Source organism: Puma concolor, chromosome A3 (assembly GCF_028749965.1).
Source record: "Puma concolor isolate L17-30 chromosome A3, mPumCon1.1.hap2, whole genome shotgun sequence".
In the NCBI taxonomy this organism is placed as follows: Eukaryota; Metazoa; Chordata; class Mammalia; order Carnivora; family Felidae; genus Puma; species Puma concolor.
The window spans coordinates 29,398,253-29,470,341 of NC_141669.1; the positions used below are offsets into that span (position 1 = coordinate 29,398,253).

The 72,089-nt window shown below is 38.0% G+C and overlaps 1 long non-coding RNA gene across 1 annotated transcript; it reads right to left on the reverse strand.

Moving 5' to 3' along the window:
- Positions 1-19,931: 19,931 nt before the first annotated feature.
- Positions 19,932-34,371, reverse strand: LOC147582332 (uncharacterized). The gene is made up of 3 exons (XR_015248695.1): positions 34,140-34,371; positions 32,037-32,123; positions 19,932-20,538 (listed from the first exon to the last, which is right to left on the reverse strand). It is a non-coding gene; the product is annotated as an uncharacterized LOC147582332 (long non-coding RNA).
- Between the last annotated feature and the right edge of the window lie 37,718 nt (positions 34,372-72,089).

A 72,089-nucleotide genomic window follows, 5' to 3' on the forward strand; every position in this document is an offset into this window, starting at 1 on the left:
TTCCTCTACTCAAAACACTACAGTGGCTTCTATGCCATTAGAGTCAAAACAAAAGTTACAAAGCTATGAGATCTCTCCTCTTCCACTCCCCAACCCACCATTTTCTCTCACATCTTATCCCCTTCCTCACTTTCCTTCAGATAACTTAGCCTCTTTTCTGGGTCTGGAACTGTGTAGGAACACTCCCACCTCCAAGCTTTTGCACTTTTGTTCCCTCTTCCTGACACTCCCTTCCCTCAGATAGCAACATGGCTCACTTTTCCTCCATGAACACTTTGCTTCTCAGAAAAGTACCAGATTGTTCTATTTCAATATGCAACCCCCTAAACTCCTTTATCTTGCCCTCGTTTTTTTATTTCCATAATACTCCTTTTCTTCTATACTATACTATAGATTTGGTTTATTCAGTATGTTTATTGCTGGTTTCCTTCTACTAGAATGGAAGCTTCATGGAAGCAGGAATTTTTTGTCAATTTTATTCTTCACCAGTACCTATAAAACAGCCTGACAAATAGTTTGTGCACAATAGATATATCGATGTTTAGTGAATAAACAAAGGTTTGGGGACTTCCTTTTCTCATTTGCTATCTTCAAGTTCCCTACAAAAAGAAGCAAGCCTTATTCATACTGCAAAATTAATGTCACTTATACATGTGGATCTTTGTCAGTTATACATGTATAGTTCAAAGCCAGTCCATTATGTGGTATGATATTTGAAAGCACTTTATTCTCTCCGCAATAGCCTTTGCTTATCCAACACAATATGCATATATTTTATGACATTTTATGTCCTGAGCTTATCTAACATGATCACAATATTTCTGGGCACAGTGTCTCCTCTCTAAACGCCAGTGCAATTTATAAGTCCTGCAAAACTTAGGAGAAATTATTAGAAAGTAAATATGTCTGGGTGATTTAGTCTCTCAATATCTTGTGCAAATATTGCATTATGACATTACGGAACTGTGACGACACGACGACGTGCAAACAAATGTGAATGTGGGTATACATTGTGGTTTGTTGAATTCTTTTGGTATCACAATCCTGTAGCCAAACCTTTCTGTCCTATTATTCATTGGCTGCTTGTTGGGTTTTAATTCACAAAATTAAAGAGCTTTACACAAACTTGTACTGAGTAGTATTTAGGATTGTGAAGAAGACAGAGAAACCAGTAGCAGCCATTCAAATTCAGGATTTCTGAGGTAATTCCCACCATGCATTTCTGCTTAATTACAGAGGATGCTTTTTTGTTTAGCTGACTACAAAGATCCCTGTCACAGGGATCAGTCTTGCCAGTGCAGAGTTTTCAAAAGCATTCAGTCTGGAAATATGCATTGGCGTCACCCACACATAACAGAGCTATGATTTACTCTCCAGGCCATTCACACCTTATTCTACTGCTTTTCACAGAAATGGATTAAGAGGGCACAAGTCTATACCTGCACAGACACATATAAAAGAAAATCAAAGGGGAACTGAAAGCAGACACTGAATATATCAGATTCCTTTTAGGCATCATGCCCAAATTTCAATAGAACCACTCCTCAAATTCCTCTAGACCTGCACGGAGGATCCCTTCCAGCTCAAAAACCTTATGCTTCACTGACTCTTTCAGACCTTCAGGATATTGACGTAAACTAATTTGTGTGGCTGAATTAGGATGAGGTTTCTGATGCTTAAACAGTGACAATTTCGCGGTACCGAAAATATAGGGACGAGAAGACGCACCTGGTGGGAAAGAGCTTATTCTGTCAGGACTTTTTATTAAAACAAAACAAAACAAAACAGCAGCAACTTTGTTTCATGTCCAAGCAACTCAAATTCCCCCCGAGGTGGCCAGTCCTGCACCACCGGGAGGGTGTGGTCACAGGAACAGGAAAAATGATCCAAGGAGGAAAACAGAGCACAAAAGATAGAAATATGCCAAAGGAGAGAAAACAGAGGGATGAACCACCGCTGTGAAGATAGTAGCATCATCTACTTCAAGGGTTTTGCCTAACTCAGTCAAAAGGCACTGTGATCTTGTAGAAGATGTATTGCTTTGGAAGTCAGGCAACCCGCATAATGTAATCAGCCGGTTTATGCAAGGGTCTTCGTTACTCTGAGCATTATTCTCCTTAAGTGTAAAATCAAGGAATTTGTCCCAGAAGAGTGAGATAGGGCTTGGAAGTCAGAAGTACCTGGTTTTGCATCATGCCAAGCTTATGTACCGTGTGTGTGTGATTTGGGGTAAATTGCTTCCACCTCCAAGTCTCCAGTTCCTCATCTGCCAGTTTGGGGAGAGATACATCTAGCTCAGAGCATAGTTATTTGGCTGAAATAAAAGAGAGTACCTGAAAGTATTTGTCACCTATGAGGTCACCTCTTTGTCACCTATTAGGTGCTTGGTTAACATTTGTCTTACAATAAAACATCTTCAAGATAATCATGGGGAGGGGTCACAAAGAAGAAAAATTAAAAATAGGCTAAAATGCAGAAAAACTCTAAAATTCTATTTTTCTTTCACTTTATCACTGTGTGATGCTATTAATCCATTCTAAATGATACGTATGTGAAAAACCTTTCTAAATAAAGGGTGGATGCTGGAAGCCCCCATCAGCAATAAATCCTGAGCCAAGAGCAGTCTTGAAAAGGGATGGGAAAAAAAACAGACCGAAATACATGGCTGGCCCACTGAAGAGAGGAGCCAAGAATAATGTAGCTTACCAAATCCAAGAGGTGTGGTTCTTCTGATTTCAATCTGAGCCACTCTTCAAATCCAAGAGATCGGCCCTGAGGCCAGAGGGCAGGGCACAGCTCCAGCTGGCAGAAGTTTCTAATGCAAGTAAAAATCCACGCCATAGCTGGTATAGGAGTGGGTGGTTTAAAAGAGGCCATCCCTGGGGACCGAATGCCAGGCCCAGTATCCAGGACCCCTAAGGAAGAGTCAGGGCCAAGCCCAGAAAGTGGCTGAAATAAGAACTGGATGTCAGAGTACCGAGCAGAAGTCAAGCCAGGAGACTGGGCTGTCCATCGGAAGAGAAAACCTTTTCTAGAGCTCACTCACCCAGAAGGAAAGGCGCTGCAAATATCCCATCAGCCCAGGCTCTCGCTGGCTTAAAGATTAGATAGTTCTGCACCTGCAGGTGGGAGAGTTTTAGGGCCCACAGCTGTGGAAAATGGCACTGGCCCTAATTGGTAACATCTGCAGATTGATCTGGGTACTCCTTTAGCCACCAGTCGTAACACATCCCCAACATTCAGCAACCGCAAATATTACCGATGTCCCAGAAAGCAAACTGTCTACAATAGGACACAGTATGTCAGTGAGCAAGGAATTCACCACCACAGAGACCCAATGGAGAGGGAAAGCAGAGGAGGGCAATGCAAGAGAAGGCAAGTTGGAGATCCCCTCTCAAGACGTTTGCTCATGCAAGTAACCACCAGGTGCATCCCATACCAACTCCACACTAGTGTCCCCCTTTGCAAATTTTCCACAGAACCAGTAAAGAGGTAAAGAGGACATGTAGATTCCAAAATCAACCCACAGGCATGTGTCAGAGCCTGAAGGCAGTAGTTGGTCTTTCAGGCTAAAATGGAACGGTAAATGCAGATGGGGGGCTTTCCTCTGCCAACCAGGAAGCAATAAGCAATATGGTATTCAACCAGGCGGGGGCATGCACTTAACCCATCATATTAAGGATTCTGCACATAAGGAGAGGCATACCTCAGCAGATACAAGAGTCCTCATTTTATCAATAGCAGTCCCTTGGCAGAGGGCATGAGTGATTTGCTTCTAAATGAGATCAAATATTTTACAAGCATAGTTGGAAGAACCTAGCTGTTTAAGCTGGCAGTTTTTAAAATACGAACAATTAAATGTTTGGCTAGAAAAGAATTTTAGAAACTTTCTTTAGGACCAAAGCCAGCTTTGGTAGTTTGAAGCAAACATAGCGTGTTTCATTGTGGGGCTCAGGAAGTAACCTAAAATATTTTCCACCAAATTTGCCTCCAGGTAGTTGTAGTGGAGTTCAGTCAGCAATTTCAGTATAATTTGAAAAGAAATAGCAGGTAGTCCCCTTAGCAATTAAAGACGCACCTCAAAACATAAATAAAATGGAGTTAACTCGACCCGATCCTAAAGGTAATCCATCCTGCATGGTGCTGAGAACAGAAAAAGGAAAGTAGTAAAGGAAACAGACAGGCCCTAGTCCTTATATAAAGAAGTTAAGTTTCGTAAGGGTGAAGGAGGAGAGTGTGTGGGAGAGATGACAAAACTGTAACCATCAATCAGCTAGCTGAACTCAAAGCAGAATAAATGACCAGAACCTAAATGGACAACAGTTAAGGGAAACCAACAGGTCTACAGACAGATGACAAAATACTAGTGAGATGGATCATTGCTAGTCCGGAGATGAACCAAGAGAATTTACTTTTAAAAAGTTCAGGTATTGGGGCACCTGGGTGGCTCAGTTGGTTAAGTGTCTGACTCTTAATTTTGGCTCAGGTCGTGATCTCAGGGTCATGAGATTGAGCCCTGTGTTGGGCTTTGTGCCGAGCATGCTGGGCTTATGATTCTCTCTCTCTTTTTACTGCCCTTTTTCTCTCTCTTAAAAAAAAAAAAAAATGTTCAGGTATTATTGGACCACCTACAGGTATGATCACAGAGAGAAGTTCACCAATTGTATAACATTTTGCTCCAAAATCCTTAAAGGGGGTACTCTCATACTCCCCTGATGCCCCAAATATTCACCACCCAACAGTGGTGATGAGGATATTAAGCAGAGTAGTGAACTGAACAGAACACGGATTTGATATCAGAGAATTGGGATTTAAACCTAATACTGTCAATTCCCAGCATTGTGACCTTGGCCAAACGCCCTCTCCTCTCTAAGCTTCAGTGCAGACAGGAGCTCTCAAAAGGAAATCTTGAAATGGTAACCTTGCCTCGTAGAGTATTCCTGGTTGGAAGGTTTTGTTTTTGTTTTTGATTTTTCCTTCAGTCTTTTTATTTATTTATTTATTTATTTATTTATTTATTTATTTATCTATCTATTTATTTATGTTTGAGAGAGAAAGAGAGAGGGTGCACGTGTGAGGGGGGAAGGTGCAGAGGGAGAGATTGAGAATCAAGCAGGCTCCATGCTCGGCGCAGAGCCCAACACAGGCTCAATCCCATCACCCTGGGATCATGAGCTGAGTAGAAATCAAGAGTCAGACGCCCAACTGACTGAGTCTCCAAGGCACCCCTCCTTTCAGTCTTTTAAATACATTATGCCACTCACTTCTCGCCTGCAAAGTTTCTGCTGAAAATCTGATGATAGTCTTAGGGAAGTTGCCTTGTATGTAACCACTTGTTTTTCTCTTGGTAGTACTTTTAAGGTTCTCTCTTTAACTTTTAACAGTTTCATTATAATGTATCTTGGTGTGGATCTCTTTGAGTTCATCTTGTTTGATGAACTCTCTAGGTCTTTTGAATTTGGATGTCTGTTTCTTTCCCCAGGTTAGGGACAGATCCCGCTATCTGTTTGTTGAAGTTCTCACTGCATCCATCCATTCCTTTCCCAAGTTTGATGAGCATCTTAGGAGTTACTTTGAACTCTAGATCACAAAGATTACTTATCTCCCTTTGATTAAGTCTTTTTTTGAGGTTTTTATCTTGCTCTTTCCTTTGGAATATATTCCTGTTTCAACATTTTGCTTGAATCTATGTGTTTGTTTCTATGTGTGAGGTGCAACACCTATCTCTCCCGGGAACCAGGGTTCAGGGCAAGTGTATAAGGTCCTTTCTGAGAGGTACCAGCAAACTATAGCAAGGTGTAGAGAGAGTGTAAAGATGGCATTCCCTGGCCTGTGTCCCTGAGAGCACCTGCATAGCCTGTAGGTATGTGCAAACCTGAAGTCTCTCCCTCCAGCTGAAGCTCCAGGACATGTAAATAGGACTTTCTCACAGAAAGACTAGGGGTATGTTTCAAACTGCTGTCTATGTGGTGCCCTGGGGGTGACAGCCTGCAAAGAACTGCCTCGCCCATTGTTATAGTCCCATGGGATCCAGGAACACAAGCTCCCCTGGCCACCAGAGCCAGGTGATGAAGAAGTATCCTCTGTGTGGCCTGTGCATGTTCACTTACTTTAGCTGGGCAATGGCAGAGTTCAAGAATCATGTGTACGTGCCAGCTTTAGCAAGGGGCATCTCCCCTGGGATGTGAGCAACTGTTCTTTTACGAATATCACCAGTTTTACTAATCGCTCCCTTCAGGCTGAGTAGGAAATAGAAATGGTATAGTGTTTCTTTGCTCCCTAAGGAATAATTTCGGTTTCTTTTAAAAGACCTAGAAAGTCCAGTAAAATAGACAAAAAGATAACAAATTAACTGCTAGATCCCCAAAGCAGAGACAACACAGATCAAAACAAACCCAAATCCATCAGCCATTGCTAACACCCTATAAACTAAAACAATCTTATTTTCAGAGATCTAGAACCGTCAAATTCCCTTACAGTTGTTAAGAAGAAAGCTTCAATTTTAAGATATTTATCTTTCAGATTCTTCTTTGTGGAGACAATTATCATAACATCTGTGGAAGTAAAGAAAACAGTATGGATATGCAAACGAGGTCCTAGAGGAAAACCAGCTGACTACCCTGACAGGCACTAAACAAGTGACAGTGAACCATGGGGGAGTCAACATGGTTCATGACTTAGTTGTAACTCATCAAGAGTCATTCCCATTTCAGTTCATTCCTGCCTTGTTTGCTCTGCCTGAAAGATATTCTCTGGCCAGTTATTAAAATGGAGCCACCATCCAGTGAAGTGAAGTCTCTTCACATCCAGTGAAGGGAAGCCTCTTCATTTATTACTCCAAGGAGACCAGCATCACCCAGTTCCACCAATAATGTGACCTCCATGCCACTTTGAGGTCCTCAGACAGAGTAAGATGATCAGACACAGTGGTATAGATTTCATGCCCACTCAGAAACACAAGCTCTTGTTGTTGCTTTTGTTTTCGTTTTGGGGGATTTTAGGGTTTTAAAGTGTTTATTTAAATTCCATCTAGTTAACGTATAGTGTAATATTAGTTTCAGGTGTACAATACAGTGATTCAACACTTCCATACAACACCCAGTGCTCATCACAACCAGTGCCCCCCTTGATCCCCATCACCTATTTCACTCATCCCTCCACCCACCTCCCTTCGGGTAACCATCAAGTTGTTCTCTATAGTTAAGAGTCTGTTTTTGGTTTGCCTCCCTCTCTTTTTCTTCCCTTTGCCCATTTGTTTTGTTTCCTGAATTCTACCTTTGAGTGAAATCATATGGTATTTGTCTTTCCCTGACTGACTTATTTCGCTTAGCCTAATACTCTCTAGCTCCATCCATGTCATTGCAAATGGTAAGAGTTCATTCTTTTTATGGCTGACTAATATTCAATTATATATATATATACACACATACACATATACACACACACATGTCTTCTTTATCCATTAATCAGTCAGTGGACATTTGGGCTATTTCCATTGTTTGGCTGTTGTAGATAATGCTGCTATAACCATCAAGATATATGTATCCCTTTGAATTGGTATTTTTTTATCCTTTTAGTAAATACCTAGTAAGGCAATTGCTGGATCATAGGGTAGTTCCATTTTTAACTTTTTAAGAACCTCCACACTCTTTTCCAGAACGGCTGCACCAGTTTACATTCCCACCAACAGTGCAAGAGGGTTCCCCTTTCTCTACATCCTCACTAGCGCACCTATCATTTCTTGTATTGTTGATTTTTGACATTCTGACAGGTGTTAGGTGATATCTCATTGTAGTTTTGATTTGTATTTCCTTGACGATCAATGATTTTAGAATATGGTCCCTGAACACAATTCTGAGGAATACCTCCTAGGACAATAGTAAAACAAACTGACAACAACTGAAAGAAAAACAAAAAGCACCTTTGTGAGGTGTGTGGACTAACACCATCAACAATACCTGGGAGGTTTCTAGAACTACAGAACCTTGAGCCCAGCCCAGACCTCATGTGTCTCCAGAATCAGATTATCAGGAAATTTGTACATGCATTGAAGTTGAGAAGCCCTATACTAGAGACTCAGTCTTTAATGTAAGTCGGTTGAGAATCATGTTACCAATTTCAACTAAGTCAAAAGAGGAAGAATGAACTAGGAAATTATGTCAAAAGTATCTAGTTCCATGGGACCCAATTACTAGTCGGTGGGAAGTGGAAACAGGAAGGAATCGCCTTAATCCAATTCAGCTGAAGCATTATGGCTGTTATATTTACTATGGCAGCCATGGGTAGGAGGCCCTCCTTGGTGCCCTTAGCTGGGAGATATCACCATGACCAAGACCAGCTGCCTTTTCTTACACTGCTTCTGTCTGGGAATGTGGAGTGACATGTTAACACCTGCTGTCATAGAAGGTCCATATTCCTCTTCCACAGAAAGAGCCTTATTCCTGAGAACCAGCTCCAGGACAAATCTCTTTATTCTGGCTCCCTTCGTGGAAGATTTTCATCCTCCTAGCGTTTGGTGAGAAGGTAACTAGGCTCACAGGAATTGTGGAAGACTATTCAGAAAGAGCTTTCTTTGGTTTACAGTTGCCATAGCTTATTATTCAGAGTAACAAACTCTCTTATTATTGAGAAACAAACACATGACAAATCAGCTGCATTTCAAGGTAAGAAATTCATTACAATGGAAGTGAGGGATTCTGTGATAGATGCCTTGTATTCACTGCAATTAATTAGTTAAACTTTTCTCTTATGTTCTTTGTTATAGGGGACTGACCCCTGCAACCTACATTTGCTAAGATTCTTTATCTACTGAATTCCAGTTAATTTGGCCAATGGGAGGCCATGGAAGGGATTAGATGGGGCATGCGCGGGGAGAAGCCATAGAATTTCCCTTATGGCTCTGGTTTGAGAATTGTCTTCGATATTTGCTGTGGGTCATTATCCAAGGAGCCCTTCCCAAGATGTTTCCAACTCATTCAAAAGACCCTCTCACCATGATTCCAGAACTAGCTTAGAAAGACCCCTACCATGGGGATCCCAACTTTTTCCACGTAGCCTTGCCCTTAGGTTGTGGAAAGACCACCTCTTCTCTCTGTCCCACCGCCAGAGGAGCTGGGTGTAGCATCCTATTATTGCCTCGTAAGCTCTTCTCAAACCCTTAAAATTAATTTCTTATATCAAATTAATTCTACTGAACAATTTAAAATGGATTTTATTTGATTGGCCTCACCCTAATTGATACACTGACCTTATATTCTATAAGCTTAAGCATCAAGGTCCTCTCTTTGAGAAATCAGGCCCAGCGGGAAATGTCATTGAAATTAACCTTCAGGCTTAGAGTGAGGATCATAGAATTTTATTGCTAGAAAGAACTTTAGGCATCATCTAAGTCTGTCATTTTACAAATGAGGAGTTGTTCCCCAGAGACAGTAAGTACGATGTCCAGTCTCAAACAGTTCTTAAATGTCAATGCCAAGACTAGCTCTGTCCATGTCCAGTATATTTCCACTATTGCACATTTCTTCTGCATGTTTGCTGCCTTCATGAACGCATAGTTTGATGTCAAACTCTGTATAGATATATATTTTAATACTATTGGCCAAAGTTACCTTAGAAACATTACTCGGCAATCTTAGGGTTCTGTCCTTTACATACAAAAACAAATGGTTACCAAATGTGTGCAAGCCTATCAAATGTCATTGAAATTAACTATGAGAACTTACATTAATAATATGGGAGAGATTTGTTTCTATGTGTATAAAGATATGAGAGACTTATATAAGAATTAAAATATTAAAAAATGACACACTATAAAAAGGAGCATCGGGATCCTAAGATAGCTTAGTGACAATTCTCTGCAGGTAGGATGAGGAAGAAATAGGAGTTTAGAATTGAGTAAACATGACAGGCAAAAATTTTAGCAAAGCAATTTTCCAAAGTAATACAAGATTTTCAAGAATATAATGCAACAATATATATTTTAAGAGACAAAGACATTGCTGAATAAACACCCTATGAAGTTAAAGGAAAACAAATATTTATGTTCCTTTGTAATGCACAATGCTCTGAAAGCTGCATCAAACCATCACATTGAAGGGTTCAATGCAGGGCAGAGACCAGTAGATGAGATAAGAGAAAAAAGAATAAAGTCCTTTAAGTACATTTCTGGCATCTTCAGCAGTTCTGGACAGGTAGTAAAATGTTAGGGTTAAAAGCATAGAATCTGGAATGAAACTACTTGGGCTAAACTATAAGCTCTGCCAATTACTTGTTGTGCATGTTTGTTAGGTTAGTGCAGTCTGCAGTGAAAAATAGACCCAAACATATATTCTTTTAATACAAGACAAGTTTATTTCTCACTAAAACGGTCTAAGTTTTCCTGATAGGAGAGAGTTTCAGAATGGATTTTGGTGTGCAGGTAATGCTTTGTGCTCTAGGGCTAATTACTTAACTTCTCTGAACTTCTGGTATTTTTCTCCTGTCTAATATTGGAATAATAACAGTGTTCCTGTAGGGCTAAGTGAACCAGTGCATATAAAACACTTATAAAAGAAGTACTCAATAAGAACCAGCTATTAGTAGTAGTGATAGTCCAGACTGGCCCTTTTTTTTTTTTTAATGTTTATTTATTTTTGAGAGAGAGAGAGAGAGATAAAGTGGGGAGAGGCAGAGAAACAGGGAGGCATAGAATCCGGAGCCGGCTCCAGGCTCTGAGCTGTCAGCACAGAGCCCGATGTGAGGCTCGAACTCACGGACTGCAAGATCATGACCTGAGCTGAAGTCAGAAACTTAACCAACTGAGCTGCCTAGGCATCCCCAGATTGGCTATTTTTGAAGTTCTGCCTAATACTGATGGCTACATCCACTCCAAATCAAAGATACAGAAATGTCTACCACAAAAAGTTTATTTCTCTAGGAAATTTCTTAAATCTCAGGGTGCATCAGAATCACCTGGAGAGTTTATTAAATCCCATTATGGTTTGGCCCTACTCAGAGAGCTTCTGAGTCAGTGAATCTGAAAAAGAGACTAAGAATTTGCTGTTCCAACAACGGGTGATGCTCCTGGTCTGTGCAGTACACTCTGGGAACCACCACCCTGGGACAGAAAAGCCTGACCCTACAAAGGCTGAAAAAGATCCAAAGGGGCGGAGGGGCAGGGGGAACGAAGATAATTAACACTCCTACTGTGTGATTCCATATTTTGACCACATCTCATCATATTTGTCCCTGTAAATCTCTGGTTTTCTTATTCTAGACGAGCTTTCCCTTTTCAAAGAGATCCATGGCATCAGCATACATCTTCCCATCTCTTCTGTCCCCACTTTGGGATCTTGATATTCTACCAGCGGGGGGGGGGGGGGGGGGGGAGGGGGGGAATGTCCCTCTTGGAAGCTCAGTTATGTATTAAGCAATGTTTATTTATTCCCTATGGTGTACAAATCACAATAGAGACATTTTCAAAATTTTACGAGCCCGTATTGTAAAGGGGTCATTTTAATATGGTATCTCGTATCGCTTAGCATATGTTTGGCAACTTCCCCCAACCCTCACTTCATATGTGCTTATGGAATGCAAACTAAACTTTGATATTTGCTATGAAAATTGGCTATAATAAGAATATGCAGTGGACTTCAAAGGAGGGATTTTATACTCTCTACCCCCACTGCTTAAAAGACAAAGTCTAAATTATTTAATCCTCAGGTGGCAAAATAGCGGCCAGTTTGAATTTAGTCAGCAGATGTGGTTTTTGTCAGCATGTTATTTTAAAGATTTAAAATTTGGAGATGTTTTGCAGAGTATGCCTGTTCCAGTTAGATTCTCCTCACCACTCCCTTTTGTATTATGATATTGTGCCTGCCCCTTGAATATATTCCAATCTGTACCTCATGCTTTGATGACACTTAGGAACTACATTTATCATTCCCCACCACCCTATTCACCTCCATCTTTCTATGAGAATCTCTTTGCTTCTCCTAAACTCACTGACTTATTAAGTGTAAAATCTAAAATGTGTTTCAATAATATCAAATGTACACTTGGAACATAGGCTTAAGTGGCTCCAACCACCTCTATCCTCATTAATAAAATGGGGATAATGATAAAATCCTCCACATCTTCCAGACAAGATGGTGGTCTAAGTAGATATAACATCTCTTCATCTTGCTACCAATAAATAGTAATTTTGGATGAAATAAATTTTAGAAATCTGAAAGAGATAGCTGACCTCAAAAGCAGAAAAAAAAATCCTTAGGGAAAGTCATAAAGAGGGTAATCATAAAAAAAAAAAGATGCTAAGCAAGTAGGAAATCTGCTACAACCCACAGGGATATCAGGATCAGATACACACCTTATGGGTAGAGTTCTGATGTTTGGGCAGAGACAGCACTTACAGCCATAAGGCCCTGTGTCTAACAGGGATTGCTACCTAAAGCTAAGAATGAAGAAAGGATTTCAGTCTGTCATAGACCAGAAAATCTGCAACTGTAACCCCAGGTTGTGTTGAGGATAAGCCAGTCAATCTAGGCTCTGAATAAAACTAAAGAAGTCCTTAGCCTGTGTCAAATATGGGCAAGGTGTCCAAAGTTACACTACCAAAATTATGATGAAATTCTGAACCAAAAACTAAAGATCACTCTATGACCAGTAAATCTCCTAGGACAGACATCCCATCATGTTGCCTCCATGATTCAAGGCATATGTGGGTTTCCCATCAAAGACTAAACCACCAAGGTGAGCTCATTAACAAAATGTCAGAGACATGAGGAAACACATCACCATAAACAATAGAAAGAAAATGCAAGAGAGTAGAGTATTCATATCTGACAAATTGAAGAAAATCGAGGAATTATAAAGTATCTTAAAATAGATTTTTAAATGATCAGAAAAAGAAAAAAAAGAAAACAATAAAATACATATAATAAGAACAGAACATTATGGAGGGGAGATTAACCAATTTGAAAGAGAATAATATGTTCAAATGTAAATAATATTTAATCCTTTAATTTTTTAACAACATCCCATAGATGCTTAAATGGACACTAGACACAGTAGAAAGGAAAGTTTATAAATTTGGAAATAACTACAGAAACCATCCAGAATACAGCACAAATAAATAAGGAGATGAAAAATATTCAAAAGAAGTTACATGGATGATAAAAAATAAAGAAGCAAAATGGTTTGTTTGGTTAAATTTGTAGACATGAGTCAGCCTCATGCATATATGCGGTATCTCCCAACCAGATAATCAGTAAATATTTGATGAACATTGTCCCATGTAGGGTAAAGAAGAAAAGCAAGCTGCTGGCTTCAAACACATTGTAATAGCACAACAATAGTGGTATTAGCAATGATTATATTAAAATGAATATTATAAAATGAATTATAGAATATCAGTTATGCAAGGTGAATAAGTCCTAGAGATCTATTATACAGCATGGTGTCTCTAGTTAACAATACCATATTGAATGTGCTATGGGTAAAGGTTCTCCAGAGAAATAGACATATCTACATATCTATATAGATCCTGGAGAGGGAGACAGAGAAGTTGAGAGACAGAGAGAGAGATGTAATCATGGAGACAGAGAAGTCCCATGGTCTGCCATATGCAAGCTGAAGAACAAGGAAATCTGGTGGTGCAACTGAGTCTGAGTCCAAAGACCTGAGAACCAGGAGTGCCAATGTCCAAGGGCAGGCAAAGATGGATGTCCCAACTCAAGCAATGAGAACAAATTCATCTTTTCTTCATCTTTTTGTTCTATTCGGGTCCTAAATGGATTGGATGATGCCCACCTGCTTTGGTGATCTTCTGTACTCAGTTTACAGGTTCAAATGCTAATCTCTTCCAGAAACATCCTCACAGACACACCCAGAAATGTTTTACCAAATATCTGGATTTAGCCCAATCAAGTTGACATATAAACTTAACCATCATAGGTACTTAAAAATTTGCTAAGAGGGTAGATTTTTTGTTAAATGGTCTTATCACAAAATAAAAGTAATAATATCAATAATAACAGTTAAGAGGACAGGAGGAAACTTTTGGAGAGGATGGATATATTCATGGCATAGATGGTGGTGATGATTTCATGGATAGTTATCTCCAAACTCATCAAGTTATATTTATTAAATATGTACAGCATTAAAACGCATGCAACATAGTTACATCTCTAACAATTTAGCAGCTGACAGTGCTTGAGAAGGTATTTCAGTTCTGTAAGGCAAACTGCCAAGTTGGTGGCTGGGTTTTTAGTAATAAAATTGAAAAATTATAAAAAATAATATTTGATATTTTAAAAGTTGTGAACTTTCGGACTACAGCTGAAGAAACAATAGAAGGTGGTAAAAATTTTTGGATTTTAAAAAGGTATTCCAAATTTTACATTATAGTGTCTGTTTTTTTCACCCGTCCCAACCTTTGTCTTCTCTCTCTATCCTAGCAAGTTTTGGTGCCCTATCCTTGCTTATGCTACTTTTTTTGTTACTTACAATTGCCTCTTTCAGCCAAACCATAGAATTCATTTTTTTATCTAAACCAATGTTTCTTTGCTGTGTCTATCTCCATCAGAACCACCAGAGATAGGGGCGCCTGGGTGGTTCAGTCATGTAAGCATCTGACTTCAGCTCCGGTCATGATCTCGCAGTTCATGAGTTTGAGCCCCACATCAGGCTCTGTGCTGACAGCTCAGAACTTGGAGCCTGCTTTGGATTCTGTGTCTCCCTCTCCCTCTGTCCCTCCCCCGCTCATGCTCTGTCTCTCTCTGCCTCTCAAAAATAAATAGACATTAAAAATTAAAAAAAAAAAAAAGAACTACCAGAGATAAGTTATAAAATGCCTTCCCCAAATATACTGAATCAGAGTCTAGGGTGGGTTCTAGAAATTTTCATGAAAAACCTACTTGAGTGGTCCACAGACCCATAATGATTGATAAATCACTCTTCTTAATGGCTCTCAATATTTCCCTCCTAAAAAAAAAGTCTTCCTAACTGCACTCATCCTAAATTATCACAGCCACCAGGAGATTGTAGGTTCTTGGGTGGTTGGACGAGCCCCCATTCCTTCCATATTGCACTGGGATACTTAACACCATGATTGACAAACACTGACATTCAAGAACTGCATTCCTACCCATTTACTCAGGTTGCCCAGAATGTGGAACATTCACCCAATCTCCAAAGAATCTGCAATATCAAACTGTAGACTTTCATTCCCAGATCTTATTGATTCTATAAAAATTACCCTTTCTTCTGTGAACTTCAAAAGAAGTAGTCAAGGGTCATCCAGTACCTTTGGGTGACTGTTGATATTCTGACTAATCTCTCTCTAAATACTTAGGCTTGGGATGCTATTTATAGTAAAGAAAAATAATGCAATTGGTAACTTGGATGATACTGGATTTTTTTTTTTTTTAATATCAAATTGGTTAGGACCAATTTGTACTTCAAAGCTCTAACAGCCACTTGATTAGGTTTCCTCCATTTGTTTGTCTACACTGGGACACATTTCATCATGCTCATAAGGCAGAATGAAGCTGTCTGTGGACTTTACCAATCAGGAAGATGAAAGTACAGAACCTCAGCAGGGGAAAAAGACCTGCTGTGCGTAATGAAGCTGAGAAATTGCAATTCTTCTCTCTAGATTCTCCACCACCCTCTGCATTACCAAGGGCAGCTCATGCTCTCCTCCTTGACTCCTCTACACTTGCCCATGAGTATCTCTGCCCTTGCCCATTTCAACCTTCTGCTTATCTCTGTGGATTTCAGGACAAAGGACAGCTATAAAGCTGTAATAATGGCAGTTACATGTACACTCTGGAGGGAAACTAAAGAAACCTAACCACAGCATTTTCGCAAAACTCTACTCACACGGTCTCCTTTCCCCCACCCCACACTGTTCACAACATCATGGTCTATAGAGAATAAGCCAGGATTCAATTTAAGTTACGCCCAAGACCCGGAGACTATATAAGGCACAGCGCAGTGGGCAAGATGGGCAGGCTGTGAGAGAAATCTGAACTCAATTTAGGTTCATCGGATCTTTCTAATTCTGTTTTTTCATCAGTAAAATACGGACATTTGCAATGTAATACAAATGCTAACTGTAAAGCACTACTATGTATTATGCATAAAAGAGCTGGCTACTGCCCGCAAGGAACTTATAATTTAATGGTTTCCCTAGTGGTGAGGTAGCCTGAGAATATAGAGCATATCTTAGTACTCTTGGGCTGCCATAACAAAATATCAAAGGCTGGCTGGCTTCAACCACAGAAGTGTCTTTTCTCACAGTTCTGGAGGCTGGAGGTCCAAGATCACGGCATGATTTCTGGTGAGAATTCTCTTCTTGACCAGCAAATGTCTTTTCACTGTGTTCTCATATGGTGGAGAGAGAGAGCAAGCACAGTCTAGTGTCTCTTCAGATAAGGGCAGTAGTGCCATCATGAGAGCCCCACTCTGGTGGCTTCATCTAAACCTAACTATAGGCACACCTCATTTTTTTGGGCATCTCTTTATTGTACTTTGCGGATATTGTGTTTTTTACAAATGGAAAGCTTGTGGCAACCCAGTGTATGGAGGTCTGCCGTGTTGAACAAATCTAATGGTGTCATTTTCCAACAGCATTTGCTTTCTTCGTGTCTATGTGTCACATTTTGGTAATTTTTAAAATATACCTTTCTCAGTATCGTGATATTTATTATGACGATCCGTGATCAGTAATTACGACTTGTTGAAAGTTCAAATGGTGGTTATTAGACTTTACTAATATTTTTAACTGAGGTATATACATTGCTTTTTTAGACATAAAGCAATTGTACACTTAATAGACTACAGTAGAAAAGACTACATAGCTTTTATATGCACTGAGAAGCCACAAAATTCATTTGACTCACTTTACTGCAATATTTGCTTTATTGCAGTGGTCTGGAACCAAACCTACAGTATCTCCAAGGTATGCTTGTAGCTCCCAAACACTCCATCTCCAAAAATCATCACATTGGGAATGAAGGCTTCATCATACGAATTGCAGGGAGAAACATCAGCCCTTTACAGACCACCACCATGCCCATCTCTCGTTTGACCCTCACTCTTGGGACTAGTGTTAGATACCTTAAAGTGAAACTAAAAGTAAAGGTTCTCAGGAGAGCAAATTGGAAAAATATGAAAATTGTGCTTACATCCTGTTCCCTTTGTAGTACTGTATGACGCTCCCAGACTGAGGAATATGCACCATTAATGTTCTTAACAGAAGGGGGCTGGTGAGAGAGGGGCCTGCATAGCTCAGTCTGTTAAGCATTTGACTCTTTATTTCAGCTCAGGTCATGATCTTATGGTTCATGAGTTCAAGCCCATGTCAGGCTCTGCGCTGACAGCACAGAGTCTGCTTGGAATTCTCTCTCTCCCTCTCTCTCCGCCCCTCCCCTGCTCACGCTCTCTCTCTCTCAAAAAAAATAAATAAATAAACATTAAAAAAAAAGAAGGGGGCTGGTGAGATGTTCCTTCCTATGAACTCAAGGTGAACAATAAGTCATGTAACCTATTGTTGAATGACTTCAGTTTACATCTCAGAAAACTCTTGTGAAAATAAAATCAGTTCTTCCATCCTGAGTTCATATAACCTAAATGCAGTGATGCAGTGCTCGGGCTACAAGGGCTGAAACCAGAGTGCTTTCACATATTGCTAAAAAATTTCATGTAAGGCGTTATGGGTTGAAATATATCCCCCCCCCCCCCAAAAGATACATTGAATCTCTAAACCCTAGTGCATGAGAATGTGACCTTTCTTAGAAAGAAGTTCTTTGAAGATTTAGTTAGTTAATATGAGATCATACCGGATAAAGTGGAGCCCTAATTCAATATGATTGACATCCTTGTATGGCCATGTAAAGACAGAGACATGGGGAAAACACCATGTGAGCATAGGATTGGAGGGATTCATATACAAGCCAAGGTACATCAAAGATTTCCAGCAAATGACCAGAAGTTAGGAAAAGGGAAAGCAAACTTTCAGAGGGAATATGGCCCTGCCATAATCTTGATTTTGGACTTCTAGCCTCTAATACTATGAGCCAATAAATTTCTTTTTTTTTTAAGCCATCCATTTTGTGGTACTTAGTAACAGCAACCCTAGAAAATGAATACATAAGAAAACATGTCTGTGGGCTAAAAGTAAGAAGAAGGTTCCCTGACTTACATTAGGCAATAAATCTACTAGAAGATAGTAATTCCTTTTCTTGTTTTAGGATATCCTGGGAAAGAGCAATACTAACGACAAAAGGGAAAGGCTCAGGATTTTTCCAGTTGACTCTGGGGTTTTGTCAGATTAGAAGGGCAAATCTCAGTCCATTAAGGTTGCTGGCATGGGTCCCCTCCAACTCTGAGCTTCTCTAATTCTCAGAAATGGGTAGTTCTGTGGGATACTGCTCATATTGTCTCCAGTATGACAGAATGTTCTGATCATGCAACATTCCTTCAGGCAGTGCCCCTGCTAACTGATAACAGGTGGAAGGTGGAACGGATATGAGCTTCCCTCTGATTTAGGTCTACAGAGCATCACGGTTTACCTCCTAGCAAGCTACTGTCATTTGAATGGCCCCCTCTCAGCCTGAAGACACCTAATATCCTTTATCCTACCACAAGGTATTGCCTTCTACCAAGAGAATGGCCAAAGAAGTCAGTTAAATTAGTCTCCTCAGCTCTGGTGCATATTCCTTTTACCCTACTCATTCGTCTCCTGACTTTTCCATTCCCCTTAAATCTCCAGACCCTGTCCCTGAGACCTCAGATAGGATTTGGGCTTGCCTCCCCTCCTCCCTTGTTTGGCAGCTCTATTCCAATATCCTGATCACACCTGCTTTCTGCTGTGGGTACCAGACAACTCGGCAGGAGCTGCTTGTTCAGCTTTCCTCTCCCACTGCTGACTCCTGCCTCCCCAGTTCTACCGGTCTTGTCTCCTGCCTGCTGTTCAGATGGTTCTTGGCACTCACTTCCTAGTTCCTAATGTTGCGTCCTCCAGATTCATTTACTCATTCCCTTATTGCCAACACTGAAAAACCAGCCACATTGTTTAAGGAATATCCTCACAAGGCAGTAGTCTTTACCTCTTCAGAAGCAGAATAGTTGACTGCTGGCTGGGATTGCAGGGGGGTTAGCCTACTGTAAACAGTCACCTTTCCTGCTGTAGCTACCTGTGAGTGTCATTGGGCACAGGACAAGCAGAGCAGAATGCTTCCTTTGTGTAGGAGATGGAAGAAAGATGTCATACCTCTATTGACTGAACCACACCTATCCTGGACCAGCTCCAGACAGAGGTTAATGTCTCTTGAGTGGTTAAAACATTTAGAAGAGGGCTAAAGAACAGGCCATTGCTAAAATACTTCATTTACTCACTCATTTTCCTGCCCCTTATCTGCTATACCTACTAGAGAGATTTTAATAGATTTCCTTAGAAAGACACAAAAATGACTTGATTTCTATGGACTGAATATTCATGCCCCACCAAAATTCACAGGAAGTCCTAATCACAAGTGTGATGGTATTTGGAGGTGGGGCCTTCAGAAGGTAATTAAGTTGAGATGAAGTCATGAGAATGGAGCCCCCATGATGGGATTAGTGTTCTTAACGGAAGCCAAGGGAGGAGCATGCTCTCACTCTCTCTGCCCCACCCCCTCTCTGTTTCCTAGATAAGGATAGAACGAGAAGGCAAACATCTGCATGCCAGCAAAAGAGCTCTCACCAGAACCACACCATACCAGCACCCTGATCTTGGGCTTCCATCCTCTAGAACTGTGAAAAGTAAATTTCTGTTGTTCAAACCACTCAGTCTATGGTATTTTCTCATAGCAGCCCAAGCTGACTAAGATCCTGATAGACTACCTTCACAAATGATCAGTTTACTGACAATTTTTACTATTTTCATCTAGAAAGCAGAGTAAGGAGAGAGTGGCAAAGGTAACACGTTTGTATGAGTGGCGGGGTTGACAAACCCTAAAACAAGGCAATGAGGTGATACACTGACCTCTGATCAAGGAGCATCACTCTGGACTCTCCAAATGGGGGGCACTGGGAACATGTAAAAGACCAAGGAAGAACAGATACCACAAGGACAATGAGAAGACAACGAAATTTTAGATACATTGCAATTTTGCATAGGCGAGTCTTTCTTCATGTTGTTTTGCACAGCCTTGCTCCTCCCCTCCAGAATAAATAGAATCAACCCAGGTGTTTTATCGTCCAGCTGGCTGGATGAGGGCCGCCAGGCTCAGACAGCCAAGGATTTCTGAACATTTGATTTGTGGCTGCAAATCCAACTCACTCTTGAGCATCCAAAAAAGATACAACTTCAAAAAGAAGGCATGGATTTAAAATGTTTTTCATTGCATGCTATTCTGGCTTCAAATTTCATTCTTCATCTGGAAGTTGTTTTGTCTCCAAAAGTTTGAAGAATCAAAATCACTGTTGTGAAATGTCCCCCAGTCCCATTCAATCTGCTTGGTTATGTAGCTGGATATCTGTTTTGTAAGCATTTATCACTTTAATAGGAAAGGCCTGAAGGGGAAAAAAGAGAACTTGTTAGGATTTATTTTATTTATTGTAAAAGATTCTAGCCCCTCGGTCCCAGATATTGTCTCTTTAGCTCATTCTCCTAAGTCATATTTAATTTACTTCAGAAGCAATACATATTTTGTGTCACATAGTCTATTTAGCTGAGTTGGGTTGTTTTATTATCCACGACTATTTCCTTCTGTGATATATACCCACTCACAAAATTCGAAGGACTCCTCTTGCTGTATAGTGTTTTCTATACAGTCTTTAATTCATAATCCATCTCTGCAAAATCAAATACACCTTCGATATTTACTTTTAAAAGAGTTATTATTATTTTAGATCCAAATGATGAGAAATATAAACATGGTAATCATTGGCTTCATGCCTTTAATTCATGAAAACATTTCACAAGTCCTCCAAGCATATGCTCACACTGAGCTTTTATTGCACACCCTGAGATAGGTAGGTATTCCACACCTAAAGAAGCAGAGACTGTAGCTGGCACATGACCAAAGATTATGTCGGCTATCAGGTTATCATCTATGTTTCCCTGTCTTCTCCCTACCTTTTAAGGATCTTGGACTCCCAGTTTTCCACACTTGTTGAGGCTAGTGGTAGTTTTCCCCACTGGCCAATAAACACTGGTTCATGAAGAAGTGTGTATAGATTGATGATGTAATTAGTGGAATCTTAGAAACTGTGATCTTACAAACAAAACCAAGTCATGGGAGATATGCAGAATCTGGGTTTTTTTAATATCCACAAAAGAGCTGTCGCCGGCCATAAAAGAATATAAAAATAATCCAGCAATCAACCCATCAGGGAGAAATTGGTTAAAGGAAGTGAAGTTGCAGACGCAAATCAGGTGAAAAACATTTGGTAAGATGTAACTGGAAACCAATAGAAATAAACTGAGTTTAAAGAGTTTAGACCAAGAATCACGTAACAGCAGCTAGATACAAAAGTGTACGTTCCCTCACTGGTGAAAGATGAGTAGGCTTCATCCAGAGTCCAGACAAAAACCCTCAGGGGTGCCTGGGTGGCTCAGTCGGTTAAGCGTCCGACTTTGGCTCAGGTCATGATCTCACGGTTTGTGGGTTTGAGCCCACGTCGGGCTCTGTGCTGACAGCTCAGAGCCTGGAGCCTGCTTCGGATTCTGTGTCTCCCTCTCTCTCTGCCCCTCCCCTGCTCACACTCTGTCTCTCTCTGTCTTTCAATAATAAATAAACGTTAAAAAATTTTTTTTAAAAAACCCCTCAGGTCAATAAGCTCTCCCATTCTTACGGAATGGAAACTTCAACTTACCTGAAATAGTAAAGCTATTTCCTTACTGAGAAAGAGGATCTTAACTCTGGCAAGGCTTAGAATTAGGTACACTGATGATTAAATTTACTTTGTACTTTACAAAGTCAAAGGATGAAAGAACTTAAACATATTTTAAAGCGTTTAAATAAATTGAATAGACTAAGCTTAAAATGAGTCTGATTATTTAAATAAGTTTATTCATTTCAATTTGGATTGATTGAAAATTATCGCACACACACCCCCCCCATAGTGATCCTTAAAGTTTACTAGTTTAATAAACAGTAAAATCAGATCTGTTCATTAAATTTAAAGGCTTAAAGAAAACAGGGTTTTAAACTATTACTTTAATAAATGAAATTCTAATTTAAAATCTATAGCAGCAATCATTGTTATTTTTTCCTTGCTCATATAAGCACTTCCCTTGCAATCAACTCCCAGGAGAAATAAATAAATAAATAAATAAATAAATAAATAAATAAATAAACCTCACAGGAACACATGACATCCTGGCCAGAAAAATGTGAAAATATCTGCCCGGTCATAGTGAAATAAATAATCAGTTACCTGAGGCTCAGCATCCGCTATCCTAAAGGGCCACCTGGAGCCAGCCTTGGCAAGTCTCCCCGCCCACTGTTCTCTCTCATCAAGGAGAAAGGGGACAAAGCAGCTGGTCCTTGACTTGTCAGAGTTCACAAAGAATGCCGAGTTGATTACAACAGAAACAGGTCAGGGGGAGGTGGATGAGGTTGAATATTTTGATTGTGAAAGACAAAACGCACCAGGTAATTACAGAGATGACTATTCAGGCTCTTGCATTAGGGGGAAAACAGTCATTAATGAGAAAGTGGAAAAGAAGATAGAGAAAGCCTAGAGTTTTATAAAACAGCCTAGAGTCGTGGAGGAGGGTGGAATTGGATCATGTCTTAGAATATTCCCTGGCAGGTGGTTTTTGTGGTTAGCCTAGTGATTTCTCAAAACAGAATAAAAGAGGTGTGGAAGGCTTTTCCAACCATCCTTGCTTTACAGAATCCCAAAACTCAGATGAAGTTCAACACTGTTATCACAAACATATGTACATGAAACTAGATGTTCAACAATGGTTGTGACTTGAAAAATCAGTGCCCTGGAAAAAGCTGAATATTTGGTTGTCACTTTTTTTTCTTTCTTTCCTTTTTTCCTCCTTTTATTTTTGTCACAATGAAACTATTAATTTGAAATATTTTTTTGCACAAAACTCCATACAAAACAAAATTTCATGTAAGTTTCTGCATTCAAAATTAACAATTTGTGTCCTCTCACGAGAAATATGACCCTTTATTCTGAGATGATGTCTTATTTTTTTAATTAAAATTTCCTGTCATTTAGAAAATGATGGTGATGTAAAATTTGTAAGTATTTTTAAATAAACAAAGTTAATAATTATATATTTGCAGTCCTAGTTTTTTGTTATTTAATTTAGTCATTCAAATCCAAAAGCATGGAAGGTATTTTTCTGTAAAGAAATGCAGTTGGAGGGGACACAGAGTCTTAAAATTTACTTTCAATTATGCTTTCTGCAGTGCTCTTTTATCATGCAAATTTTCAAAGAGAATTAACATGATATCATCAACATCTACAGTTTTCTTAGCAATTTCCAACTGGGATGACCTGGGACAGCTAAAGATTAGAATTTTTGGAGAGAAAGAAAGAAAAAGAAAAGGGTCACCTTATGAGGAGGTAGAAGAATGTTCAAAATCCATTTGACTTGCATTACAGTTTGCCAAAGACTGTATTTAGGCACTGCTTAGCTACAGTTTAACATTTTTAATCTTTCATTCCTGTCAGAAAAAAAAAATGATAATAACATTATTCAAGTTCATTATCCTCTATTCTTACTATAGGAAATTGGAGTACCAGCTTGAAAGTTAAAGGATCCAGTCTAGAAAAATCCATAAAGGCAAAAGTCAGAGCAGGGATTCAGTCATGAACAATGTGTGACAAATTAGAGGTAGCCAGAATCAGGCACAAGAAAGATCTGGTTGGGGGGACGGACAGGCAGGCAAGATGAGTCCTACCATCAGTCATAGCTAGAGACAAATAGTCAATATCACATATATCCGTGGTGAGTAAGAGGTGAGCACTAACATCTTGCCATAAGTAAAAGTACAGGTCAGAAGATAGGGTTGGGCAGATGAAACACACTAGGATACACGGTTAGGACCTACATAGCAGAAGTTAGACTTTATGAAGATCTGGAGAGGAAAACCAAGAAATGGACTGTCAGGTCAAATGGAATGAAAAGGAAACCTAGTTAACTATAGCACATGGCCTGATAATTACAACCATGCAACCAGGATAAGACCAAATAACTTTGCTGCCTTAAAATGGAATCTATAGGTCTAAGAGTATCTATCTCTGTAACATAGAGGGATACTAAGCGCTTTAAGTAAAGATGACTCAAGATATAGAGAATAGAGGAAATTATAACAAAAATGAACAAGGAATTTGCAAAATTAGGACCATGTGGCAGTTTGCTTGGGTACCTGGAACGGTAATCTAGAGAAGATAACTAGGCAAACTTTGAGAATCGTTAATCATAGACAAAAGATTGCTCTATATTACCCAAGTCACAAATATTTTATGTATTTCCTATCCAAAAAAGGCATTAACCTCAAAATGTAGGAACTCTGAAGAAGAAGCATCTGAATGGAATGGAATGATGTGACATATTCCAAGGAATCCATAATGATTCCTAGGCCCTGGGCTATGCTACGAGAAAATAAATATATTAAGAAAAAGGGAAAAAATATGTGTTGGAGATATAATGTCCTAGTCATATTAATTGACTAAGCTATATCTAAGAGTGTCCATATTATTTCCATCGGGAACCAAGCTCTTTCTATAAAATCTTTTCTCATAAAAAAAATTCAAGTGAAAAATAAAACAATTGGCTATGATAAACATATAGCCCTTTTTCCAGGATGTTTTAACAAAGTCCTTTCCAGTATTAAAGGTTTTTCTCCTAACATCTGAAAGATAAAATACCCTTGAGTTGATTGAACTGAGTAGACCCCAGAAGTTCTACCTACACCTCTAAGGCAAATATCCTTATTGAAGCCATAACTTAAGTACACAAGGTTGGCCTTTTAGTGTATTACAACATGATATGCTACACACAGTAAGGTGTAAGGTCCCCACAAAAGTGCTATACACAGCAAAGTACAAGGTTCCCACTAAAGTCCAAATCTTTTTACTTACTTGATATTACAGAAGAAAAATTAGCAGAAGAATGGAGGAGAAATAACATGCATGGACCATCTGCTATATAAAGGGCAGGGTGCTAAGGCACTTCTACTTATATTACCTTAATGTATTCCTCATAACCCATTGTACTTCAGTTATTTCTAGATGAACTATCTCGGTAATTCCTCATGGGCATTGGTAAATGTATTACCTTACTTATCCCCCCAAAAAGTTTGGGGGTCAGAGGTTTTTATTCAAATTTTATAGATGAGAAAAGCAAGGCTTAGCTACATTAGATAGTAAGTCACAAATCACAGTTAATGAGACCAGAGAGAACACATTTCAACCTAGCCTTGCTGGACCTCAGAATCTGTGCCTTTCTAACATCTGACTGTCTTTTAGGAGTCACGTCTCCAATGCATGCATTTGCCACAAAGGCCAGCATGAACATGGCGTAGTTTTGTGTAATACCCTAGTCGTTGGTATCAGCAAGGCCATCAGGAAATATTATAATAGAAATGAGCTTAATTTTTGATCCTTTCCCAAATCCATTTTTTTCCTTTCTTCTCTCAGTTATAAGATTCCCCCCCACACTTCCACGAAGCATCTGAATTTTGCTGCCTGCCTCCACCTCTTATCTATGCTATACTCAAATCGGCTTGAAGATCAGAATATTAGAATTAGGTTAGCCTAAAAACAAGGTCAAATAGCATGCTTAAACTATTTAAGCATGTATTTAAATTTATTTAACTCTCACATAAAGAAGACCATATGCACAGCCTCCAGGGCTAGGATAGCAGCTTCACCCTACCGCCAATGTTCCAGAGTTCTTCTATAGTTCTTCTCCACCTTCCTTAGTATGTACATCCCATCCTCAAATAGGCTGCATGGTTCAACATGCCAACTGGAGCTCAAGTTATCACCTCTATATTTCCAGCTAAATGTACAACTTCTAAAAAGGGAGAATTCCCAGAAGTTCCATATGACAACTTTTGCATATACTTCTGTATTCATTTCCTAGGTGTTCTATAACAAACTACCATAAACTGAGTATCTTAAAACAACAGAAATTTATTTTCCCACGGTTCTGGGAGGCTAGAAGTCTGAAATTAAGGTATCAATGGGGCCATGCTCCCTTTGAAATCTTGAGTGGAATCCTTCCTCGCCTCTTTCTAGCTTCCGGTGTGGACATTAATTCTTTGTGTTCTTTGGCTTATAGTTACCATCTCTGCCTCTGCTGTCACATGGTGTTCTTCTTTTATTTGTGTCTTCTTGCAGTGTTTTCTTCCCTTTGTTTCTGTGTCTTCTCTTCTTATAAGGACACCAATCACTGGATTGAGGCCCCCATCTATCCATTATGATGTCATCTTAACTTGTTATGTCTGCAATGACCTTATTTCCAAATAAGGTCAAATTCTGAGGTGCTAAGGTTTAGAAATTCAACATATCTTCTTGGGGAACACAATTCAACCCGTAACAATCTCAGTAGACAGGATTTGGTTACATGACCACAACAATATGCAAGCATGAGGGAAAGTGTCAACATTGGCTAAATATATTACCATACCAAATTAAACTGGTGCTATTACTAAGGAAGAAGAGAACAGATGTTGATTCTCTGCTTATCAAATAGCATTTGTCATTGAGCACCTACACAGCATCTAGTACATTGCATGGCACATAAGAGACCCTCACTAAACATTTTTTGAATGGACAAGTGAATGAGCAATCTATACTTATGTTGATGAGAATATACATGATAATGGGTCAAGTTTATAAAGTACAGTAAATTATAAAGCCCTAAAACTGGAAATTCCAACTTTATCCAGAGAAGATATACTTTACAATTCTTAGAGATATCTTAACAATCTAGAATAAAGAGCCTGTAAAAAATTCTGAACCCACTGGCTCACAATCTGAAAATAATATAAGCCATAGGTAAGGTGGCAGAGAGCTTTCTGCCTACACTCTATCAGCAATCCTTAACAACTGGCAGTGGTTGGGTCTACCCAATTGGGCATACAAGATGTAAAAGCAAAGAGTGCAAACAGGAGGCCCAGGAACCAAATCCAAAGATCCTTAGGGTACAACAGTGTTTTTTCTTTTCAAAATTTTAGTTGACTGCCAGCTTTTAAACACGGGGGATTCCAGATATTAATACACATTTCCAACATGTCACTGAAAATCTGAAGATCTGGTTATTTTGAACCCAAATACATATGTAGAAATTGTTGACTGAGTCTGAGCACCAGCTGTCCACTTAAGATGGGAAAAGCATTTTCTATGTTTCTAATGGCCTGTCTTCACAAATGTATGCTTTTTACTTGAACTCTCAAGGTATTTGAGTTTGTCACTACTGGTCTGGAAAACCCAGTGGAGGTGATCACATATACATGAATGTCCTCAATTGTAAAGTGTTAGTTTTTATTAGCAAATAGTAAAGGTACTGTAGCAATAGATATGTGACATGGAAAAATAAGCTAATTATCTCTAAATTGTATAATATACTACTCAGTCTTCTTTCTCACAAGAATGTTGAAAGTAGAAAGATGTGTATTTCTTTTCATCTCACGCTTTGGTGTCATGAACTGGTAAGTTCACCAATGAATAAAGGAAATTAATGTGATGGTCTTAAAGAAACATGTGGATATTATATACCTATTTCCTGAAGTATTGAAAAAACACAAATTGAACATATTGGCAAGAATTATTCATAGCAATGAACTGTAGCAGGGAAAAAAAAATAGGCACAAACCCCTGCCATCATAGAAAAAGGAGAGAAGAGAATAATAAATAAATAATTTAAAATATAATAGTCAAATTGTGATGACAGGTTTTAAGAAAAATAAAGCAAGGAAAGGGAATAGGAAGATCTGGGCCAATACAATATTTTGAAAGTTACTTAGAGAGAGTGTCACGTAAGAAGGCAATACTCAAAGGTGATGAAAAAATAAGCCATGCAATATCTTGGAGGAGAAACTTCAGAGCAGAGCACAAAGGACTTGAGATGACAGGGGCATGACTGGCATGTTCAGGGGATGCAAAGGAAGAAAAGTGTTTGGATGAATGAGCAAGAGAAAGAATTATAGGAGATGAGGCCAGGCACGGTGTAGGAGGATGAATCATGTAGGCCTTTATGTGTCATTTTAAGTATCTTGGCTCTACTCTGAGGGGGCTAAAAGCCAGAGGTATGATATCACCTGATATTACATTTTAAAGGCATCATTTTGGCTGCTGTGTTGAGTTAGACTGTAATAGGGAAAGGGAGGAAACAGGAATATTACTTAAGGAGAGTATCCAGGAAAGAGAGAATGTTGGCTTGGACCAAGATAAAAGCAAGGGGAATAGTGAAGAGTCCTCAGATTTGGAATATATTTTAAGGTAGGATTTGCCAATGGATTGTATGTGCCATGTAAGAGAGAGGAGTTAATGATGACACCATGTTTTTTTTTTGGCCTGAGAAACTGGAGAGTAAAGTAACCATTTACTAAGATGGAGAGGACTAAAATTATCCCAATGCGGGTGAGGCAGGGAGGGCAAGGGCCAGATTGGGAATTTACTTTAAGACACTTTCAGTTTCAAGTGCTTGTTAGATATTCAAATGGGCTAAAAGTGTCTGGGCTAAAGATTAATATTGGTATTCTACTGTATAAAAATGATAATTAAAACCATGACACCAGATGGTATGACCAATAGAATGTGTGAGAAAGAGCATCAGGGGTGCTCTAATATTTAAAGTTTGAGAAGATAAGAATAAGAATAGGGACAACAGTGAGTTAGGAGTAACATCAGAAGTATGGTGTTCATGGAAGCTAGTATAGAAGGTATCTCAAGGAGGAAGGTTGACAACTGGGTCAAACACAGTGGATAAGTGAAGAAAAATCGAGACTTAGAACTGATTATTGGGTTTAACAAAGAAATGAAATTCAGTGCCTTGAAAGTTTTGATAGAGTAGTTGATGGAGGCAAAGCCCTAACTCATAGTGTTCAAGAGAGAAGCTGGACATACAGGCAGCAGGTTTAGACACTGATTTCAACCATTATTCTCTAAAAGGTGACAAAGGAGTGGTAAGAAACTAAAGAAGAATGTGGAATCTAGGGAGGTCTTTTGGTTTTGATTTTTGTTTGAAGATGGGAGAAATTACAGATACTAAAATGTTTAGTATGATCTATGGAAAGGGGGAAATATTTGAATTAGGAGAACAACAACAAAATGTCTAGGCTGATATTTTGAGCTGGTGAGAGGAAAGTAGATCAGATGCACAAATAGACAGTTAATCTCCACTAGGAGCATGGTCAGTCTATCCATGTGAGATGGAAATCATAACATATGGGTCCAGATGTAAGTAGATACATGGATGTGGTAGTGAGAGCCTCTAGACATTTTCTTTTGATTTACATCATTTTCTGGGTGTAGCAAAATAAAGAAATCAATTAAGAATGAAGGTGGGGGGCGCCTGGGTGGCGCAGTCGGTTAAGCGTCCGACTTCAGCCAGGTCACGATCTCGCGGTCCGTGAGTTCGAGCCCCGCATCAGGCTCTGGGCTGATGGCTCAGAGCCTGGAGCCTGTTTCCGATTCTGTGTCTCCCTCTCTCTCTGCTCCTCCCCCGTTCATGCTCTGTCTCTCTCTGTCCCAAAAATAAATAAACGTTGAAAAAAAAAAAAAATTTAAAAAAAAAAAAAAAAAAAAAAGAATGAAGGTGGAACACTAGAAGTCTGAAAAAGAGGGAAAGGTAGAAAAAACAGGCCTAGTAGAGTGAGAGTGAATGGATGAGGGCAGTAGGGAGGATGGCTTGGCAGCACTGAGAATCCACTTAAGATCAGACGTCATGAATTTAAAGTGAGACCAGACAACTTGGTTTTGTATGTAACTCCAACTGCAGGAGCAGGGACAACATAGGTAGAGAGAAGTATTTAACCATGTTTGGAAATTTCCAGACAAGTATGATAAAGTGAGATGGGTAAGCAAATTGAGGACATATGCAAAGGAGAGTTTTAATGTCCAATGATAGAATCTAACTTGAATAAAGAAGCAGTTGTAGATATAAGAGGGTGGTAAAGGAGGGTGAAAAGTGGAAGAACCCATAGATTATACCAATGAGCTCAAAGAATTGTTGAATTGGGGGTTCTAGCAAAGATGAGATGAAAAGATATGAAGAGGTGCTTGGAAAGTGTGATGCTTGAAATTAAGGCTACAAAGATGTTATTTTTTTTGGTAATGATGTCATCTAGGATATGGCCACAGGAGTGAATGGTTGTGGAAGGGGGAAGGACAAGATCACTGGAGGAGAGATGGGCAAAGAAGTTTGAGGCTGGATTATTAGAAGAATTAACTAAATTGATATTGAAATCACCAAGGACCATAATGAATAATGTTGCAGAATTTGATAGTTGGCAAAGAACTAAAATCTTCTGGGATCAAGGGATTTGGACATTAGGGTCAGGGAATGACTACAAAAAAGTGGGATAGGTAGTTGTTGGAATGTTTTGATCACATGCTTTTTAACAGTGATTATAGGGGAAAAGGAGGAGAAATGATCTGGAAGAAGTTATAATGAGCAAAGACTCTATCCCAAGGCCAGTGCTATAAGAAATGTGGGAAAGAAAATAACTACTATTTGAATGGCAAGTAGGAAAACAAAAGAAGCAGGGAAAAAGATAAGTATTCAGAGAAGAGTTTCAAAATATATTAAGTGATATAAGCTCTTAATATAACTCTTACAAGCTCTTAAATATCTATGAATTCCATAAGGCAAGGTGAAAGTTAAGAAGAAGTGGGATGGAAACAAAGGAGAAACAACATGAGGTTGACAGCCCAGAGGATGAAACTTGGTATTCCTGTGGTAATTGACATAAACAGTGACAAAAGACAAATGGGTTAGTCTAGATAGAGCTGGGGCTAGGATCGGGGAAGAAGGAGGCACTGGCTTCCAGGGGCAAAATTTAAAGGTACACCAAATGAAAAAAAAACTATGATGAGCAAATGATCAGAATTTTACATAAAAATTAAATTAATATTACTGATTTTTCCTCTCACCCCAGACTCCAATATGGCTAGGCATGGCATTGTTATTAATCTATGTCTTTTTCACATTAATTTTGATTTTTTAAAATATGGTATTCAGGGGCACCTGGGGGACTCAGACAGTTAAAAGTCTGACTCTTGATCTCAGCTAATGGTTTGGGAGATCAAGCTCCGCACTGACAGAGTGGAGCCTGCCTGGGATTCTCTCTCTCCCTGTCTCTCTGCCCTTCCCTTGCTGTGCTCTCTCACTGTCTCTCTCTGTCTCTCTCTGTCTCTCTCTCCTCTCTCTCAAAATAAACTTTAAAAAAACATTAAAAATATTTAAAATATTGTATTGAAATAATATTTATCTTGTATACTGAGATTTTTCTGGCATCTCTTTAATTTTTAGCCTACCTCTTCCCTCCTCAAGACAGTGCTTCACTGGCCTCACCCTGGTCCTGCTCTGAGACTGGACAAAAGTGGTTAGGAGGGGCTGTGAGTGCTTTATCAATAGGGAAAAGCAGAGCATGCTGAGTCTTAGAGTTCTGTGTTCATTTCTACCAATGGTAGCATGCTGGTTTTAGCTGGAATCCACACATTTTCCTCCTGATTCTCAACAATAAAGGGATTGAGGCCAAGGGAGGACCTATCGCATTATCACTATAAATTCATTTGTCTTCTTTAGGATATCAAGGATCTGAGACCTAGATTCAGAGAACATGGTGTATTTGATGTGCCTTGACAAGTTAGACGCTGCCTCATTGTCCATCAGAGAAAGAGGGAGAAAGATCCCTAGATGATGGTCTAAATCTATGCCACTGTTTCTTAGATGTGACTCGTTGCTCACTTACAAGCAGGACCAGAAGAATTCTTAGGAAAATATAATTTGCATGTGCATTCATCTAACACATAACTTGTCCAAAATTGATCTCCTGATTTCCCACCCCTCCCCCAAACTGCTGTACCTGCACGTCTTCCTCATCTCAGTCAATGGCGGCTCCATCTGTCATGTTCCTTAGGACACACTCCACATGGTACTGTTTCTCCAGTGCCTGTAATAATCATTAAGATGTAACAGCTAAACAAACGAATACAGCATGTATTATGACCAAGGGCATGTGTTTATCTGGGGAAGAAATAACACGTGGCTAAGACGTGAATGTCGTCGTGAGAAAACTTAGAATTGAGTAAAGTTGATAACAAAAGCCATAAAACTGTACTGCATTTGTAGCTCCAGCCCATTCCAGAAAGCTATAAATCACTGTAAACATATATATGCAATACAACCAGGTCGAAAATTTGGAAGAAGATTGGGAGATGGTGAAATAAAGTTAGGAAAAAGGAAATGGAGCTGGCAGTATTCAAGAGACATACCAAACGTTCTAGAAGGTTTCTTAGAGATAAGTGGCAAATTTGACTCTGAGCTTGCTGGTAACTAGTGTAAAATAAAAACATCTTCAAATCTTCACTCTACAGATCTTATAAGAATTTTAAAATAGTAATTAATAATGAGTAATAATAATAAATCTTCAAAGGGAAAAAAGTGTACTTGATAATGAGACCTGAGAGAACTTCTTCTGATGAGTCCTCCTAAAGGGAAAATGTTGCTATAATAAATCAGGTTCTCAACAACATTCCTGAAGTACATTTAATAATGATCTCCAGAGGTCCATCCCTGGAAGGTCCCTCAATGGAGGACGATGGCTATCATCAAACTACAACTCAATGGAAACCAAAATATTGTGCTCCAAAAACACAGTGCTTCAATATTCTAAGTCAATCCAAGATTAAAATCTAAAGGAGCTAGCGTAAGCAACTGCTTCCTCCTTAAATTTTTGAACACTGTGTTAACTCTTGAAGTACACTGTGATTTGTGAAACCTAGTTCGGGAAAGAAACACTGTTGTACAGCTATCCGTGTATACTCTATTCTCTAGACAACCGTCCAGGATCAATCCTTTGATAATCACTCTCTAGACATTCTTCAGGACAATTTTCTTACAACTAATAATCTCATAAATGACTTTTAGCAAAGCTTCGGAGGTTGTACTCTAAAAAATATGTGGATTGCCATACTCTGTATTACTAATCGGTATGAATATTTTTATTTGACAGTAAGCTAAAATGGGGGGAGGGGCGCTGGGATGGCTCAGTCAGTTGTGCCACCAACTCTTGATTTCTGCTCAGGTCATGATCCCAGGGCACTGGGATTGAGCCCTGCATCGGATTTCACGCTGAGCATGGATGCTGTTTAAGATTCTCTCTCTCTCTCTCTCTCTCTCTCTCTCTCTCTCTCTCTGAGGCACCTGGGTGGCTCAGTCAGTTAAGCATCCGACTTCAGCTCAGGTCATGATCTCGTGGTTTGTGATTTCGACCCCCCATGTTGGGGTCTGTGCTGACAGCTCAGAGCCTGGAGCCTGCTTCAGATTCTGTGTCTCCATCTTTCTCTGCCCTTCCCCCACTCACACTCTGTCTCTCTTTCTCTCTCAAAAATAAACGTTAAACAAAATTATTAAAAAAAAAAAAAAAAAGATTCTCTCTGTCCTTCTGCCCCCTCCCCAACTCCTGCTCTCTAAATAAATAAATAAATAAATAAATAAATAAATAAATAAAATGGGAGGAGAGCTGATAGTCTCTTAAGACCAGTTGAAGAAAATAACCAGGGTTTGTGCCTATATAATTGGTCACCCCTGCTTCCCTGTAATAATTACTATAATAAAATATGATGAATCAGGAGTTCCAGGTTAAAAGCCATCCTACAAAAAGCCTATATTAAACAAGTCATAGAGTTCACCTCAAACAAATGTCAGGTGTGGGGCAAAGGGGAGAAAGCTTTATAAACATACTGATCTATTTCAGAAGTTGGTCATTTTTTTTTTCTTTTTTAAGATTTAAAACTAACAGGATCTTAGGGCACTTCCTTAGTAAGAAGGCAATCTCCAGCAGCTGAACTTACATGTAAGCTAGTCAAACCCTACACTTCCCAGAGTTTCAACTCACTGTTTGACAGTCAAACAGTCAGTGACAAGCCCTACTCATCAAAAACAAACAAACAAAAAGAACACTTACTTAATTCATTTTTATGTCCTTATGACAAGTGAGGTGACTGTGACACAGATATTATGAATGAGGTGGGAATCGTTCATGATCTATTCACTAAAAAATCAATGAGGTGAGAGCAGATAAGTTAGGACTTCCCATTGTGCACTTGCTCTTTCTAGACTCAAAATTAAACATCCAGCAGCATGAACCTATGCCTCCAGCCCTTACTACCTCCTTCAGCTCTCACCACCTCCTAAGATACTGGTTCAAAAATGAACAAACAAAAAGCAGCTTTTCCTTCTATTCCACATGGACACTCCTATATAGTTTCAAGCTATGCCATGAAGCTGGAACTGGCATGAGGCAAAATGGTACTACTAAAGTTTTCTGAAAACCCAAGTTAAGAATGCAAAACACATTTGGAGCAATTCATAATGCTCACAACTGATGTTAGAAATTGATGTTCTGAGCTTACAGATTCAGGAACCTGAAGACAATGGAGAATTTATTGAAGTGATATTCAACCTGCCTCTTAAAAAATATTTTAGTTTCTACTCAACATGCCAAATCAGTACTTAGGAGTACTAATTAGAAATAAAATACTTCATCTATAGACAAGGTATCATCAAATCATTCTTGGGGGTTTACCAAAATATCTTCATACTTGTGTGCTATATGAACATTGCCAGTCACTTGAGGAGATACTGCAGGGAAATTTGCAAACATAAAGCCTATTATCGATGGATCTTCATTTCCTCCCTTAGTATCTAACTTCCACACACTACTTTAGGGCAGCAACTGTTTCTGTACTGAAAGTTCTCCTCTTGGTCATTAGCCTATTGTGACCTGATCCCCTGTGTTCTCCTTATTCACAAATTGTGAGTTCCTCCCTCCGGAAGCTCTCACTCAGAGAGATGGCAGGTACTGTTCAGTGGTGTCCCTAACCATTTGTAGGTTGGTTCCTTAAGTTTAAAAATAGTCAGGGGGCACCTGGGAGGCTTAGTTGGTTAAGTGTCTGACTCTCGATTTCCACTCAGGTCACGATCTCAAGGTTCGTGCCCTTGAGCCCTGAGTAGGGCTCTGTGCTGACAGCGTGGAGTCTGCTTGGGATTCTCTGTCTCTGTCTCTCTCTGTCCCTTGCCCACATGCTCCCTCTCCCAAAAACAAATAAACCTTTAAAAAATAGTCACAATGGAAGTAAACAGTTTAAATTGCTTCTTCTTAGGGGCGCCTGGGTGGCTCAGTCGGTTAAGCATTTGACTTCGGCTCAGGTCATGATCTCACACTCCATGGTTTGGAGCCCCGCAGTCGGGCTCTGTGCTGACAGCTCAGAGCCTGGAGCCTGTTTCAGATTCTGTGTCTCCCTCTTTCTCTGACCCTCCCCTGTTCATGCTCTCTGTCTCAGAAATAAATAAATGTTAAAAAAAATTATAAATAAATAAATAAATAAATTGCTTCTTCTTAGAATTTGTTGCTGTTGCTTCCTACTTCTTCTTCTTTGAAAATATTAGTCATGAGAAGAGTAATAGAAACGTAAATTGTGGTGGCAGTGGGGTTGCCAGAAGACAATTCAAAGTCTGAATTATGCAGGGTACACACTAATTTAAACTATAACCATTTTTCATGTAATTAAAATGTTCATGTGGCATAGACACAGGAATCAATCATGTGGTCTAACTTTCCTGCTTATCAAAAAGGAACAATAATTAATTAAAGGATGCCTTCAGCATTTCACATGGCAAGTATTTCCAAAGTTATGAATGTAAAGTAATAATCATCTCTCTTTGGGGCAAGATTATGCTTTGCTATTGTAGTAACAATAAAAGCAGTGATGAATATCAGAATGAGAAAAAGCTTTCTTAATGTTCAAGAATAGTATTCCAACAAGTCCTATCTTGCTAGGAGGGAGGAGCATAGCATATGAAAAATATATTCACATGGAACCTAATCATCTGTGAGAACCGAAATAAAATACTGAAGATGGTAGAGCAAAAAAAATCAGACTTAAGGAGGATGCCCTAAGGTTAGAACTGATAATATGAGGGTACTATAGGGAGGTGTAAAATAGTCTTCCCAGAGCAGAAGCTTCAGGAAAGGGAGCTGTAACTGTTCACAGAGGTTCTTTCATCATGCCAAGATGTCCATTCATGTTTCTCCAAGCAATATTGAAACCGTGGGCTGAACGATATAAAACGCTAGATTCCTGTAGAAAGCCATATACTCTATATGTAGAGTTCACCTAAAGAGGACACAGCTGTGTCAAGTACAAAAGGGAAAGCAAGACATCAGCTGGAAAGCTTAGGTCCATTGAGAAGTGTCTTTCTTATCTTCAAAATTGGCTTGACTGGGAACCTAGGAATAATTATGGGAAAAGCCCAGACATGTGACTTCCCCCTTCTCCTAGAGCCTGTCTTCCAATGGCATGCAGGATGGCCCCTGAGGACAGTGGATTCACACAGACTAAAGCAATTATGCTAGAGAATATATTCTGCCCTTTGAATATGTCTGAAAGTTTACCTTCCTCCTTCTCAACACTCTCTCTGTTCTGAGGCCATTCTATTCATTTTTTTTGTTCCTTTGACAAGGAAGCAACACCCTCTAAGTACAGAAGACAGAGGAATTCCTTGGCTCTTTTATCCTTTCTTTGTTGAACCCAAGCCTTATTTATAAGCTTATATTTATAAGCTCAGTTCCGAAAGCTGGTTTCTTTCAGGTGTTCAGCAGACGGATTTCCTTTAACCTTTCACTTTTTTTTTTTAGGGTTATTTCCAAAGCAGAAGAATGAAAAGTCAAAGGCCGTAGGAAAAAGGATGCTGTTCCACTAGCTTGAGATACCTTCACATCTTCTGGGAAAGGCACGTGAGGATGGTTCCAGTGAACACAGCAACAGTAGAACAAGCAGGCTGCTTCCCCTCAGCCTGTCCCTCCTACAATAGACTCATAACAGATGTAAATGAATCTAGTCATTCAATCTCAAGTGATGCAGATTCTCCTCTCCTTTTAGCTCTGAAACTCTGAAATGGCTTATTCTCAAATCAATCTACACAGTAGACCCCAGGTCCGGTCTCAACATGGAGGCCCTAGGACGTTGTTAAGGAACGAAGTTGCAATAAGTAATTCACTTGACTTTCTAAGGTTATGTTTACATGTTAGGCAGAACACAATTACAGTAAGCCTATCCATATCACAACCCATGATGGATCAAGTTTTGATGCTTAGAGAGACACATTCACATTTTAGAAGCTAGCTGATCACCCAAGTTCTTGCAAATTTACAAAGAAAGTACAACAAAACTGGAAATAACTGTGAAATGTACCATTAAAAAAAAACCTATTTCTAATGAAATTGTTTATTGCGTGCCTTAAGAGTGATTTCCTAGGTAAGATACTTTTCCAAGTGGAAAATGCAATAGCGGTGGTGACATTATTTGCAAATCATTGTAATGTAGTTCTATAGGCATATTACTGCACTCCAAAGCAATTTCCTGATTGTACATAGAAGCAGATTAAAATATGACAAGACACAGAACTGCAATGACAACACAGAAAAAATGCTAAAGAAAATCTAATATAGATTGTGTTGTGCAGAATTTAAGTAAATATAGATGTGTAGCTTTATGACTCTTAGTTTAAATTTAAATATGGTGTCTTTAGTCTTTACAAATATTAGATACATCACATAGTTGCACTATTGAAGCTATTACTGTACATTTATAATGGATTTTTCTATTATATTTGATGTAACATGATCAGTTCCATATCTAGAGCTCCTATAATGACCAACTCTATTTCATCTACAAAACTCTTCCTCATATGAAAAAAATAAAAGCTAGTAAGACCAGAGACTGACTCTCAGTTAAGAGAGTCCCTATATAATTTCCTGTATTATAGAAAATAGTTCCCACATCAAACACAAACATAATAAAATTCATGTGCAAGCCCCTATCAATAGGTCATTAAGCCACAAATATGCTCACTGAAAATCAGATTCTGTGTATGGTAAAACTGAGCCTAAATTATTATCAAGTTTCTTTTGCTTTCCATGAGGGATGGCAGGAGATAAGAATGAGAAGTTGCTGTTCTCACAATATATGGCAATAATTGACTGCAAATGATCAAAAATTAGATGGGCACATTGCTGCCATGTAGCAGACACTGTCCACTGATTATTGAATTTTCCAATTTTCCTCTCTACTTCCTTTTAACTGAAACTGTTTGTTCACTACCCTCCAAATGGCCATGATTTTCAGGAATCTGCTTCTAACAATAATTGCAGGGGATGAAATCTGTTAGTTGGTCTAAACCTATTGTGGGGGTCTCATGCCTTTTCCTGGGAGGTGGGTTCAGACATGAGCATTGGATACAGTATTGTGATTTTTCTCCTTTCACTGCCTTTGGATGCTGATTTCTGAGATGCCTGGGAAATTGATAGCCACCTTGGACCCAGGGGAACAGATGATGACAAATTAACAACAACTGAACTACCAGATGAGGCTTTGAAGGGAAGATTGCATCTGAATCAGAGATGATAGACTCCCTAAGACAACATTTCCAGGAAAAGGATTCTTATATTTTTATAATTAATAAGGAGAAAAGGAAGAAAGCAGAATCAAGTTCATAACAGGAGAGAAAGACAGAGCCAACAGATGTCACCTCTAGCAGTTCTCATGTTTTGGCTACAATTCACTTATCTGCATCTTTGGCAATTTTCTCAGTGTAAACCAGAGCTGCAAGGAAAAATAATTTTCAATCTCTGAATTCATCTCCATTAAAAGAGGGATGGTAGGCATATTATATTTCAAAGGCCAAGTCTTATGAACTAATTACATCTCCTAAAATACCATGTTAGGGAGGATGCTAAGGCTCAGACCCATCCCAGTTGAAAGGAGAGCTGTGCCTGGGGGTGTGCGCCTGGAGCCCAGCATAGAAGAATGTCAGCTAGCTTGCCAAGTATTTGTCCTCTTTGGTTTTGTTGATTTCACTAAACTCCATTATACACACACACACACACACACACACACATATATGTGTGTGTGTGTGTATATATATATATATATATATATATATATACACTTCTATTGAATCTGAAAATATCTGGAAACATAAATATTTCTAAGTGGAATCTCGGCTCATCATTAATTTACATATTTGGTAAATATGTTGGGAGGGAACAGAAACAGATGATTATAATGTAAGACAAGAAGGGATGACTGGTTAGTGCTACAGTAAAGGCACAAAAAAGGCACATCCTCTCCACGACGGAAATTACGATGATGTTTTTTTCTCTAAGCTTCCTGGGTGCTTGATATTTTTCTAATAAAATGATTAAGTCTGCACAAAGAAATGATTTCTACCCCAAATGTTACCTAATCTAACCTAACCCATGTCATAAATATCATTGTTACTGCAGTCAATTTTGAAAATCCAAACATAAAACAACTTCGAGTGCAGGAGTGAGACCACTAGTGCTTCAAGTCAATCATACTAAAATATTAATTCTGGAGATGATGATAAAGTCACCTTTGATTTAAAGTTCCCCCATGAGATGGTGTCATCTCTCAGGTTTTAAATCTAGAATATTCACCCTTTTGGTCATAATACCTTAATTACTGACATAAACATGATGAGAGGTAAAAACAATTTTTTAAATGGTCCTTCTTTACACTTCTTTTTTCCAAACTGGACCATAAAATCAATTTTTAACAGAACAGAATAAAAATATCAGAATTCATAGTCTTTGTAGCACTTTTGTTTCTGTTGTGTTTGTAGTTTTACATTGGGTCACCTTGATTTTACGGTATTTCCTTTTGTGGATTGCAGTCAAAATATTTGAAAGCCATTACTTTCAACTACCTTCCCTAATGCTATTTGCCTATTTGACTTTTTAATGGAATCATCACTCATGATGTATATAACGGGAAGCAGGGATATGACCAAGAACAATGGCTGTACACTTAGCCTATCCAATCGGTTTGATAAATGTTTACATTTGAATTCTCACTTAAAAAAAATCTCATTAAGAACTCTCAAATAAAAAAAAAAACAGAAAAAGCAAAACCAACTAGAACAGAATTTGTCCAGTTGGAACAGGGGTGTACCCCCATCACCTCTTTTAGCCTTCTTATGGAGAAACAGTGCTCACAACATCTTCGTCAGGTCTCAGCTCCTCCATAGAGCAGTCTGCAGCTTGAACAACTTACTCAACTTCTCTGGACCCAGCTGCTCCATCTGTAAAATGAAAAATGTATAGCCTCATTATGCTCACAGACCTATTGTGAGTGAAATTTGCACAATAGATCTCAGTTCCCAAGTTCCTAAGCTGCTTCTCAACCATTGTTTTGCGTCAACTAAACAATTTTCCATTCATCACAAAGTGTCTTAAAAATGTATCAAAGAGGGGCGCCTGGGTGGCGCAGTCGGTTAAGCGTCCGACTTCAGCCAGGTCGCGATCTCGCGGTCCGTGAGTTCGAGCCCCGCGTCGGGCTCTGGGCTGATGGCTCAGAGCCTGGAGCCTGTTTCCGATTCTGTGTCTCCCTCTCTCTCTCTCTGCCCCTCGCCTGTTCATGCTCTGTCTCTCTCTGTCCCAAAAATAAATAAAAACGTTGAAAAAAAAAATTTAAAAAAAAAAAAAAAAAAAAAAAAAAAAAAAAATGTATCAAAGACAAGTTAATTTGAAATAACCCCAATGCATTTAGGTACCTGCAGCTCTTCTCCCAAGATATTTGGCCATTGTTAATATTATAAATAAAACCTGATTCAGAGACCTAGGGAAAATATGTTGTGTCCCATCTCTAGAAAGTGCCTTATCCTACATGAAATTCTAATGTTTTAGCTTCATTCCTTTGGATCAGTATCTATATTGATTAAAATGTGAAAAATAAAAGAAATAGTAATTGTATGGGAGAGTAATCACAAGAAAGTGTAACTTAGAATTTATATATATATATATAATATATAGTATATATTTTATATATTATATTCTATAATATACCATATATAATGTATATCTATATAATAGAGGAAAACATATATAGTATATTATAGAATATAATATATAATATATTATACATATCTAATAATATATGTCATATAAATTAATATATATATATCCAAAGATTAAAAAAAGAAAAAGAAAATAGTGTTCAGTGAGGTAAATTAAACAGAAAGGGGAGAATCAGTATCAAAGAAACCTTTGTTTACTCTTATTGATAGTAATTCCAACGACTACAAGTAAGAATACCCTGTATTTGCATTTTTCTTGCTGGTTTGCAAAACTACCTCATACCAGATCCCTATAATATCTATGCGGAATACTTAGATAAGTCTTTATAAATTACTTTTTAAAAAACAGTTAAATAAAAAAAAAAAGCCAAGAGTAAGATAAGCAAATTGCCCAATTTAAGAAATTAGTAAGTTGCAAGAAAATAACCTGGGAAAAGACCCTTGGCCTTCTCTGTTCTTTCAGGTACATCTGTCCTCCCACTTCCTAGTCTTCTAAAAACCAGCCTTGAGTGCCGCGAAACAAACATGTGAAGTATCCCAACCCTGATCACCAGAAACAGGAACTCAGCTCTGCTGAAGGGAGCTTGCCCTTCTTTAGATTGTTCCCCAGTGCCGGTAGGAAGGTAAACTAGTATACTTATTCCACAGTGCAGGACAGGCTTCCCTTCAAGGAGAGTTGAGTTCAAGAGAAAACACCTCCAAACACAAAATATCAATACTATTGTGTGTTCTTTTTTTTAACATTTATTTATTTTTGAGACAGAGAGAGACAGAGCATGAACTGGGGAGGGTCAGAGAGAGGGAGACACAGAATCTGAAACAGGTTCCAAGGCTCGAACTCACAGACGGCGAGATCACGACCTGAGCCAAAGTCTGACGCTTAACCAACTGAAACACCCAGGTGCCCCACTATTGTGTGTTCTTTAGGAACAAGGTACTTCAACATCGCCATTAATGACAATGACAAGGGAAGCCCCGCAACCAACACTGGACCAAACACCGTATTTATCAACAGTGAAAATCACTAAATAAACAAGCAGTTCACAGCTTTGGAACATGGGGTAAACATGTATCTCTGACTTCAGTGCAGTGATTTTATTTCCCTGGTTAAAAAGCAGCTATAAGAAAAAGATAATAGATATATTTTTTAAATTATTTATTTATTTTGAGAGAGAGAGAGAGAGAGAGAGACAGCATGAGTGGGGGTGGGGCAGAGAAAGAGGGAGACAGAGAGAATCCCAAGCAGGATCCGTGCTGTTAGCACAGAGCCCAATGAGAGGATCTCACGAAACTGTGAGATCATGACCCGAGCAGAAACCAAGAATCAGACTGCTAACCGACCGAGCCACCCAGGCACCCCGGTAATAGACATATTTTATCATTAGTCGACACTACTGAGAATGACAGAGGAAACCTGAAATTAAATAAACATAGTGCATCTTCAAATAACATTTCTGAAGAGGTGACCTTGTGAATCAAATACAGTTTACTCAAGGATACTGTTAGAAATGTCTACTATGTGCTTCTGTTTTCACTCCAGAAGGAAGTTTACCTATGGGCTACATTCACTAATATTCACTTTGTTTTATTAGTTTTACCTGATTTGTGTCCATATTCTTTGCTATTGTGATTTAGCATTGTGAACTTTCTGAGGTGCTCTGTCAGGACTATCAACAGTGTTGTGTCGACAGCACTCATAGATCATTACAGCGTGGGTGCAAAGATAATATGCTGAGCTAAGTGTTTGATATTAAAGTACTTTTGTTCTTAAAAGCATAAAATATTTTTTTAATTCTTAAATATTATAAAGACTAAGCTCAACAAGACAGCTAGGTAGAGTAGGCAAACTGTCTATGTAATTTGATTTCACGGGTCTAACAATTTCCTGCTCTTTTCTGAATACTTCATCCTTTTGCTCACTGGTATATGAAATTTAACATTTAGAGCTTTTTTCAGCAAACGACTTCATTATCATTCATATAAATAACCAAACATTTTTTAAAGTAGATACTCAAATGGAGACTAGTGTAAACCAAGATACTATTGAACTTAAGGTTTCAGTGCCTTTATGGAGAAGCAACATTTAGTGCTGAAGGGGAAGAAAAATGTTTTGCCTAATTAGAAAGAGAAAAATTAGTCAAAATTTGCATTTTGAAGGCAGTTTACTAAGTCATATGTCAAATGCCCCACACCATACTCAGAGAACTCTCTTTGGTTACTTTCCTCAAAAGTGGTTCTGGATAAGGCATATACTCAAAATGTCCCATAGATAGGTACATTAAGGAATTCATTTAGTTACATTTTTAATCTTTGATTAGACTTTGAAAATTCAAAGAAAAAACTTGATTTTTGTATGGTTGACTTTGTATTATGAATTCTTATAAAATTTCCTTAGTATTTCATAGCAGTTTTATAGGTTCCTTTGACTATTTTATGTATAGTTTGGTTGAATTTCCATAATGACATTTTTATTTCACCTTTTCAAACTTTATTTCTTTTTCTTGACTTATTACATTTTGGGCTCTCTACTTCAACATTAAGGGAAAAAAAGAAATGAGAGAAGTCCTTTCTTTGTTTCTGATATAAGAGAAAAAAATGTTAATTTTTTACCATTAAATTTGATACTAGCCATAAAGTCTTCATAGGTGTTCTTTATCAGGTTGAGAAGTTTCCTTCCATTCATAGTTTATTAGGATTTTTTCAAATAATAAATTGCCATTGAATGTAGCAAATACTTTTGTATTTTTGTGTTTGTAGCAAATACTTTTTTAGTGATTATGTGATTTTTCTTTCATAATCCTTTACTATGGTGAATTATACTGATTGATTTCATATATGAGCCAATCTGAATTCCCAGGATAAAACCTACTTGGTCATGACTTATAGTCCCTGCTATCTATTGCTGTTCTATCATAATCAATAGAATACTTTGTTAAAGATTTTTGCATTTAATATTCATGAGAACCATTAGTCTCCAGTTTTTTTCTCTTTGCAATATCTTTATCTTATCTTGGTATTAGAGTTATGCTTGCCTCATAAAGTGAATTGGAGCGATTATACTTATCTACTTTGTGAAGAGTTTGCAAAATACAGGTATGATTTTTTTCCCTTAAATATTTAATAGAATTCATTAATGAAGCCATTTGGACCTACCATTTTCTTTGTGAGTTATATTTCTTTAATAGATATAAGACAATTTAAAAATTCCATTTCCCATTGCAAAAGTTATAGAAAGTTGTGTTTTTAAGTCAACACCAATTTCCTATAAATTATTGCATTATATGTTATGAAGTTATTCATATATCCTCTTATTTTCTTTAATATCTCTGGTGATGCTCCTTAATTTATTCACCTTGGTAATGTGTATCTTGGGGTTCTTTTTCTCCTTTTTCTTGACAGTCTTGTTAGTAAATTTATCAATTTTATTGATCTTTTCAAATAAGTAGCTGACATTATTGATTTTCTCTACTGTTTAAATTTCTATTGCAGTGGTTTGACTCATATTTCCTTTTACTAATATTGGATTTGCTTTGTTCTGGTTAGTGTCTTCTTAAGGTAAGAGACTAGATCATTCATTTTGTAACTTTCTTCTTTCATGAAATAAACTATAAATTTCCTTTTATGGATTGTTTTAGTTGTATCTGTTAATTTTGATAGAAGGTATGTGTGTGTGTTTTTTATTATTCAGCTAGTAATAGTTTTATATTAATTTTTATCTTATGATTTTTTCTTTGATCCATGAGTTATTTGGAAGTACATTTAATTTTGAAGTACTTAGGGACATTTATCAATTTTTTATTAATACAGATTTCTAGTCTACTATACTAACTAGTATAATAATAGTATCCTATTATACAAAGAACTCATTTTGTATTATTTCATCCTTTGAAACTTATTGGATCTTTTCACGTGGCCAAGAATATGGCCTATTTTCAGGAAAATTCCTTATTCGTTTGAAAAGAAAGCATATTCTGTTTACTTATAATGTTTTGAAAATGTCAATTAGGTTAATTTAATTGATAGTGTTAATTAGGACGCCTGGGTGGCTCAGTCAGTTAAGATCCTGACACTTGGTTTTGGCTCAGGTCATGATCTCACAGTTTGTGGGTTCAAGCTCCATTGGGCTCTGTGCTGACAGTGCAGAGCCTGCTTGGGATACTCTCTCTCCCTTTCTCTCTGTCCCTCTCCTGCTTGTTCTGTCTCTCTCTCAAAATAAATAAATAAACAAACAAAATTTAATTTATACTGTTAATCAACTCTTCTATATATTAATTGGTCCATGTGAACTCATGCAAACAGTTTCTAAAAAGGGAGTTTTTAACGTTTATTTATTTTTGGGACAGAGAGAGACAGAGCATGAACGGGGGAGGGGCAGAGAGAGAGGGAGACACAGAATCGGAAACAGGCTCCAGACTCCGAGCCATCAGCCCAGAGCCCGACGCGGGGCTCGAACTCACGGACCGCGAGATCGTGACCTGGCTGAAGTCGGACGCTTAACCGACTGCGCCACCCAGGCGCCCCAAAAAAGGGAGTTTTTAAAATCGTCAAATAATATTGTAGATCTTTGCCCATTTTCCTTTTCATTTTGCTGTTGTTATTATTGAAGTAACATTAATATACAGTGTTATATTAGTTTCAGGTGTATAATATAATGATTCAAGTGTACTTATCATGATAAGTGTACTCTTAATCCCCTTCATCTGTTTCCCCCATCTCCCTCCACCTCCCCCGCTCTGGCAACGTCTAGTGCGTTCTCTGTATTTAGGTGCTTTATCTTTCCCTTTGTCTCTTTTTCCTTTGTTCATTTGTTTTGTTTCTTAAATTCCACACATGAGTAAAATCATATGGTATTTGTCTTTCTTTTACTGGCTTATTTCATTTAGCATTATACCCTCTACATCCATCTATGTTGTTGCAAATCCCAAGATCTCATTTTTTTTTTTTTTAATTTACATCCAAATTAGTTAGCATATAGTGCAACAATGGTTTCAGGAGTAGATTCGTTAATGTCCCTTACCCATTTAGCCCATCCCTCTCCCACAACCCTCCAGTAACTCTCTGTTTCTTCTCCATATTTGAGAGTCTCTTCTGTTTTGTCCCCCTCCCTGTTTTTATATTATTTTCGCTTCCCTTCCCTTATGTTCATCTGTTTCATGAGGACTCTTAAAGTCCTCATATGAGTGAAGTCATAGGATATTTGTCTTTCTCTGACTGGCTAATTTCACTTAGCAAAATACCCTCCAGTTCCATCCACGTAGTTGCAAATGGCAAGATTTCATTCTTTTTGATTGCTGAGTAATACTCCATTGTATATATATATATATACCATGTACATACATATATATATATATACACACACACACACACATACACACACACACACACACACACACACATATATATATATATATATACACACCACACCAAGATCTCATTTTTTAATGGCTGAGGATTATTCTAGTGTGTGTGTGTGTGTGTGTGTGTGTGTGTGTGTGTGTGTGTGTTTGCCAGTATACATACATATCTCACACATCTTCTTTATCCATTAATGTATCAGTGGATATGAATTGCTCTCATATCTTACCTATTGTAAATAATGCTGCAATAAACATGGGGGTGCATATATCTTTTCAAATTAGCATTTTCATTTTCTTTAGATAAGTACTCAGTTAGTGGAATTACTGGATCATATGGTAATTCTAGTTTTAATTTTTTGAGAAACCTCCATACTGTTTGCCATGGTGGCTTTAGCAATTTGTATTCCAACCAAAAGGGAATGAGGCTTCTTTCTTCTCCACATTCTCGCCAACATTTGTCATTTGCTGCGTTTTTGATTTTAGGCGCTCTGACAGGTATAAAGTAATATCTCATTATAGTTTTGATTTGTACTTACCTGATAATTAGTGATATTGAGCATCTTTTCATGTATCTATTGGTCATCTGTATATCCTCTTTGGAAAAATGTCTATTCCTGTCTTCTAGTTTTTATTGGATTGGGGGTGGTGGTGTTGAGCTGTAGAAATTCTTTATACAATTTGGATATTAAGCCTTTATGGATATGTCATTTGCAGATATCTTCTCCAATTAAGTAGGTTGTCTTTTTGCTTCCTTTGTTGAGCAAAGCTTTTTATTTTACTGTAGTCCCAATAGTATCATTTTTTGCTTTTGTTTCCCTTCCCTGAGGAGACATATCTAGAAAAATATTTCTATAATTGATTCCAGAGGTATTACTGCCTATCTTTTCTTTGAGGAGTTTTATGGTTTCAGGTCTCACATGTTGTTTTTTAATTCATTTTGAGTTTATCTTTGTGTATGGTGTAAGAAAGCAACCAAATTTCATTATTTTGCATGTAGCTGTCCGGTTTTCCCAGCACCATTTTTTGAAGAGACTATCTTTTCTCCATTCTATATTCACGCCTCCTTTGTCATAGCTTAATTGACTATATAAGCATGGGTTTATTTGGGGGCTTCTAATCTATTCCTTTGATTTATGTGTCTGTATATTTTTGTGCCAGTACCATACTGTTTTGATTACTACAGCTTTGTAGTATATCTTGAAATCTGGGATTGTGATACCTCCAGCTTTGTCCTTTCTCAAGATTGGTTTGGCTACTTTGGGTCTTTTGTGGCTCTATACAAATTTTTCCCTTTAGTCTGACAACTTCTGTTTAAAGAATTTTAGAAAATTTGATACTGGACTCAGACATACTTACAATTAATAAAAATTCTTGATTTTTTGACACTTTTATCTGATATTAACACAGTCACAGCAACTTTCTTATGCTTAGTGTTTGCAGGGAAGGTATATATTTTTTTCCTTTAACTTACAGAATTGTCTGTGTCTTTGTGTCTTTGTCTTTAAAATATGTATTATAATCAACATGTAGATCATTTTTTAAATCCTGCCTAATAATCTCTGCCTTTTAACTGGGTTTTTTTTAACATACTTATATTCAATGTAATTACTGAGATGTCTACAGTTAAGCCTATGGCATTGGCGTTTTTCCTATGCGTCCTGTAGTTCTTTGTTCCTGAGTTCTTCCTTCCAAGATTTTTTTCAGGGGCAGTAGGATGCACTAAATCAAGCATTTTTTAATATTACATTTATGTCCTCTGTTGGCATTTTAGCTATGCTTCTTTGTTTTATGTTTAGTGTTTACTGGATAGATTAAAATCTCCATTTTTAACCTTCAAAAATCATGTCTTTGCACATACATCAACAGCTTGTCTTTGCATATAATGTTCCCTTTTTCTGGAATGCTTTCTCCACAGGTATCTTTAAGATTCTCTTCCTCACGTCTTTCCGGTCAATGCTCAAATGTTGTCTCATCAGAAAAGTTCCATAACGTCTTCATATAAAATTGTAACCCATCTCTCTAAGTTGTCTCTTGTATCTTGTCTTATTTTCTCCATAACATGTTTACATTTAAGGAAATTTTATTAACTAAAGTAATGAACAGAACTATTGCTCAAGGGGGTGTTGGTGTATTCACTTTGAGTTTATTCAAATGAGTGATCACAAATCAATATAACCTTTGATACTTTAATATATTTCTGAAAATTATTTCAAAATGTATAATTGATTCTAAAAGCATACTACTATTTGTTTTATAAATATACTACTTATTTGAGAGTTAACTAACTAGAAATAATCTTTCCAATGTTCAAATTTCTCTCTTCAACCCTCTTTGACAACTCTCATTCTTTACATTTCTACTGAAAATTAACTTCTTTGCAATGTTTTCTTCATCCTTCAAGTCTAGATTCAGGCTCCACCTATGCATTTCTAGAACACCTTTTTCTAAGAACATTTATCTCATGGGACACCTGGGTGGCTCAGGTTAAGCATCTGACTTCAGCTCAGATCACAATCTCCCGGTTCATGATTTTGAGTCCCACATCAGGTTTTCTGCTGTCAGTGTGGATCCCTCTTCAGATCCTCTGTCCTGCATTTCTCTGTCTCCCCAACTTGTGCTCCCCCACCCTCCATGAAAAATAAATAAACATTTAAAAAATAAGGTTGGGGCATCTGGGTGGCTCAGTCAGTTAAGTGTATGACTTTGGCTCAGGTAACGCTTTCACGGTTCATGAGTTCAAGCCCCGCATTGGGCTCTGTGCTGATAGCTCAAAGCCTGGAACCTGCTTTCAGATTCTGTGTGTGTGTCTCTCTCTTCCCCTCCCCTGCTCATGCTCTATCTCTCTCTGTCTCTGTCTCTCTCTGTCTCTCTCTCCCTCTGTCTCTCAACAATAAATAAAAGTTAAGATTTTTTAAAAGAATATTTATCTCACAGTATCGCACTTGCCAATTTGTCTCCCAGCACCTTGCATGGTCCCCAGCACATAACAAACACTCCATACATATTTGTATAAGGGAGAAACAGTGTGGGGAAAAAAAGGAAAAATAAGAGACAGGAAGAGAGGAAAGAAGAAGGCCCGCTTTACCTAATTCTGGTCAATGTCCTTCAATGCTCTGCACTCTTTCCTTACCTCACAAGATATCTAGATTTCTATAGTAAAATATATTAAAAATGAAGCATTTATTCAATTCATTTAGATCCCGTATAATTTAAGCTTCATATTTAAGCTTAAGAAAAAGAGGGAAATCATTCTTTCTGGCTGTCAAGTAATGCTTGGATAAACTCTTATTGGCTTACTAAGGTTTACTACACATGGAGTGAATTTTCAGAATATGAGATCCTGCTACTTTTGTATATCCCATAGAGTCCTAAGTATAATATGCACTATTATGAAATATGAAATCAAATTTCACTGTTTCTTGACTTAACATGTTCCATCTTGTTGCTTAGCTACTTTCTTCTACAAAATTTCAAACTCACACTTGCCACTTGAAGCAGAAATTTTAAGGAGAAAAACCTTTCAGGATAAAGACTCAGCTCTGCAGTCTATCCAAATTTTCCAGAAGATTCTTCAAAATATTTATATGTGCAAAAGCAAAATGACTCTTCTTAGGTATGACAGTCTACCTTTCTGGTATTTAACATCAATCCCCTTCTGGTTCGCCTATCCTTTGTTTTAGCGCCATTCTATTAATCTTTCTTTAAATACATCATAATCACCAATGCCCTCATATCTACAATGCCCATGTCCTGGATTTTATATCTCATTTTTACATCTTATCCCAACCTTCCACAAGAGAAACAATCATCTCTTCCTGTGTGTTCCCTAAGCTTCTGCTACATTGCTCATATCCACTGTATGTTATTTGGTGTAAACATGATTATAATCATACCTAGCAAAAAGGGGAAACTCCCCCCCCCACCCCCGCCCGTGACATCTTTCAAGAAGTACACTGTCTTTGTTCAGCATAAATTAATACACAAGCTCCTTTGAGATACAGAGAAAAACCTTGGGGGCCTGAGTATGAGCAGAATCACTCCACAGTCTTTTCTAGAGAGGAAAAAGAATGTGCTGGTTTCTCCTCTGGGATGCAAAGGAGGAGAGCAAAGGACAGAGCAAAGGGTGATCCATGATGGGATCCCCATGATTTAAAACGTGGTCTCACCCATATTTTGCTGAATATCTGTGGTGAAGGAATAAATTCATGAAATGCTTGCATGATGGAGGATTTTGTGGAAAACTGGTGAAAGCTGGAGTTTTGCACTCATGTGGCGGGGGTGAAATCAGGACTGAAAGGACAGAAGCAGTCAGGTGACAGCCAAGAGAAAGGTATAAAAATAAAAGTGATTAGATGTTGGTGATTGGCAACAAGTTTATAGAAATCTCTTATGCCTGTGGTCACTCAGGTTTCATTTTACACTCTATGCCCCGGATCCTGTGATCTAGCACAACTTGGCTAGCTACATATTGTATGTAATTATCCACCCTTGAACACAATCAAGGTTGTGGATGGTCTTGCCTTGACTCCTATCTATTGAAAGAATTGGATAAGGATGTAGAGCATCACCAGGCACAAGACCTGACTGCTTTTGGAATAAACCTCAAAGTCAAAGCAAAGTTTCGGAAACTACTACTTACACTATTGGATGGTGTCAAATGGAAAGCTAAGCACACAAAAAGTAGGGTGTGAACTTACTAGACTCAGCAATTCTAAGAAACTCCCACCTGAAGCAGCTGACTAGAGGTTGTTTTTAACACAGCTTAGCTGACATGCCATGCGTTAAGAAATTGAAGAAATCTTTCCTAGAAGGGGAAAAAAGCCTGTTGCATATGTATTTAAGCTGAATTTCTTTCTCGTATTTCATCCACTGAGAGAGGAATCTGCAGCCTGGACTGCTACTATAATAGCGTCTATCTGACAGATACTGGAATCTCTAAATAAGGCTACAAGCTACTAGAAACAAGGGGCATTTTAATGGAGCATATATTTAGGGTTTGCAGTGGAGGATTTGGAACCAAGAAGAGAGCGTGATCCTGAAATGTTGTAGTGCAGCCACAGGTCTTGAGAGTAGCAAAGTAACAGCAATTAACAGAAAGTTCGGAGGATATATAGCATATGATCCCAAAGCCACCAGGGAAAATATCTTACAGATACAATAGCATAAAATACTAGAATGAGTATTTAAGAAAGTGGAGAAATTCTAGAATGCAATTCAAATTTCTGATCATAAACAGGAAGGGAATGGCGTAGAAATATTTTAAGACATATGAGACACTTTAAGTAAACCATTCAGCAAAGTGCTTGGAAGTCATTTTTAAAAATCAGGCTCAGGGAGCAATTTACAGCAATGCTTTACTAGAAAAAAATTTCACCAGCATAAGCAGGTTTAGAGCCCCCAAATTCTTACTATTAGTGAATCTAATCCAGAAAAAAAGAGAGTGATGTGACATCAGCTGCCCTCTGGGATCAAGAATAAATCGACTTCCACACTGAAAGTGAGTGGGAATTTGAACTGAGGTAAATATAATGCAGACCCAGAAGAGGAATGCAGGTGCTAGAAGTCAGCTGAAGCTGGCTCCCCACCTTTAGTAAGAAGGTATGGCAGCCAAACGTGCTTTTGAACAAGTATTTCCTCTTCTCTAACATATGGTGGTATCACATTTCTCCATTCCCTTTGAATTTAGGCATTGCCACCCAACTTGCTTTGGCCAATGAAATGTGAGCAGAAGTGATCAAGTCACTTTATAAGACAAAAACATTTAGAGTTAGTACACAAGTTGTTTCATACCTTCCCATTGCTACAGTGATTAAGGAAACACATATCAAAATGGAGTTTCCATGGGCACCTTTGTGGCTTAGTTGGTTAAGTGTCCAGCTTCAGCTCAGGTCATGATCTCACAGTCTGTGAGTTCAAGCCCCACGTCCAGCTCCGTGCTGACAGCTCTGAGTCTGGAGCCTGCTTCAGATTCTGTCTCCCTCTCTCTCTGTTCCTCCCCTGCTCATGCTTTCTTTCGCTCTCTCTGCCTCTGTCTCTCTTGAAAATAAATAAATATTTTTTAAGATGAGGTCTCCATTAGCCTGGGTCCTTGAATGTCTCCAGTGAACCTGTACATAGATATGACTTAGAAATAAACTTGTTGTAAGATCTGGTGGACACACTCTAAGGGGATGTCCAATACTGCTCATCTATTGTTCATGCTTTTGTGTAATCCCCTCCTTTTCAGTGTAGGTGGGACTTGCTTCCAACCAATAGAACAGGGCAAAAGTAATGGGAGCTCATTTCTGTGATTACATTATAAAACATATAAAAATATCTTACTGGCAGACACACCAGGGGCTCCACTCACAGGCCCTGAAGTGAGCTACCATGAAACAAGGACCCATGTTGGAAAAGCCCACTGGCAAGGAACTGTGGTCATTTATTAGGCAGCAATAGAAAACTTATGCAGAAGCCATTGTGTTTTAGAAGTTGTTACTACATCATAACCTATCGTATTCCTTCTGACAGAAGAATCCCAAATAAGCCCAATATTTATGTGCAAGAGTGTGCCTACAAATGCCAGTACAGTATAGGTAGCCCAGTATAGGAGTCCATAGCCGGCTTCTCAGATCCACTGGTTTTGTTTATCTAAGTATCCATTGTGTGGTATTATGTTTGCAGTGGAACTGTCCCATATATGTGAAACAGATTCAAGTTTAAAGAACAGCCAGAAATTTCGTGAAGGAGAAACACTTACCAGGTAACTTAGATTGCACTGATCATTGGGTCTCTTAAAACAGTGACCATGAAGTGAACTCTATTTCTGTATCCAGACTTTTCAAAGAAAATTGATGATTTGGGATTATGTGTCATATTTATTTGTACCACTCTATGCCCTCCAGAACACTATCATATATCTCCAGATTTATATGCATCCTAGTTGAAATGTACAATTCTGTAAGAGCCAACTATATGAATGAGTTACAAGGTAAATGCATGCTAATGCTGACAATGGCGGAAGCATCTACAATCATAACATTTAACACATTTTTACAACAGTAAGCCTGCTATTTGCCATTTATGGGAAACCTTCCTAGAGCCTCAAAACTTAGCATTTGGTTATATTTGTCTCTCATTTGTTATAACTTTTCTCTTATGTCACTTAGACTCAAGTTAGACCAATTAGATTTTGTCCTTAGAACATTTGGAATTAGGATTCATTGAAACACTATCTGTTGATTATTTGAACTGAGGAGGAATTAACTGAGGAGCTGTGTGGGTGGCCATATGTGCATAGAAGAAAAAGCCTCGATGCAGAGAGTAAAAATAGAGAAGTCACAGACAGTGCAAAAATAAGAGGCCAGGTAGGAAGTGGGAGAGAAAACAAGCAAGAAACTAACTGACTGACTTGGTGACTGAAGAATTCCCATTTCCATCCTTAGGTTTATTTTAATTAAGTGCTTCTTTTACACTTATATCAAGTTGTGCCTTTATTTACTTTGAAGCATGAAATTTATGAAATGTATCTCTAGTAAGATGCTGCTTTCTCCAAGGCTCTGGAAAGAATTTAAGCAGTCCCTGAACTTAGATTAAATAAATAAATAAATAAATACATAATATCCTTAGTTTTACCTACCTCTAAGTGAAATTATAATTTTCTTCAATTATGGATGTAAGAAAATAAGCAGTCATATAAAGCAATATTGTAACTGTCATCAATAGCAATCAGAAATTTCCATACCCCACTACAGTTGTATCTGAAATCTTGATATACTGTATATGTTGATCACAATTTCAAAATGATGGTAGTTATTAGACTCACCACTAGATAGTATTATTTAATGCATTAATAAGGAAGTACATAATTACTATGTTACAAATTTATTTTTAATACTTTGCTAGTCTCATTTCAATATAATTGGTTTCCAATGCAATCCTACTTATTTTCTTATATTAATTTTATTTTATTTAAAAAATTTTTTTAATGTTTATTTATTTTTTGAGACAGAGACAGACACAGCATGAACAGGGGAGGGTCAGAAAGAGAGGGAGACATAGAATCCAAAGCAGGCTCCAGGCCCTGAGCTATAAGCACAGAGCCCGATGCGGGGCTCGAACTCACGGACCGTGAGATCATGACCTGAGCCGAAGTCGGATGGTTAACCGACTGAGCCACCCAGGCGTCCCTATTATATTAATTTTAAAACATTATTCTGAGAAGGAATACAGAGGATTTACCAGATGTCCAAATGGGTTTAGGGCCCATAAAAATACTGAGATCAAAGATAGGCAAGAAGTGTTAAGATTACCAGTGAGCTAGGGGCGCCTGGGTGGCGCAGTCGGTTGAGCGTCCGACTTCGGCCAGGTCACGATCTCGCGGTCTGTGAGTTCGAGCCCCGCGTCGGGCTCTGGGCTGATGGCTCAGAGCCTGGAGCCTGTTTCCGATTCTGTGTCTCCCTCTCTCTCTGCCCCTCCCCCGTTCATGCTCTGTCTCTCTCTGTCCCAAAAATAAATAAATGTTGAAAAAAAAAAATTAAAAAAAAAAAAAAAAAAAAAAGATTACCAGTGAGCTAAACAATCAAATCCATAGACATCAGGGGAACACCAAGTAGAACGAGACCCTTATACCTCTGAGAATTACTGTTATTTCCTATGCCCAGATTTGGACATTTTACACCTACTATGTTAAATATCTGACTATATCTTTAAAAGACCTTAGTGAAAAATATGAGATATAATTTCTTTCCTGCTGTAGCTGAAGTCTTTATATGTAATGGCTGATGAAACAGTAAGTGGTATTATCATGCTGAGTCAAATCATTCAAGTTGACTACCAGTTAAGGAACATAAACACAGGTTGTATTGAATTGGGAGGGAATAATGAAAAAAATTAAACTCCATCATCATTCCTATCATTTCAATTATTGTTTTGCTTATAACATCCCAATCCATTCTCAGTAACTTAAGATAACTTAAGATATATTTACGTATGCATTCTAGTGGTGGTTTTAAATAAGCATTCTGTCAGCCTCCAGTTATTACCTCAACTAATTTGAGAAAGAGAATCTGTGGCTAGAATTACAAATGAGTGGGTTTGCAACTTACGGCACTTAGGGAGTGAAGGACCATTGACAGTAATTACTTCTTTTCCCCTTGAGGGCCCCTGAGAAGGAAAGTACTGCATTTTCCTACTGAGAAAATTCAGTGTTTGACAGACCATGGACAATTATAAAATTAGCTAATTGATAACTTATTAACATGAGAAACATGCATGTTCATCAGTAGATATTTTTAAAATAAAGTTCTGCTCTAATTTCGCATGAATATTTCAAATGAGGCCTATCAAGAAATTCTGTTTCATTTTATTTCCTTTTTCTTCATTTGCATTGTCTGTCATCCCTGATAAATTCTGGAATCTTCAGAGATTTAGGTATAAATAGGGAAAACCACTGACTCTGAGGTCTCTGAAGTTTTCCACAATTGCAAATTAATCTATGACATAATTCTAAAAATATTAAAAATTATTATCAACAAGTGCAACAGGAATGAGGCTGGATGAAGTAAGGCCACCTCTGACTGTTTCTTTAAAACAGAAACACACTCACACACACACACCTTGATTCTGGGCTATTTGAAGGCAATGGACACTAAATAAAGGAAGAATAACAGATGGGAGCATACTGTGTTTTCAATATCCTTGAGGACCTGTTTTAGAAAAAGACTTGTTTAAGCCATTCTGCTCGATCTACAAAATTCTGTTGTAAAATTTAGTCTCCTGAGAAATAAGAATAAAACAAAAATACCTGATGAAGAGAATAGCTCTATATTGTCATGTTCAAACAAAGGTTAACTAGAAAATGGAAAATCTTGATTCTAACAAGTTTATAATGCCATAGTTCATGGCAGTGCTTAAAAGCTGCTTACTGGCAAAGTAGAATCTGAGCTCAAGTTCCACTGCCACGTTCCACCTGCATATCCTAGGGAAAAGGAATGAATGAGCCTCAGATGATTCACGTGTAAAAGGAGGAAAATAACAATTCTCCCTCAGGGATGTTGTGAGGATTTCATGAAACAAGAAAAGTGCCTAGGAAAGTGCCTGACATATGATAGGTGCTCAATAAACTGAAGCATGCTGCCCTCTTCTGCTGGTTTGTACCCTACTGTCCATCAGACTGAGCAGCATGTACAGGAGTGAGCCAAATGGATACTAATTTGGGGTAAGATGGAATCAAGGAAAAGAAAGGAACATAGAGTGATTACATTTGAAATAGGACTACACCTTGAGAAAGAGAAAAGCAATACCTCTCAGATAGGCAATGAAATAACTCAAGCTTACGTATCTTTAATTCTTGTTAGTTCGAATCTCTGAGGCCCTTTCTTAGTTTCTTTTTTCTCAACATTCCCCGTGGCTTTCCAGAAAATCATTGCCTTATGTTTTGGTTATTTATTTTGATGCTATATATTTAAATTAGGCTTATTATGTTTTCAGTGATTTAAAGGAAGTGGACTTACGGTGGTAGTATATAATACTTCTTAATGCTTACTATCTTCAACTAAAATTTAGGTAATAAACCACTAGAAGATAGATTTCCCCATTCTAAAAACCCCATAACCCAAATGACTGGTTTGTTTAAGCAACAATAAGTGAGGAGGGAAGAATAAAAATCAAGAGAAGGAGAGAAGAGTGAAGGAAGGAGGGAAACAGAAAAAAAAAGGATAAATATGCACTCCTTTAAAAAAATACAATTTCAGTTAGGTGAGTAGTGAGTGGCTTCTTGAAAATATAGACTTAGGGCATTTCTGTAACCCAAAAATCCAGCAAGGTATGGACTGTTAGCAAAAATATAAGAAAATACACCACCTTTCCCATCTGCTTCTTCCTCTAAAACCCTATATATTTCTTTGTTGTTGCACCTCCAGAAATGCAAAATGGAATTGGGAGATTTTCAGAAAGGAAAACCAAAGCAATCACAGGGATTTGGAGTAGGAATCAAGCTAGGGAAGTCATCCAGCAATGCAAGAAGAAACTGAAAGAGGAAAAGTCTTCAACCAGGAAATGCAAAACCATAGGATGCTAACCACATTAAAATCATTACAATACAAAATTGCTATGACCAGAACAAACGTAAACCTAACTTTCAAAATCTGAAAGACTAGGGTGAGTCTTCTTTAAAGGAGATGTTTCTCAAACTGAGCAAGGCAAACTTAGGAAAAAGAAAAAAAGGAAGTACTTTTTTAGACAGAGGACAATAATCTTACAAAATGTAATCCCCAAGAGGTAGGTGCTGACAGCAAATATAAGTAAGTTTTGAAGGGGATTGGCTGAATTTATATACCACAGTGCCATCAATAGAGATTAAGAAGAACTGACGCATGTTCTACCTCTAAGGTTGATGTCAGAATGAAAAATTACAACCACTCATGGTTCATCCCTAAGGGCCATTGTTTGCACAGATTTGGGGGCTAGTTGGAACATTAATCTAGACCAGTCATGGTTATTTCTAAGTTTCTAAGCTTTATCTTTATAATTTAAAATTTATAAAGTCAGGAAATAAGTTGGAAGAAAACTTAGGTCTCATCTGGTTTAACCTCCCTCATATTTTTCATAGGAAGCTTGAGTCCCAGAGTCACATTGACTTACCTCAGGTCACCCAATTTGCTGATGGAAGAATCAAAAATAAAATCAATTCTTCTCCAAAATTTATAGATGACAGCATTAACATTCTTCTCTCCTCATGGCAACTATAAATAAAATTATAGACTATAATATACCTAATCAAGATGCATACCCAGGGCAGGAGTCATTGTGGTTCTCCCACCTCAATCAGGAAATTAATTTTGTAGTAATGGTTTGAGGTATTCTATTTACCTCTTCATCAGTTCATCTGTCATGGGCCTTGAAATCCACATAAATTTAGTTTCTTTACTAAATTCTCAGTTCTCAGTCAGTTTTTAAGCCTGAACTAAAGCAAAAACCTCTGAGAGACCCTTTTTTTCTGTTAAAGAAACTTCAAATTAGGGAAACTGCCATCATCTTTGTCTTACTGAATTTTAAAACTTAACTTGGTAAGCAGCTCTACAGAAAGTAATTGACTACCAGGGTTTTATGTAGATGCCTCCAAAACCACTCACCTTGAACTAAATCATAGTAAACACCCCTCCCAGGTTAACACGAGTAAATGGAACCACTCAGTTATAGTTGGTAAGCATTTTCCCTCTTCATTAATGTGTGTACCCATATTTTTAGCCATTCTTCAGAGAATTGCACTATTTGGCATTGCATTTGCAGGGTCCGTTAAGGTAGATGGTCTCAGATATTTACTGAAAACAAATAAGAATTATTATTCACACGTAAAATTTAAGATGTACATGCACTACCTCAATGCAATGATGTTGCAATTTTATTTGACTGATATTCAGAGAAATCAAACCACAAGGGAAATTAACCTGAGAATCCAGTGAAGCTCTGGTCACCAAAAGGTCACTCATGGAATTCTATATTAATGTCTGTTATCAGAACTTAGTAACGAAAGGGATATGCAAAGTGTAAGCAATAGAGATTAACTGAAAACATAAACTACACATAACTATACCTAGCATACAAATGCCCATGAGTAGGAAAGAATATGAGAAGATTATGCAAAAAGAGAAAAGCTTGTTATTCTGGGCAAATGCAATCTATTTAGGGTATGAATTTTGCCTAAGGAAGGCCTCACCTGCTCTGAGGAACTTCTGAGTAAACCATTACTTGATTGTAGCACGGAAATGCAAAGTGATTCCTTCAGAGGACTGCTATTGGAACATCCCAATATTAAGACCAAGTCATTGAAATTCTCTTCAAAGCAGCCAGTAGTGCCCTCTGCATACTCTGAAAAATTGTAGTACTTCATGTTTTATACTTGATGATTATATTCTCATTCCTGGTTTTTTTTAATTAGACTATAACCTATTCAAGGAAAATAATACTATAATCTTTCAAAATATTTTTAAACTCATTGTGCCCCACATAGTATCTGACCTGGACCATTAATAGACTGAGCAATCTTAGATCATGATAGGCAATCAAAATGGAGAAGGCAAGGAAAAAGGGGGACATTTTTCAAAGTACATTTATATTCATAATCTGACCTTTAGATTTCTTATAGAGTTTTGGAAATGATTTTTTTGATAAGATAAAATTATTATTCCATGCATACTAAATCTGCTGTGGCTGACATTTTGGAATAAACAGAATTTTTACACAGCAGAAAAACATATCTAAATCTACTTTATAAAGAAATTCAAATCCTGCCTGGCCATGATGGAGTAATAATGCTAGAATACTGCTTCTACTGCAGACCATTAAAACGTAGACAGAATATATGAAATTACTTTTTTAGTCACTAGAAAGCAAATGGCACAGACCTACAGTCCTTGAAAACAGGAGTCTTTGGCTTTCTGCCTATGTCCAGTTTCAGGACTGGATAAGAAGGAAGGGAAACTCAAATAGAGACTGCCATCTTTCTTAGTATAGGACACAGAGATTGACATTCAATGAGGCCAAGGAAACTCAAATTAGTCGTGGGAGGCAAAGGAGGAATTATAGAATGCCAGAGAGGAGAAAGCTATGAAGAGAAAGAGGTCCAATATGTATTGCAGTCCTCTTGAATCTTTAGCTGAATATAAATCTGCATATATTTGTGGTGGACCAGACAAAGAACAACTTTCAGGGAAAGAAAATATATTGGTAATCTGTTGGCAAATAATTCCTAGCACTCACTCAGGGCAAGAAATAATGTGTGTTCCCACCAACCAAAATGGAAAGACCTTGTTAATATACAGGGCATTCAGTACATGTCCTGAAAGAATCAAGCTTTAGTAACGAAGCTAGAGTGGAGGCTACTCTCTACCTGTCCCCACCCCAAAAGCTTGAAAACAAATCACAAAAGCATCAAAATGATTTGTAACCAACTTGATTGCCTGCCAGGACATTCTTCATACAAATCTGAAAAGTTCAATACTCAAAAAAAAAAAATGTAAAATCATAATGCCCATCAGCCAACAAAAACCACTAGATAAGTGAAAAAGCAGAAAAATGTAACCTACAACCAGGAGAAGAATCAAATAACAGAAGCAGACATAGAAATGACAATGACAATGGAATTAGGAGAAACGTATACTAACATCATTATTATTAATGTGTCAATTTTGCTCAAAGATTTAAAGAGAAACATAATGAGAAGAGAAATAGAAAATATAAGAATCAAATGGAACTTCTAGAAATGAAATACTGAAATGAAACTGTCACTAGGAAGAATTAAGACCAGATTAGACACTCAGAAAGAAAGGTCAGTGAACCTGAAGACATAACAAAAGCAACTACCTAAAAAACACAATGAGAGGGAAAAAAAAAAAAAGAGAGAGAGCAAGAGAGATTGGAAAAAAGAAGAGTCTCGGTGATGTGTGCTTAATTGCATGATGTGTAACCACCATGTAGTTTGAGTACCAGAAGAAAGGAAAGAAGAGGGAGATAGAAAAATATTTAAGGAAATTAAAATTCCAAAATTGTCCAAGAGTTTTCCAAATTTGGTGAAAACAATAAACTCACAGATTCAAGAATATAATAACCACTAACTGAATACAAAACCACACCAACACACATTACAATCAAATTACTGAAAACTTCAACAAAGAGAAAAATCATAGGAAAAAAGATACATTTTTTACATAATAAAAAAATGACCACAGACACGTGAAAAGTCAGTGATTCAGAGTTAATGAAATGAAAGGGGGAAAAGAAACTCGTCAAACAACACAGTGAAAATATTCTACAAAAAAATAAGCAATGAAGACTTTTTCAGGCCAAAAAAAATCTGTAACAATGTTTTGCCAGCAAGTATTCACTGAAAGAAATGTTGAAGGAAATTCTTCAGATATAATGAAATGATACCAGATGAAAAACTAGATGACAAAAAAGAAAGAAAAATAAAAGGTAAATAGGTAGGTAGACATAAAAGCATGTTTGTTTTATGTTTAATTTTAATTTTTTTAAGTTTATTTATTTACTTTGATAGAGTGAGTGCATGAGAGGGGCAGAGAGAGAGGGAAAGAGAGAATCCCACGTAGGTTCTGCACTGTCAGCACAGACCCTGATATGGGGCTTGAATTCATGAACTGAGGGATCGTGACCTGAGCTGAAATCAAGAGTTGGACACTTAACTGACTGAGCCACCAAGGCCACCCAGGTTTGTTTTATTAAGGGAGGGAAAAAAAAAAAAAAAAATATATATATATATATATATATATATATATATATATATATATACACATATATGTATGTATAATTGGTTGTTTAAAATAAAAATATACTGTGGGATTTAACTTATTCCTATAACTATACCTATATACATATAAAGTGGACCACAACAAAAATACAAAGGATTGGAAGGGAAATGGTTTAGGGAAAATTTTTTAAGGTTTTAAGCATACATGTAATGTAAAATATGTTAAGTTACAGATATATAGTGCAAAATCTACAGTAGCCACAAAAAGATGTATACCTAATACACCAATAATGGAGATAAATATTAACAAATTAGACAAAAAATAATCAAAAGATAAAGAGAAATAAACAAATATCAGATAGCATGATGGTATATGTAAGCCAATTATGTTAAAATTTACTTAAATACTGGGGCGCCTGGGTGGTGCAGTCGGATAAGCGTCCGACTTCAGCCAGGTCACGATCTCGCGGTCCGTGAGTTCGAGCCCCACGTCAGGCTCTGGGCTGATGGCTCAGAGCCTGGAGCCTGTTTCTGATTCTGTGTCTCATTCTCTCTCTGCCCCTCCCCCGTTCATGCTCTGTCTCTCTCTGTCCCAAAAATAAATAAACGTTGAAAAAATAAATAAATAAATAAAATAAAATAAAATTTACTTAAATACAAATGGTCTAAGCACTCTAATTAAAGATCAGAGATTATCAGACTGAACCAAAAAAGCAATAATGAACTATATTTTGTCTACATTTAAGTATGTTTTTTTAAGTGTAAAGATGTCAACAGGATAAAAGTAAAATGGTACAAAAAGGACTGTACAAACACTAATATTAAGAAAGCTATAGTGACTGTGATTAGATAAAATGCAAATCAAAGAATATTAACAGGGATTAAAAAGAATATTTCATAATGTTTCATAAGGATAAATAGGTCAATTCTCAATGAAGATACAGTAATTTTATACTCTACATGCCTAAACACAAATTTTAAAAACGAGTTTCAAAATTCCATGGAGCAACAAATCAGCAGAACTGAAATGAGAAAGAAGCAAATATATTATTCTAATTAGAGAGTTCAACATTCTGAGCAATGATAGAACATGTAGACAGAATATCAGTGAAGATACAGAAAACTGAGCAACACATTCTATCAATGTGACCTAACTGACATTTATTTACACAACACTTTACCAAAGAACAGCAACACATACATTATTTTCAATTGAACATGCCACATGCTACCAAGATAAACCATATGGTGGACTATAAAACAAGTCAATAAATTTTAAAAGATTCAAATACACAGTATGTTCTCTGACAACAATAGAATTAGCACAGAAATTAACAAAGCTATCTGGGAAATTCCCAAATATATAGACACAAAACAATGCACTTCTAAACAAATATGTCAAAGAAAGAATCACCAAAAGAATTAGAAATGCCTTCAACCGGTGAAAATGAAGTCATCAAAATATCAAAATTTGTAAGTTTTGGCTAAAACAGTTCTTAGAGAAATAATTATAGATTGATAAGCTTAGAAAAGAAGAAAGTTCTAAAAATAAGTGAGGTAAGCTCTCAACTTAAGAAACTAGGAAAAGAAGAGCTAATTAAAATAAATTAGCATAATGAAGAAAATAACGGATACATAATTAAAAATAAATACAGAAAAACAATAAAGAAAAATCGGTTAAAGCAAAAATTGTTCCTTTGAGAAGGTCAACAAAAATGGTAACTAATTATCCTGATCAAGAAAAAAGAGAGAGAAGAGACACAAATTGCCAAAAATGATGGAGGAGATCACTAAAGATCCCACAGACATTAAAAATATAATAAAGGATAATTTCGCAACTTAATAACAATATATGCTACCTCCAAGAAAAACAAATTCCTTGAAAATCAGTGAACCAAAACTAATACAAGATGATACAGAAAATCTAATCTAATTTTTGAAATTTTCATTAAACACATTGATTTTTCTATCATTTTCTTTTTAAATTTTTTTTTCAACGTTTATTTATTTTTGGGACAGAGAGAGACAGAGCATGAATGGGGGAGGGGCAGAGAGAGAGGGAGACACAGAATCGGAAACAGGCTCCAGGCTCTGAGCCATCAGCCCAGAGCCTGACGCGGGGCTCGAACTCACGGACCGCGAGATCGTGACCTGGCTGAAGTCGGACGCTTAACCAACTGCGCCACCCAGGCGCCCCCAGATTTTTCTATCATTTTCAAAAAACTGTAGAACCTTATGATTTATATGAATTATGTCATACATTTATGAAATAAATAATACCAACCACATACATACTCTTTCAGAAAGCAGAGAAGGAAGCACTTATCAAATCACTTTATAAAGCTAGCATCACTCTATCACCAAAATCAGTTGAAGACTTTACAAAAACAGGAGCTGCAGACCACATCCTTATGCATATAAATGCAAAAACCCTTAACAATTTATAACAAATAAAATCCTATAACATATAAAGAGGCTGACATATAGGGTTTACCCTCGAAATGAGAAGATAGTCATGAAGAAAGAAGTAAGATCTATAAATGGATCTTATCTGGGGAATGTAAAGACTGGAGGAAGAGGCCACTTGTTTTTATGTAAAGACAGCAACACAAGACTTCAAGGAACAGGAAGAATCAAGGAACCATGACACCACCAAAGGAACACAACATAGACTCTTCAACAGTGATGTTAGAACAACTGGGTAACCATATGGGAAAAACTAAATCTCAACTCTTAACTGCATCTTAAAAAAAATTAATTCAAAATGGTTCTTAGACTTAAATGGAAAAACTTTAATTATAAAATTCTAGAAGAAAATATAAGAGAAAGATATGTGATCTTGGACTAGCGAAAAGTTCCAAAGTCATACACATACACACACAACAAACCATGAATCATAAAAGAACTGAACGTCATCACAATTAAAAATTACTGTTTTTCTCGGGGCGCCTGGGTGGCTCAGTCAGTTGGGCGTCGACTTCGGCTCAGGTCACGATCTCGTGGTCCGTGAGTTCAAGCCCCGCGTCGGGCTCTGTGCTGACTGCTCAGAGCCTGGAGCCTGGAGCCTGTTTCAGATTCTGAGTCTCCCTCTCTCTGACCCTCCCCCGTTCATGCTCTGTCTCTGTCTCAAAAATAAATAAACGTTAAAAAAAAAAATTTAAAAAAAATTACTATTTTTCTGAAGACACTTATATGGAAAGTCATAATCTGAGAGAAGATATTTGCACTACACACATGTGATAAAGGACTTGTATGCAAAATACATAAAGAATATTTACAACTCAGGGCACCTTGGGTGGCTCAGTTGGTTAAGTACCCGACTTTGCCTCAGGTCATGATCTCACAGTTCATGAGTTCAAGCCCCACATCGGGCTAGCTGCTGGAAGCACAGAGCCTGCTTCAGATCCTCTGTCTCCCTCACTCTCTGCCCCTTATCCCCTCTCTCTCTCTCTATGTGTGTGTGTGTGTCAAAAATAAATAAAACATTATATATATTTTTTAAAAAGAATATTTACAACTCAATAATGCAAAGGAGATCCGACTTAAAAATGGGCAAATGATTTGAACAGACACTTCATCAAAAAAGAAAATACAAATAACTAATAAGCACATGAAAAGATGTTCCACGTCATTAGTCATCAGAGAAAATGTGACTTTAAACTGCAAGTGAGTGTGAGTGTACACTCACACTCAAATGTCCAAAGTTGAAAAGACTTGTCCAGGTAGTAGAAAAACTGGCGCTCATACATGGCTGGTAGGAACATGAAAGGATAAAACCTTTGGGACACTGATTTTTTAAAAGAATTTAAACATACAGGGGCACCTGGGTGGCTCAGTTCATTAAATGTCTGACTTCGGCTCAGATCATGATCTCACAGTTCTTGAGTTCGAGCCCCTCACTGGGCTCTGTGCTGACAGCAGAGCTTGGATCCTGCTTTGGATTCTGTGTCCCGCTCTCTCTCTGCCCCTCCCTCGCTCATGCTCTGTCTCTCTCTCTCTCTCAAGAATAAATAAAACATTTTTTAAAAATTAAAAAAAAGAATTTAAACATACAGTTACCACATGATTCAGCTATTCAACTAAGATATTCACCCAGGAAAAGTGAAAACATTTATGCACAAAAACACTTGTACAAGAATGTTCACGTCAACTGTTTTCTGTAGTCAAAAATTGGGAACAATCAGAATGTCTATCAAGAAGCAAATGGAAAAGCAGTTGGTAGGGACTAGTTGGCAATATAAAAGAACTAACAACTGAGAACAATGTGGCTGAATCTAAAAACAACACATTGAGTGAAAGAAACCAGACACAAAACTATATGATTCCATTTCTATGAAACTCTAGAAAAAGGCAAATCCTACATATAAGCGAAAGAAAGCATGTCAGTGTCTACCTGGGACTCAAGTTGCAGTAATGGAAATGTTCTCCAAATTGATTTTAGTGGTAGTTTTCAGATACATACATTTATCAAATCACGTAAACTTCCCATTGGAAATCAGATCTTTTCTGCTTCCTTTGGCTACCACAATGAAAGACTACCATGTCTAGGGAGACTTGTAGAGTTTGTTTTTGATCTTTACATTTCTGATGTTTAATAGCATAGTGCATATAATGTCGTCGTAGATACAGATGCACAGATTCTATATAAATGTTTGTTCATCGGCTTTGATGCCTTGGAAGGGTATATATATTTTCTCAATCTTGGCTGCAGAGTTGTACACATGACTATCCATTCAGGCTGTTTATTAGATTGATTGATCAGTATCTAAAAATGCTATTTTTCCTTGGTAATTCTGTCAATATTTATGTCTTATGTTTGAGGCTACAGGTATATTCAGGGTTCAGAACTGGTATATCTTTATAGTGAATCATTCCTTTTATGGTTAAGTGATAATCCTCATTATCCCTACCAATGTATTTGTCTTGGAACTATCTGTTTTGATAATAGTGCCACACCAATGTTCTTTTGAATAGAATTTTAAAAACATACATTTTCCATTTCCTACCTTTCAAACTTTCTATATCTTTATATCATAGGGATGTCTCTTGAAATTACCTGAGAGCTGGATTTAGTTTTTGCTTTTACAGCAAAAACTTTCTCTAAGAGATTGTCATCAAGAAAGTTTCTTATATTTACAAGTATTGTGATTATTGATGCATTTAAACTCATTTTAGTTTTTAATTTTTCATGCATTTTTATTAGTATGCAGCTTTTAATATCCAGTTTGTAATATTTGTTAGTGGCATATGTTACGAGACCATGATTTTTTTTCCATTTGAAACTCTCAAGATGTGCTTCCTAAATATGATGATCAGAAGAGGGAAGTAGAGGCACGAGTTGATGTCTGTTTCTTAACTGAAATGATCAGTCCTACCCCCCCAGTAAGAGGATGTATTTGTGAGAATTTTGGACTTGGAAAGAGTCTCAAAGATGTGGCCTAATCCATTTTACATGTGAAAATTGAAAACTGGAAGGTTTAGATTTGTTGTTCAAGGTCACAAAGCGAGCTAATAATTACAATATGACTGGAGTGGAGTCTCCTAACTCTTTGTCTAGTATTCTCTCCATGCTGTCCTTTCAGATTTATGCTGTACTGACTATTGAGTATCATCATTTCGGCGATACAATTGTAGCACATGTCTTCCTGAAGGAGCTTGCAAGTTGAATCAATTCTGATGTGCATATTAAGTTAAGAAGCATGCAAAGCAGATGGTAAAATGCAAATGGATTAAGAGCTCCAAGGTTATACAGATTTGAATCTATTTTAAAAAGTGATAGCCTGTTTTAAGTCTCATCAGTGACTTTGAAAACAATAGACTCAACCACAATGGGAAATATGAAATATTTTCTAACTTGCAGTTGCTCTTTGTAAAAAATGTTTTATTTCCATATCTAATTTATTATTTCTCATTTATGTAATACCCTGCAGCTTTATTTCTCTACAACTTTTACCTTCCCATTGAGTATTTAAATTTTTCTATCATTTATTTTCCCTCAAAGGCATTAACCTGCTTTTCTAAACCATATTTCATTTTCTTTGTTACTTTCCAGACACCTAAAATTTTTAAATATTATTTCTAGTTAATCCCATATGGCACACAAAATGAAGAGCCAGTGTAGAGAATAATTACTCAGTATTTCAAAATGCAGGACTGCTGAGGTAAATTACATGATGGGAATCAATGCCATCAGGTCTCATAGTACTGACCATGAAAACGTAGCAGTCATACTTGGAAAAAGCTTTTACTTTCTCTACATGAGAAAGAAAAGGAAAACACAAAAACCCAATCTCAAATTATGCTTCAATTTCTACATTAATGTTCTCTTCTTAAAATATACATCGCTAAACCCCCTGGTTCAGCAGATCTTTCAAAACCAGCCTTTGAGATTTCAGTCTAGGTCTGCATTCTGAGCATATTTTTTAGCAGATAGACCAATTAGGCTTTTTTCCTGACAGCAGCCAATGTCATGGGGCCTTTGTTGAACTTCTATCACATCTTGTGTTTATGAAAATGAACTGTGTCCTTGGGAATTTCAAAAGGTAATGAAGCATGGGTCTACGGGGAGCACCAGAGGGAGGCATAGCACAGAGTTTGTCACTATGTCACTCTGATGGGGGTATTTGATTTCAACTGATAGCAATGGTTCTCTATGGTACATAGGTCCAAAGAATCAGAAATCAAAACAAAACCTCGTGAACTCTAATACCTAGAAAAAACCAATTTTTGTTTAAGCTCATGTGTACCACCAATTAATCCCAAGAAGAGATAGATTTGGAATTTGGCATATTTTATTTTTTTACAGAGACCTATTTAAACTTGAGAAAGGGCAGACATGAGCTATTTACAATCTCTTGGGCATACACTATGTTGTGTCTGCCTCATGCCAGCCCCACGCTCGGCCTTTCACTGTTTTGGTTGAAGGACTCCCTCAAAGGTCGGCTCATCCTGAACTCTACAGTCAAGCTCTTTCCACTTTCATTTTTCTCCCTTGGCTATTCTTCTTTCCATCCAGGGATGCATTTATCTGTTCATCCTCAGACTCTCTGGAACTTTGGGTGATCAAATCATGCACCTTTGCCAGGGACTGTCTCAGTTTTAGCCCTATAAATCGCACCTCCCAGGAACACCCCATTTTTCCTTTCCAAGCTGCTCTGGAGATTTACATCTTTCTCCAAGCCCAACGAAGGGACTGAACTTCCTGCATATTCATTCTTTCAATAAGATCCTTCTCCTAAGTCACTGCCCCATCCCCTCCCCAAACACACACACACACACACACACACACACACACACACACACACACACACAAGAGCTTAGAAATATAGTGAGAATGAGCACGAAGGTTTTGCTTCATTGATGTGATGTTTGGCCTAAATGTCACCCCTTCTTTGCCTTTTCAAAATCAGCCAGGACTTGAAAGACCTGGCTCAGTCTGCTTAGTGTCTGTGTCTTCAATCTGTGTTCCCAGGTCAGCCTTATGCTGAGTAGGTGTTACTCTCCCTTGGGCTCATTTAACCAAGCTTTTTATGCTCTCTGATGGCCTTCACTTGCTGGCTCAGGCTTATCTTGGATGAGCCTGGGAGCAACCTGGGAGAGAAAGTTCCTATTTCAGTTATGCCTCTCCACCACATTTCTAGGAGGTGGAACATGGAATTGTCATACTTCACATTTTGGGATTTGCGGGCCCAACTATGATTGCTCTTTTTGTATGTGACTTGCTTTTTCCTCCTTATTTGGAAGGTTTTAAGATCTTTCCTTTGTCCCTACTATTCTGGAAATTCACAAATATGTTCTTTCTTAATATTTTATTTTATTTTTGAGAGAGTGCAAGAAGGGGAGGGGCAGAGAGAAGGGGACAGGGATCATAAGCGGGCTTTGCGCTGACAGCAGACAGCCTGATGTGGGGCTCAAATTCACAAACCGCGAAACCATGACCTAAGCCGAAGTCGAATGCTCAACTGACTGAGTCACTCAGGTGCCCCACAAATATGTCCTTTAATGTGGGTTTTTCTCCATTCATTTAACTAGAAACTCAGTGGGTCCTTTCATTCTGAAAACTCATGTGTTGATACCTTTTTATCCCACTTCTTTATTAATTCAGTCATCTTGCAATTTCCCTGTTCCTTCTAATAGTTTATTGTTGTTTTACTTCTTTCATTATATATGACATCCTATTCTTTTTAATTGATGTAACATTTTCCCTTATTAAGGTGATCATAAAATGTAATATAATGCATTCATTTAATGTTCATTTTCCCCTTTCTAAATTTCAAATAATTTTACTGGAATATACCTCCCAGTTCCTTTAATTGTTTTAGCTGTAAATTTAATTGTATCAGTTAAATAGTAAAAGTTTCATTTTATGAATGTTGAGACTATGCAACGTATAATTGTGTAAAATTGGGGGGGGGATTGTTCAAAGGACTGTGGAAAACCTTGTCTCTGGGCTCTGGTTTCACAGTTTTAAAATGAAAACTGAGGTTGGAAGATGGCGGCATAGGAGGATGCTGGGCTCACCACGCGTCCTGCTGATCACTTACATTCCACCTACACCTGCCTAACTAACCCAGAAAACCGCCAGAGGATTAGCAGAACGGAGTCTCCGGAGCCAAGCGCAAATGAGAGGCCCACAGAAGAGGGTAGGAAGAGCGGCCAGGCGGTGCGCGCTCCACGGACTGGTGGGAGGGAGGCGGGGCGGAGGGGCAGCCTGCCAGCCAAGCAGAGCCCCCGAGTCTGGCTGGCAAAAGCGGAGGGGCCGGACGGAGTGTGTTCCCACAGCAAGAGAGACTTAGCGTCTGGGAGGTCATAAGTTAACAGCTCTGCTCGGAAAGCGGGAAGGCTGGAGGACAAAGGGAGGGAGAGCTGCTGAGCCCCCGGAAGACAGAGTTCAGTTTGGTGGGGAACAAAGGCGCTCGCCAGCACCATCTCCCTCGCCCATCCCCCAGCCAAAATCCCAAAGGGAACCAGTTCCTGCCAGGGAATTTGCTCCCTCCGCGCAAAAACCCAACTCTGTGCTTCTGCGGAGCCAAACCTCCGGCAGCGGATCTGACTCCCTCCCGCTGCCACAGGGCCCCTCCTGAAGTGGATCACCTAAGGAGAAGCGAGCTAAGCCTGCCCCTCCTGCCCCCGTGCACCTTGCCTACCCACCCCAGCTAAGACGCCAGATCCCCAGCACCACAAGCCTGGCAGTGTGCAAGTAGCCCAGATGGGCCACGCCACCCCACAGTGAATCCTGCCCCTAGGAGAGGGGAAGAAAAGGCACACACCAGTCTGACTGTGGCCCCAGAGGTGGGCTGGGGGCAGACATCAGGTCTGACTGTGGCCCCACCCACCAACACAAGTTATTCAAGACAGCACAGGGGAAGTGCCCCCCAGTCCCACACCACTCCAGGGACTATTCAAAATGACCAAACGGAAGAATTCCCCTCAGAAGAATCTCCAGGAAATAACAACAGCTAATGAACTGATCAAAAAGGATTTAAATAATATAACAGAAAGTGAATTTAGAATAATAGTCATAAAATTAATCACTGGGCTTGAAAACAGTATAGAGGACAGCATAGAATCTCTTGCTACAGAGATCAAGGGACGAAGGAACAGTCACGAGGAGCTGAAAAACGCTTTAAACGAAATGCATAACAAAATGGAAACCACCACGGCTCGGATTGAAGAGGCAGAAGAGAGAATAGGTGAACTAGAAGATAAAGTTATGGAAAAAGAGGAAGCTGAGAAAAAGAGAGATAAAAAAATCCAGGAGTATGAAGGGAAAATTAGAGAACTAAGTGATACACTAAAAAGAAATAATATACGCATAATTGGTATCCCAGAGGAGGAAGAGAGAGGGAAAGGTGCTGAAGGGGTACTTGAAGAAATAATAGCTGAGAACTTCCCTGAACTGGGGAAGGAAAAAGGCATTGAAATCCAAGAGGCACAGAGAACTCCCTTCAGACGTAACTTGAATCGATCTTCTGCACGACATATCATAGTGAAACTGGCAAAATACAAGGATAAAGAGAAAATTCTGAAAGCAGCAAGGGATAAACGTGCCCTCACATATAAAGGGAGACCTATAAGACTCGTGACTGATCTCTCTTTTGAAACTTGGCAGGCCAGAAAGGATTGGCACGAGATCTTCAGTGTGCTAAACAGAAAAAATATGCAGCCGAGAATCCTTTATCCAGCAAGTCTGTCATTTAGAATAGAAGGAGAGATAAAGGTCTTCCCAAACAAACAAAAACTGAAGGAATTTGTCACCACTAAACCAGCCCTACAAGAGGTCCTAAGGGGGGGTCCTGTGAGACAAAGTACCAGAGACATCACTACAAGCATAAAACATACAGACATCACAATGACTCTAAACCCATATCTTTCT